Raw genomic sequence first — 72,089 nt, 5'->3', positions numbered from 1 at the left:
GGCAAATCTGTACACCTGCCAACCTCCTAGATTACAAAGAAAGGCAGAAACACAGAATTGGGGAATTTTCGACCACCAAACTAGATCAGAATTCATTCTACCATAATTAGCCAAGAGATCGGCCACTTGATTGCCTTCTCGGTATATATGAGAAACCGCGAAGGTCATTAAATCCAGTCGTTCAAGACATTTAAGCCAGTCCTGCCTGAGGAACCAAGGAACCAGCTTGCTTTTGGTTCGCAGCATGTTGACAACAAATGTTGAATCGCTCTCGAGCCAAAGCCTTAGCCAACCCCTTTCAAACGCCATGTTAATGGCCGATATAGCTACCGAAAGTTCAGCAGCGTAAGAGAAGGTCGGATCCAGATGATATGAGAATGCCCCGCAAAATTCACATGTAGCTGACCTGTAAATTCCCCCCGCAACCCGCTGCACCCGGGCTGCCACTAACCGAAGCATCTGTATTGGCCTTTATCCAATTGACCGGAGGAAGCTGCCAGCGGACCGGAATTATTCGAGGTGCGCGGTGATTTAACACTGGCAGATGGAGTTCCTTCAGCGTATGTAGTTCCGTTGTCGAGTTCCACATAGAACCATACCCAAGCCTACCAGTGTCATGAATTGCACTCCAAAGTTTTCTCAGCGTTAAAGAGATGCAGGGGCTCTCATCATCAAACAATGCCTTGTTTCTAGTCATCCAAATGACCCAAACTCCATTGACGAGGGCGGATCTCCAGAGCGCACGGATTTGAGTGCTAAAGTTCTGCTTGCTCGCATCAGATAACAGATCAAGCAGCGATCCATGTTTATATAATCTACGGCCAAACAAAGACTCAATCGAACTCCATACCTGCATTGAAAACGGGCAAGTTAAAAAAAGGTGTACAGCCGTTTCTGCGTCCGCTCTGCAAAGGCTACAGCGGGAGACAATATGACAGCCTCTAGCCCGCAACCGATCCTGCGTAGCAAGCACTCCCAAGACTTCCTTCCAACAAATCAAAGAGTGAAAAGGCGGAATATAGCAATTCCAAATAAAACGGCACCACCCCAACGACGTGGAGCTTCCCTGCAACCAGGCATAGAACAATTTCACTTTGAAATCACCATTAATCGCCGGCCTCCAGATACAGATATCATTACTGTCTTTCCCCTGTCGGATCGCCCTGACCCTGTCCTCGACCTCCCTTGGCAAAACTGGCAGGCCATGCCAATCATCAATCCTGAGGTAATCGCTAACTACATCTATTGCCTCCCTTCTTTGACGGTCGGATAAATTCATCTGATCTGCTATGGGAGGATTGATCCATGCTCCGTTCCAGAAGCTTAGCATAGAATTACGCCCAAGCCACCAAAAACAGTGAAGGTTCAGAATTTTAAAAATAAGCTTCACCGAGCTCCAAATTGAAGCTAATAATCCCCCAAGCCATCTTCCCAAGTAGGGCTTGATTCAGAAAGCGGAGGTCCTTCAATCCAAGACCACCTTCCTGCACAGGCTTGATTCAGAAAGCGGAGGTCCTACTATCGATTGAACCGGACCAGAAAAAGTTCCGCAAACACTTATTCATATGAGCGAGCAGGTTTCTAGGCCATTTATACACAATAAATGAATGAATAAAGCTGCTATAAACCACCGAGTTACCAAGCGCAACTCGACCTGCCATTGACAAAGAGTGACCCTTCCAGCGCGAGAAGTGAGCTAGAATTTTGTCCATTAACCCCTCGAGATGATGCTTATGTGGAAGCCCTATAAACAACGGGACACCAAAGTACCGAAACGGAAGGCAGCCCAAGCTGATGCCGAGCTTCTCAGCCAATTTAGCTTTCCTGCGCGCACTGACAAATTCACTGAGAAATAATTCGGACTTGTTCCAGTTAACGTGCTGACCCGACATCCGACCATAGAGAGTAAAAACTTCATTTAGAACCCTAAGATTGCTCAAAGAAGCCTTGCAGAACAGAAGAACATCATCTGCATAAAGTAAATGAGTCGGGAAATGCTTATTCCTCGAGTAGTTCATCGGAGTAAGATTACCTGACAGTTGGAGCTGCACTAGCCACCGACTTAAATAGTCTTCAGCAATAGCGAACAGGAGAGGAGATAGAGGATCCCCTTGCCTGACCCCTCTGGAGCAACTGAAGAAACCATTTATCTGCCCACCAGACAAAATTAAAATACGCGCAGATGACAAAACATTGAGGATCCAATCCAAAAATTGAACTGAAAAACCAAAAGCTTCCATGACAGTTAACAAGAAGTTCCAGTCTAGGGTATCGAATGCTTTCCGAATATCAATTTTAACCGCCATATTACCTCCGAAGCAGCACTTCTTCAGCATATTGGTTCCTTTAGACGCCAAAGCGATACATTGATGTATGCTTCTACCAGCAATGAACCCAAATTTTCCCAAGTAGGGCTTGATTCAGAAAGCGGAGGTCCTTCAATCCAAGACCACCTTCCTGCACAGGCTTGATTCAGAAAGCGGAGGTCCTACTATCGATTGAACCGGACCAGACAAAGTTCCGCAAACACTTATTCATATGAGCGAGCAGGTTTCTAGGCCATTTATACACAATAAATGAATGAATAAAGCTGCTATAAACCACCGAGTTACCAAGCGCAACTCGACCTGCCATTGACAAAGAGTGACCCTTCCAGCGCGAGAAGTGAGCTAGAATTTTGTCCATTAACCCCTCGAGATGATGCTTATGTGGAAGCCCTATAAACAACGGGACACCAAAGTACCGAAACGGAAGGCAGCCCAAGCTGATGCCGAGCTTCTCAGCCAATTTAGCTTTCCTGCGCGCACTGACAAATTCACTGAGAAATAATTCGGACTTGTTCCAGTTAACGTGCTGACCCGACATCCGACCATAGAGAGTAAAAACTTCATTTAGAACCCTAAGATTGCTCAAAGAAGCCTTGCAGAACAGAAGAACATCATCTGCATAAAGTAAATGAGTCGGGAAATGCTTATTCCTCGAGTAGTTCATCGGAGTAAGATTACCTGACAGTTGGAGCTGCACTAGCCACCGACTTAAATAGTCTTCAGCAATAGCGAACAGGAGAGGAGATAGAGGATCCCCTTGCCTGACCCCTCTGGAGCAACTGAAGAAACCATTTATCTGCCCACCAGACAAAATTAAAATACGCGCAGATGACAAAACATTGAGGATCCAATCCAAAAATTGAACTGAAAAACCAAAAGCTTCCATGACAGTTAACAAGAAGTTCCAGTCTAGGGTATCGAATGCTTTCCGAATATCAATTTTAACCGCCATATTACCTCCGAAGCAGCACTTCTTCAGCATATTGGTTCCTTTAGACGCCAAAGCGATACATTGATGTATGCTTCTACCAGCAATGAACCCAAATTGATTAGGAGAAATAATCCGAGACGTGATCCGTGACAATCTGTCGGCTAGCATCTTAGAGATAATTTTATAACCGAAATTGCTCATAGCGATTGGCCTGTACTGATCAATTGCAATTGCTTCTGCCGATTTAGGAATTAGTGCCATTACACTAGAGTTCAGCCCTGGGATGACCTGACTTGTGTCAAAGAAGCTTTTCACCATTGCATACACGTCTGTGCCCACAATATCCCAGCATGACTGAAAAAAATGACCCATGAAGCCGTCTGGCCCGGGAGAACTATTCTTATCCATGTCAAAGACCACTCTGCGCACCTCAGAAATTCCGGGGTAAGCTATCAGATCCTCATTATCCGAAGCCGTAACAAGCCGCGGGACAACCTCAAATATCTTCTCATGGCCCTGAGGAAAATTGCCCTCCGCTTTGAAAAAATTCCGAAAATAACTCTCAATATGTTCATCAATTCGTTGGGGATCCGAGGTAATTTCATTATTAACTCGTAGAAAGTTGATTCCGGCCTTTGCTGATCTAATAGTAGCCATTTTACGAAAGAATCCCGAATTCCTGTCCCCCTCCTTTAACCATTTAATTCTGCTCTTATCGCGAAGATATGTCTCCTTTTGGCATTGGACCGCATCCAGTTCAGCGTGCGCGGCTAATTCCTGCTGATGAAGCTCCGTAGAGAAACCGGTGCCAGCAATTTCCTGCTATATCTGATTAAGAGCGTTGTTGGCTTCTTCAATTCTGACATCTAAATGCCCGAACACCTCAATATTCCATCTGCGCAGAATTCCGCGCAACTCTTTTAGTTTCGCGCCAAGTCTTTGCATAGGCGGAAGTCTCGAATCATAACTGCTCCAAAAGGACTTAACAACCTCACGCAGGCTCGAGTGTTGCACCCATATATTCTGAAACCGAAACCGCGTAGGCTTCCTAATTCTCTGCATACTTCTGAAGATTATAGGACTATGGTCAGAGTGATGCCGAGTCAAAGCAACGCTACTGTAGGAATCCCAAAAATCTAAGAAATCTTCTAAAATAAGAGATCGGTCCAGCTTACTTTCCACCCTGGCTGAGCCCATTCGCCCATTACTCCAAGTATACGTCAGCCCCTGTTCTGAAACTTCAAGAAGATTAGCCCCCTCGATAAAGTTTCTGAACTCCCGACACGGCCTGGAGGCCGGAGCTCTACCCGTTTTCTCATGCGATCCAAGAATAGCATTAAAATCTCCCATCACCACCCATGGGCCAGTCATTCTGAGCTTGAGATTTTCAATTCCGCTGTACAAATCCCTTCTTCTGTTTGCCCAAACACTCCCATACACTAGACAGATATAGGTAGATATTCCGAGAGCAGTTGAATTTAGTAAAACAAATTGTTCATGAGAAAAGCACACCCTAACAGATGCAATTAAATGTGTTTGAGCAAAGACCCAAAGCGAAACCGGATTCCTCTGATTATTGCCTATTAAAGTCATCCCAATACTATTCCAGTAAGAATCATGAATATTAGCAAAGTCAACCATGGGTTCAGCTAGGCAAAGGATATTTGGTTTAAGCCATATGTCCGATGTTGGAGCATACCTTATAGAAACTAGGCAATTTCTCATAGACCACATCAATCCATAGTTGTTTGCCTTCTCTCTCAATGCCCAATTTAACCGGTAGATCTGAACTTAAATCCACGTCCACCAGCATTCTTGCAAAATGCCCAAAATCTCCCTCCAATGTAGCTCTATCCACTCTGATCAGACCACCAATGCAACTTGCAATGTCAGCTAGGATTTGTGTGTCCCAGTATTCCCATGGAAGAGAGTACAACCGGACCCAAACTTGTGCAGTTGTGGATTTCTCCGCGAAGGGATCGAAATCCGGAACCCAAGGCTGCAGCCTGAAAGTCCCAGGTTTCACATTCAGAATTCCTTTTGCCAAAACTTGATTTTTTAGAGTCTGCGTTTCCAGGATAACGTGATAGAACCCGCGTCCTATTGATATCAGCCTCCAGGCGTCCTTTATCCCCAAGATGTTTGTAAGAGTCCGCTTTAGATCAGCCACCTTCCATGGTACATCTCCTTTATTGAGAATTATCCTTCCGATTAGGGAAGTCGAGCAAAGCGCGAGTCTCCTATTATAGGCCTTCTGAGAGATCCTCACTGTCTTGATTCCACCAATGTCAGAAATCGCCGCTGATGAAGGCGGGGTTTCTATAATATTGTTCTTTAGAATTCCGGCATACGTCTTTAGAGCTGGCTGCGCAGCGGTCGTCTGATTAGCTAGCCTTAATTTTGGATTGAAGAGAACTCTGATATCCAGATAGTCATCATCAAAGACAGAACCAGCCGGATTGGCCATGCCGGCCAAGGGTCCCAGGATCGCCGACAGGAGGCGGTGGTGGGCTTGGCGGCTAGGGTTTTCGATATTTATTGTTTCGATTTAGAAAGTTGTTTTTTCGGGGGTTATGTTTTGTTGATATGTAAGTATAATTTTTGTTAAGATAAAAATGTCTTTGTTTGTAATTAGAACTTAAATGTGTAATTGTAATACTTTGTTTTGTAAATAAAACATATCATAGACCTTTATTTATGAACTTTTAAACCATATGTCTCTATTTGCAAATTGGATAAACCACAAGCTTTTTTTTTTCATACTTTACCCTTTTATTTATTTATTAGTTGAATTGAGGATGCGATAATGTTGTAGTAGGGATTTATGATTTGTTCTATTGTTTCTGTTTTTCTATTTGTGAGCACACATGATATTTTGTTTTCAAATTGTGTTGAATATTTTTCGAAATCGAAATAGGTCGAAAAAGTTATAATGTTGCAGTGGTGTATACATGGTTACTAATTGAGGAAATGAATTTGGTGATTCATCGTTAGATTAGATTTATTAGAACTCTATGGTTATGACTCTAAATAAGAGCGGCTTAGTAGTCGGCTCGATAAAAGCTCAGCTCGACTCGACTCGGTTTGTAAACGAACTGCTCGTGAGCACGATTTACCGACTCGGTTCGTAAATGAGCCGAGCTTGAGCATGCCAAAGCTCAGCTTGAAAGCTCGCGAGCAGGCTCGATTATAACATTTATGAACAATTTTTTTTTTTTTTTGTAGAAAACTATATAGTTTTGTGTTAGTTCACAAAATATTTAAACTTAATATTATTTCATTTACTATTAGATTAGTTCGTTCACAAACATAATAAATGAGTAATGGACGAACTATTTGTAAGTATCTTGTTTATTTATTCACGAACTTTACTTGTGAGCTTGTTTATGTACACAATTAAAGAGCTGTTTGCGAGCAAGCTTCATAAATATAATTAACGATTTAATCAGAAACAATTCATGGTTAGTAATTTTCTTAATGAACCAAGTTCAAAGAGGATTTTGGCCTCCAAACAAGCTCGAAGCTCGGCTCAAACTCGTTTATTTTCTAGCGAGTTGAGCCGAGCTTGAGCAACCCAAAGCTCGATTTAGGCTCGAGCTCGTTAATTTTATATCGAGCCAAGCTTGAGCATGCCAAAACTCATCTCGATTACAGCCGTACTTATGGTAGAGATTAAAAACATTCTAATGTGAGATTCTGATAAATGTAATTAGATTTAACGGTGATTGGTCAAATTCATTTGATCAATTACTGACCAGGTGAACACCACTAACAATGTTACTGAAGTAAAAGGTCGGAGTTGGAATGAAAGATGATGCCAGATTGCCTTTTTTCGCATTTTATCGAGAATTCGTAAGGAGTTAGAATTATGTTACAGAATGAATGTCAAATTTATTTTCTTAATAAGAATTTATATAGGGTAAATTATTTATTAGTCCCTACATTTTTAAGTAACACATTGCTTAGTCCTTTTATTTTGAAAAACATATTATAAGATCCATATGTTTTACCAATATTAACTATTTGGTCCTTTTATCTGTTTTTTTAGATTTTTAACAGAACATATACAAAATGACCATGTTACTCTTCTATCTGTTTATGCAAAATATAACGGTAAAAAATCTAAATAAAAATAGACAAAAAAAACAAAGGATTAATATTCACAATAGATAAGGACTTTATAATGTGTTTTTCACAATAAAGGACTACAGAGTATGTTAAATAAAAAATGGGACTAATAAATTATTTACCCATTTATATATAGTTTAATATTATAGAAATGGTGAGTAATTTGATGGTGTTTGCAATATAATACATGTGTGATATTCCCTTCATAATTTAAGAAATGAAGAATATACAATACAAGTGAGTGTGAATATGAATTCAAAGTTTGACCACTATAATAGTGAGTGCTAAAAACGTGAAAAGATAAGTTTGTTTTTATATGAGCTGCTGCATTTTGATGTTAGTTACCTTAGTAACGTTTGCAAGATTTCGGGACCAAAGAAGAAAACATTTACTGACTTTTATGTGTTAATCTGATGCTTTCCTTAAACAAAATAGATAAAAACAAACACAAAAAGAACATTAAACTGTAAGTGTATCAAACAAGTTAAGTAGTTTTTAATTTTCTACCGTTTTGCTTAGCTTTAAAAGTCTACTAATCAGCTATATTCTGTACAAAATTCAGTTATAGATTGGACTAAAAACGTGATAATCATTAATCAAAACCAGTATTCAACAAAATGGTGGATTAATTCACTTGCTCACGTGAAATCGATAAACCGTTCCTGATTTTCCTCGAGCGTTTTTCGGCCTTTTGGTTTTTTCTACCGCTTGAGCCGCTGCCTACGGCCACCTAGGCAACGATTAAAAAAATTAATAATTTTTTTTTCTATTGTATTATAATTGATTTTTAAGTATTTTTGTATAGTTGTTAATGAATTGTATTTTGTTTTTAGATATATTTATTCCTTTGTTATCTAATAGTGTATGACTTTAAAGAAATTGTTTGGTATATTACTTATTGATATTATCTTTTACTTGTTTCAATTGTTTTAATGATATATTGTTGTTATTGAAATGTTTTTTTTTATATAAGAAAGATAATTATTTCATTCATAAGAAAAATAGTATATTTCGGTATAAGTAATTAAAAAATTACAATCAAGAAGTACACCATAGAAGTTTGAATTTACATCTTCAATATCATAGATCGTGATAGAGTAACAGTAAACAGTGTTTGAAACCGTGGCATAACGGCGAGAAAAGTGTTCAACCCAAAATCGACTTCATAGTCATTTTCTTTAGAAATGACTACATGATTTTTTAATAAGCCGGATCTATATGATAATAGAAAAAACTCTTATATTTTTCTATGAAGGAAAATATGATAACACCATATAGGGAACAGACAATAAATGGCCATAAAGAGAGAAATAAGAAAAAACTATAAATAAATGTAAAACTACTAAATCTAATATAGTAGATCAATCAAAAATCTATTCAATAAATAAAAATCAAACCAAAATAAAGGATATGTTTATTTTTCGGCTAAAAGCCGAAAGAAATCCCAAACCTAAAGTTTCTTGGATATATGTTACAAAGGAATATAAGAACCGAATTTAAATCGTGACGTTTTAAAAAAAAGTACGTACGAAATTATACAATTTATCCCTAACATTTACATGCAAGATGAATTTTAACCTTACATTATTGAAAAACTGAAAAAACTAGTTTAACTGTTATTTAAACGTGATATTAAATATTTCAAACAAGTTTTGATATATAAGTTACAGTTGATTTTCATTTTATTTGAAAACGTTAAGATTATATTTATACATATTAAGATTAAGAGTTAAATTTAACCTAGATTATTAAAGGATCCTTAAAAGCGAAGGCAAAGGGAAAGAAACAGAGGGAGAAAACCGCGTCTGGAACAGCAGAAGTCGGTTTCAGGATCATACATATTATAATATACCTACACTACACAGAAACATTAGTTTATTATGTAAAAAAAGATGTTCGAAATTTAAGCCAAACTTTCTCATCCTCTTATTAAAAAAAAAAAAGGAGGCAGAGCACAGTAAGCCATGTTTCCTAATACGTCATTTTTAATAAATAATTGCACGGTTTCTTGACTGTCTATTTGGATTCTTTCTCTCTCTTTTAAATAATCTAATTGACTCAACTTTCCATGCATTCCCTCACATGCACTTCCCTAACCCGAAAACCCTACACTTTCCCGTTTTTGTCCCACTTCTTTTTCTTTTTTTCCCATGCAACCCCACTTTCTTCTCTCATTTCTACATTATTACCATTTTAATCATTATTACTTCACATTCTTTTCTCTCTTCTTGCTATTCCTAATCTTCTTTTTTACTTAATGTCATGGAAGTTATGTGTGTTCAACTCTGGAGGTATTAGGAGCTTTAGCTACTTGTTAGGTAGAAAATGCAAACAGCAATAACAGTAAACACACATCACTCTTGTTTGCTTTTATAAAAAACTACGAAGTTGATTTAACTCACGAGGTATTAGGTGTTTTTATAAAAAGCTACTTTTCAGACCGGTTTGATTTAACTCTTATTTAGTTGTTGTTTACTATGATTTGCTGTTTACCGTTGTTGCCGTTGGAAAAGCAGAGATTAAGTGCTTTTATAAAAAGCTATTTTTCGTGCAAAACAAGCAAACAATAGCTCTCTAACCAAACATCTAAAACTCTCATTTTCAATATGAAAAGGTAAATAAGAGATGGAAATGGAGTAAACAAACACCCTATTTCAATCCCTCACACTCTTAGGTGAATTTTTTTAATTAAAGTTTTCTGCATATACACTGTAATTCGAATTTAAAATCTTTAATTTAAGCGACTTAAAGCCTTTAACCATTGAAGTCAACCTTAATTAGTAGTCTTGAGAGATTTTTCTATTAAAATTAAATTCTCTAGCAAATACTAATACATCGATGTCACTATATAAATTGTTGCATGCATGTTAGAAATTAATATAAAAGTTCTTATTAAGCTTTAACTATTAGCTTAAGTTTTTTGTTCAATGAACTCTTTGACATGATATTAGAGCTTCTTAGATCAAATTGTCGAAGTTTGAATACTGACAACTCTTACAAGAGTATTAGTGAAATTTCAACACATGATAAGATCAGCTTGTATTCACATGCTGCAAATTCAAAATGCATCCACTGATGAGATATATTAGAAATTAATATATTCTATTATCCAATTATAACTATTCACTTGTCAGTACATGCTTTTTAATTAAATGAAAGGTTAAAATTGTTGCTTCAAGTTTTGAGGGTATAATAAAAAAAAAAAACATATATCTTAATCCTTGAAGAGTATTGAGCAAAAATGAAGTAGAAAAAAGAAGCACCAAAAAGGAATACACTTAAAATGTAGTGGGATAGTAGACACAGATTGAATAAATACAATTTTTAATTTCACAGAATTAGATAATGATAAGTATTATTAAAATGGTTTCAGATTAATTAACTTGATTGACTGATATATTTCAATATATAAATCAGGAAAAAAGACACGTGTTAGACGCAGGGTTGACTTAGAAGATGAAGTTAATTATAAAAGAGAAGCTAATTAAGGTTGATTTAGTAATATCATAGAAAGTGACATTCTTTAAATTCTATTCGACCCCTTTATATAACTTGACCTCTTGGATTCGATGCATTCTCTTTCTCTCTTCTTCTTCTTATGTGCCCTTAATATTTTAAACCTAGTCTAGAACACCATTCTTTTTCCCTTTTCCTTTCCTTTTTCTTTAGTTTGAGTAATGGAAGGAACTCAAAATCAAAACCAAAACCAAAATCAAAATCAAGGTGCAGCAGATGGTAATAACAATAGTCCAATAAGAAGCAGTAATGAAAGAAGTGAACCAGTAAGATCAAGATGGACACCAAAGCCAGAGCAAATCTTAATCCTTGAGTCCATCTTCAACAGTGGAATGGTTAATCCACCTAAAGATGAAACTGTTAGGATTAGAAAACTACTTGAAAAGTTTGGTTCTGTTGGAGATGCTAATGTTTTCTACTGGTTTCAAAACAGAAGGTCAAGATCTCGCCGCCGCCAACGCCAGATGCAAGCTACTCTTGCTCAAGATCAAAGAAATCATCACCAACCACAACCTACTGCTGCTTCTATTCAATATGAACCACTTGGGTTTCCAGATTCCTCTTCTGTGTCTTCATATTTAGTTGCTCCTTCTTCTTCCTCTACTTCTTCTTCTTCTGGAGTTACTGGACATGACCAGGATGGTGCAGAAAATCTCTTCTCAATCCATCATCCAATGGGTTTCCAAGAAATTGAACAAGCTCCTGCTATTTCCTCCATTTTATGCTCTTCTGATACTTCCAATTTGCACTACCAAACTGGTAATTATATGCATGCCTCATGCCACATTTTCTTCCTCTGAACTTGCCAATTTTTTAAAACTTAGCTATATATATAGGGCTAGCTAGCTTGTCTAGGTTTCATAAGAGTTTGAACTGTGCAAGTATCTTTTTAAATTAATGATTCACACACAAACTATAATGTTTTATTATGCTGAAAGGTTGTTCTTTTCCATGAAAAACAATGGTCCCCTCCCTCTTTTCTCCATTTTTAAACTACCTAGAAAAATTCCTCCCCAAATCTTTACTCCATTAATTATTTCTGTGTCTACAACATCACCAGGTTAAAATTTCACACCAACAAAATCAGGGCTTCTAATTATAATATGTGATTATAAAATATGTTGAATGTTGTTTCAGGGTTCATAACAGTTTTTATCAATGGAGTGCAAACTGAAGTTCCAAGAGGGCCACTGGATATGAAGGCCATGTTTGGGCAAGATATATTTTTGGTTCATTCATCTGGTGTCCCTGTTCCTGCTAATGAATTTGGCTTTCTAATGCAATCTTTGCAGCATGGTGAAAGCTATTTCCTGGTAAACATTTCCTGAAGCTAATTCCTTTTTTTTCTTGCATCAAATTATAAGGACTTGGTCAAATTAAAGATCAGTTCTTCAACACTATAAATCAAGTTGTGAATTAAAATTCCACTGATATTGTCTGCCATTTTATTTTATTTTATGTTTTGAAGGAAACCTGTGATTCACACAACTTATTTTATTTTCTTCTCTGGAATGTTCAAGTTTAGAAAAAAAATCTTTCTTGGTGAATATGGGTAAGAGGGGAATTTTTTGAATTCTATGAAAATTGTCTGCAGTCTCTTAATTTCACAGTTGAATTTTCACATATATCAAAGAATGAAAATGGTGGGATCTTTATATTATAATTTATTGAGTTCTGGATTCAAAAAGGTTTCAGATGTAAAGTGCTGTATACAGTGAGGAAATCCACTAAGAGTGTCATTAGGGTTCCTAAGTAAGCACAGTTTCAATTTAACAGCCAAAAACTGTAGTTTAATTAGCTAATGACAGTACCAAACTCCCTGTCTCTCGATATTTGATACAAAATGGATATATAATATATATTATTAATTAGTCCAATTTGGTTATTAAAGTAGTGTAATTTTTTTATTTTGTTACAGGTTTCAAGACCAACATAAATTGGTATTAAAAGTTGCATCAAGAAATGGGAGCTTCCGCTTTGTTGGTTTGCAGCATATATGTTATAAGGCGATTAGTATTATTGTACTTCTAGTAGATGAAAAAAAGAAAAACATATATATAATTAAAACTGAAATCCTTTTTTCTGTTTTTAATTTTTACTAAATTTGTTTCATAGGAAGCGTCCCAAATTCAGTATAATTTACTGAATTCATGTGTCAGAAAGACAATATGTCTCCTCCTTTGCTCATTATAAATTACTAATAAACAACCAATTACTTTTTTATCTTTGATTCTCTAATGCCTAAAAATAGCTTTAATTATTACGTTTGATACGCGAATGCTCCTTAGGTTGAAGGGTGTACTACACATGATCATCTAATCATGTGTTGAAATTTCATTTAATGGGATTGTAAGGATGTAGTTATCCATTCTCTTCTCGAATTACCGTGAGTAAACGTTTGACGAAGAACACATTTTTTGCTACGCTATTAACACTTGCTTACTCTTATGGTTGTGAAAACTTAAGAAATTTTAGTATTTTGACCCTTTCTCATAAGTTGATTCAGAATCAAATTAGATACTAGCTTAACACTATGGAATGTTATAAAGCTCAAGAAATGTTATAGTAAATTTTCCTATGAAACAATATGGTAAAACGCATAATATTTAGCCTTGCAAGATGGTCCTTGCTAATTCACATAGGATTCTATATGCTTTCGACTGACTTTCACCATCTAGGGTGTATCACTTTAGCACGACATTTAAATAGCTTTTTCAGCCTCTTCTCATCAATGAACTCATGACACATATGAAGGAGTACGGTTCGTTCGGAAAACTTCTACCTCCATCTATCTCGGAAATGCTTGAATTTTTCAAAACTCCGTGAATTATATAAAATATTTTTTTAATATCAAATTTTCTCTTCCTATCTATTTTCTATTTCTAATTGCTATTTAGAATGATAATATAATTTTCTCTTTCTCTTTATCTCGAGGAGATTGAGGCTCATTCTAATCTGGATGTGCGACTCTTCATAGGAAGGAAGCTTTTTTAAGAGAAAATAGCAGGGTGAAATGGTTAAAAGATGGGGATAGGAATTCAGCATTCTTTCATAGAATGGCATCTAATCGGGCTGCTATGTCTGGTATTTCGGCTTTTAAGATTGATGACCAATTGGTTACTAATACTTTGCTGATTAACTCTCATATTGAGGATTTTTATTCGACTTTGTTTAAAAATGATTTGGGTAGTCCTCGTAATTTTGATTTGGTTTATGAGGTGGTACTGAGATTGGTTTCTGATGCTGAGAATGTTTTGCTTACTCTTTGTCCAGATTTATCTAAGGTTAGAAAGGCTGTTTTTGAGATGGATGGTTCTGGTCCTGATGGGTTCACGGGGATTTTTTTTCAACATTTTTGGGATATTATTGGTAAGGATGTTTATGAAGTTGTGAGGTCTTTTTTCCTGAATAGGATGATCCTTCCTAGTTTATGTTCTAGTATTATGGCCTTAATTCCAAAAGTTGATGGTGTTATTTCTCTTGATCCGTATAGGACGATTGCTATGAGTAATTTTTGTTATAAATTAATCTCCAAAATCTTGTCGGATAGGCTTGGCTCGATTGCATCTAATATTGTCTCTGCAAACCAGTTTGGTTTTATTCCTAAGCGTAGTATTCATCAGTGCATTGTTATAGCTTCGGAGGGCACTAATATGCTTCGAAAAAAGTGTTTTGGTGGTAATATGGCTTTAAAGGTGGATATTAAGAAGGCATTTGACACTTTGGATTGGAATTTTCTATTAGCGGTTTTGGATGCTTTTGGTTTCTCTTTTCAATTTCAGGATTGGATTTTGAATATTTTGTCCGCTTATAGAATTTCTATTCAGAATAATGGTGCTATTAGTGGGTATTTTAAATGTTCAAGAGGTGTTAGACAGGGAGATCCTCTTTCTCCTATTTTGCTTGGGATTGTTGAAGACTTTCTTAGTCATTGGTTGCTTTATCTCAGGGGTTCGGCGAGGTTAGCTCCGATTCAGTACACGGGTTTGAAGATATTTCCTACTCATTTACTGTATGCGGATGATATCTTGCCTTTTTTTGTAAAGCTTCGTCTACCAATTTGGGAATGATTAGGGATGTTTTTGATACGTATGGTTCTTTGTCGGGACAAAGAGTTAATTGGAATAAGTCTGAGTTATTTTTGGGTAGCTCGATTGCTTATATACGTGGTATTCGTTTGGCGGCAATTATTGGTATTAGGCTTGGGGAGGTCTCGTTTCGTTATTTGGGTGTTCCTCTTTTCTTTGGGTCTCCTCGCAAACAGGTTCTGAAAAATTTGAAGGATAAGGTTTTGGCTAGATTCTCCAAATGGAATGGTCATTGTTTGTCTATGGCTGATCGGGTTGTTTTGATTAACTCTGTTATTACTGGTAGTTTCATTCATTCATTTATTGTTTATAAATGGTCTATGGCTTTGCTCAGGAGCTTGATGGATTGTATGAAAAATAGTGTTTAGTCTGGGTCGATTGATAATCGGAAATTAGTTACGGTTCATTGGAAATTGTGCAGACGATACAATTTCAAGTTCAATTAATAAAAAAATGAGCTTTTCATTAACTGAATATATAGAATATTTCAAGTATGATTAGGTGGTAAAAATGTGGAGGTTACAAGGCGGTATTTGAAACTGCACATGAATAAAAAAAAACTTATTTGGACTTGAAAAATAGTGTTTGCTGTGGGTCGATTGATAATCGGAAATTAGTTATGGTTCCTTGGAAATTGTGCAGACGATACAATTTCAAGTCCAATTAATAAAAAAAAATGAGTTTTTCATTAACTGAATATATACAATATTTCAAGTATGATTAGGTGGCAAAAATGTGGAGGTTACAAAGCGGTATTTGAAACTGCACATGAATAAAAAAAAACTTATTTTTTTGTTAATGAAGTTTGAAATTGTACTATTTGATTACGTTAGGCATTGTATTAATTATATCTAAAAACTAAATTTATTCTCCCTTAATGACCATACAACAAATGTTATATCTTACCAATATCAGAGTTGCTATTGTCAAGGAACTAATTTTGACATACAAAATAAAAATGATAGGTGAAATTCAAAAATAGTAGTATTTGTTATCTCTCACGATTAGAATCAACAATCTAGACTTTCTAACTTATAACGTTGTAATATCATATTAAGATACTATTGATCAATTCAAAAAGATAACCTCATATATGTTTTGATAATAATCAAAATTACTTTTAACCTTTAATTATTTGTTTAAATTTTTAGTTAATTTTTTTTACAATATATAACTTCTAAAAATAGTTTATACCATCTCTGAAATTTTTTGCAAGTGTTTCACATTAATATCAAAGAAAAAATACAAATAAAACCTAGTGATTTCATATTTACAAATAAATAGAGGAACGTCGTAATTTTTTTTTGTAACAGAAGACACGTGTTTTACACACATAGCAAAAAGAGTAATTTCACTAACATTATTTGACATTTCATCATATTCCTCTATTTTCAAAAAGATAAAATATCACTTTTTTAACTTTTCCCTAATATCGAATAGTGATGTCGTGAACATAAATGTGACAAGGAACATATTGATCCTGTAACGACTCGGTCCGGAGTGGGTGGTATCGGGATAGAAGGTCTGAGCAAGGAGCGACCCTAAGGAATGATAATGTGGGCAGGAATGAACTGAATCCCACATCGAAAAGGGATAGAGAGTGACTGGGGTTTATTAGTAAAATGAGAATCCAGTTAATATATGCAGACCCTTTTTAAAGACGTGAGGCCCAATGTGTTGGATTTGGACCAAAGCGGACAATATCAACATAGTATTCAGGATGTTACAGATCAAATTTATCCATTATTGAATAGGAGATGTGCATGTATTTATGAAGATTATAAAATTATGAGACTTGGAGAGAGTTATTTTAATTCATCATGTGCAAAATAATTTATAAATTATCTATATATAAATAGACATCCAAACAATTCCATCAAAATGGATGGTGGAGAAGGAACCTTGGAAACAACATTTTTGGTGCATATAAAAGATAATGTAACCATTGTGGATGAAAATTTCATAGAATAGGTATAACTAACATATAAGCAATTTATTATATAAAAAAATACATATAAGCAATTTGAAGAATGTGTCTTAATGTAGTATAAAATAAAACAAACATTAATACGAATGTTGATTCGAGCATGAATATCTATTAATTAACCTTCAAAATTCATAGAATTCTGAAAAATACGAGAATAATTATGAAAAAACCCCATTATTGCTACAAATTATATGTTGCACCACTGTTTATTGTAATATAGATTTATCATGCAATTAGATTGTATGCGAAAAATACTGAAAAGATAACATTTTGATTGGTAATTTTAGTTTAAATTAAAAGATAATAGGTGATAAAATATTTATTATTATAAATATAATCATTTTTGTTACATTTTATTATTATATTTGTCAATATTTTTAGTAATGAGACCATTACTTATCGTTGTCACGTGAACATAAAAGAACTTTTATAAAATAACCTTTCATAATTATCAACAGTATATTTGTATCAATCTATAGTGATTATTGCATAATAAAAACTTAAGCTCTTAATCTCCACATTGTTTTCTATAAAAAAAAATCTACATGGTTGAATGAAAATTGATTAACAATGTTCTGATGAAGATCTGTATTGAATCTATCAACTTTGACTTTATTTTCTTTACTGCTCATAAACTTCAAAATTAGACGTAACATAAAAGTCATTTAACATTTTACTACTCTAATAATAGGTAGCATTTATTGTATAAAAATGATATTCTATATAAATTTAATTTTTGAACTTTTTTATAGGTTATTTAGATGTTGTTTGATTAGTTAAGATAGAGAACTTAATTGTTTAGAAAAAGACAGCTTTAAAAATGGTGATATAAAAAAAAAAATCATGGCTCAATCAAAAATATGGTCCTAAGCATGTTTAATTTAGTGGTTTTTGATTGTCGACGATCATTTTGATCGAGGTCATTTACTTTCATAATGGAATATTATAATTGTAAAAGGTAATGTTGTGAGACTTTTATGTTAGATTTTTAAAAGGAAAAATTACAAAACTGTATCAAATGGGAGACTCATTTATATATTTAGACCAATTACCCAACTCATTACCATTTATTTGTGACTTTTCCAAAATGTCACAGACCTTTCATCTCCCCCCCCCCCCCCCCGCCCCTTCTTTTCTATCGGTTTCAACCTTTCATCTCCCCCTTCCTGTGTATCGGTTCATCTTCTCATTCCTTTATATTTTGCGAATCACCTCTATTTTCTTCATTATCATGTCTCTTCTTCCTCTCTTTGTCTCTCTATTTTTATGAATAATGGTTCTTTATCTTCCCGTTTCATGTTCGTCTCTTGGTTTCTTTCTTTTTGTGCGAATCAAACGCATGGTTATTCAACGTTCTTCAGCGTTTATCATATCTTTATTGTCGATTTCAATGGCAAATGGCGGAAATAAGGTAGGAATTTACAATTTCATCTTCATCTTTTTTCAGAAATTACTTCACAAAATGAGTTTTCGTCACATTTTGCGAAGTCTGCGAACAGAAAATCACCTGGAAAATGATGATTTTGCTTCGCAGAAAGCGATTCTGTGAAGCAAAATCATCCTTTTCCAGGTGAAGTTTACTTCGCAGACTTTGCAAACTAATTTTGTGAAGTAAAAATCATCATTTTCAAGTGTCTTTTGTTTCGAAGACTTCACATTTCCTAAAATCACTTAATTTTGTGAATGTTGAATACAAAAGCATCAATCGCATTGGTCCGTTTATCTTGAATACAAAGATATCAATCACAGTAAGTGGTGATTGGAATGTGATGAAGATGGTGAACCTGCCGATTTGTCTTGTTTCTGAAAAAAAATCATCATATTCCAAAAGGCCCACATTGATAGAGAAGCTCAAAACCAAAACGGTCGTTGCCATACCCAATGGCAGAACAATCTTTTTCACAATAACATCCTATAAAACGATAAAGATAACTCTCACTCTTCATAGTATCATCATTTACTTTCATTCTCTCTTTCTACTATTTATTACTGACTTTAGCATTGAAGTTTACCGCATGACTTCACCTCAACGCATGTCAATGGACATTAGACTAGGTCAACATCTCATCATTGAATCCGGGTATAGACAAATAATATTCATCATGTTATCAATTTGTTTTTGTTAAAAGACTAAGGGGGCGTCTGGTTCACAATGGGTAAGGGAAAAGGAATCAAGAAAATGAAACTAAAGGAAAGAAAATGAATAAGCATTAATTCCCCTGTGTTTGGATATGTTTAGGAAAAGGAATAGGGTAAAGGGAATCCAATTCCCTACATGGCTTAGGGTAATGGCTTAACCTAAAGTGGGGTAAACCCATAATCTAAAATGGGTAAAGGGAATGAGTTTTTTTAAACAAACAAGAACAAATGGAATGAAACTCTCTCATTCTCATTCTCATTCCCATTCCTAAAGACCCCGAACCAAACGCCTCCTAATTAAGGTGCTTTAAGGGTAACCATCACATCAAACAAAGCAAAATCATTGATTAACCTACTATATATATTAGCCTAAGTATAACTAATTGAGTAGCTATACCAATTGATGTCTAAGTGTAATGAATCTGACGGCTAACAGGATATTCTAAAATAATTAAGAATGAAGATGAATAATTGATTTGAGAGTGAAAAAGTGTTGAGAAAGAATAAAAACTAAAGGAGGAGTGAATTAAGCAAATCCTAAGGAAAAGTAGTGAGTCTAATGTCGGGACTTGAAGAACAATACAATACAATACTACTCCAATTCACTTTATTCTCTTCTATTTCTTAGATTTTAGACCATCATTTCTGCTTCTAGTTATGATTAGCCCACAAGACCTACCTTAATTAATTTTTGAAATATACACATTCTATATTCTAAATATTCTACTTCTAATATAACACAACCCGAATGCATGAATGTGAAGATGATTTTGAAGGTGAAAAGAAGTGAAAGAAAGAGACTTGGTGAAGTTATTTACAATGTGGTGTTTAGCACCAATGAATTTTATGTTAAGGAACTCGAGGGCCGGATGGAAAATGCATTTCTCATCCTCGTTTTCTGACTAGTCAGGGATTTTCCGTCCATGTTCCCGCGAGTTAGATGAAAAAAGATTAGTCCACATCCCTGTTTCGCGAGGAATCCTCGTCCGCGTAGGAATCTTCATTCACTGCTTATGTTTTAAAAAAATCAATAAAAACTAAAACTAAGAAGTAGTAGTTAATAATATCAATCATCAACCATAAAAAAAAAAGACTAAAAATTGAAAGCAATCAATCATCTAATTAAAATGTGTTTAAATCGTACAAAAAATATCAATTATCACAGAGAATAATCAATGATTTGTCGGGGATCTCCATCCCTATCGCGGCAAGTCACAACAGGGGCGAGAATTCCTGTCTCATTTACATCCCTAAACCTACTCTAGCACAAACTGTTAATCTAGTTGAATGTAACTATAAGGTAGATGATACTAACATCACATGTTTGACTCTTTTTCTTTTTTCTTTTATTTATTTATGTTTTTTGCAAAAAAAAAAAAAAAAAATTAGGGAGATGAGAGGTAATTTCATTTCAGGCCAAAGAAAGTCACAAAGACATAGAAGAATTTATGAGGACACTTAAATATCGTTCCACTTATGAGAACTCTAACAATGACAGTGGAAATCGAACTCATGTGGAGTGCCACAAAAATCATTTCCTTACTGTTGAGCTCGTCTCGTATTGGATTTGTGAAAGATGTGCATGTACTAGTATTTGTGTAGCATATTTGAATGCCAAAAAATAGGAAGCTTTCCTTAATTTGTGATTGGGAATTCTCTTGCAAAATGGTGTGGCAATTGTGAGAGTGGTTGGTACTTATCTTAAGAATATCATCCATGTAGCAAAAATTAAAATTGAAATGAGTACCAGATTGCAAAATTAATAAGGAATCATCTACAGTTTAAGAGTGGGATTTCCCTAAATTGAAATTCATAAACTATTAAAGAGCTGACTAGAAAATTGATTGCTTTTTTTCCCTTAGAAAAATAATATTGGCTATGTCAGATTGGGCCTTTTTATATCAACTTACACTTACGCTTTTGGAGACAAAAGCTGGACCATTTTCTTATTGGGCTTTTAAAGACCATCCCAATACCCGTTTGAAACCTAATCAGGGCATTATATAAACATAAAGTCCCCTTCCAATTTCAGCGATGATATTAATTGAAATTGGGTTTGATTTGATGCAAACAAAAACGTAACTCCAATTTATGAGTACAATGGATTTCCTTCTTATCACCCCCGACCTTTTCTTTTGCTCTTTTTTATACAGGGTTAACGTACAAAAATACCCCTAACGTTTTGGGTTAGGAGCAATTTTACCCCTAACATTTAAAATGGTGCAATTTTACCTCTAATGTTGGAAGCCAAGAGCAATTTTACCCCTAACATTGATAAATTGGGTCAATTTGAGAAATAATTCATCAAACTGTCTTCTCGGTCATGAATCTTGTCATCTACACTTCACACATATGTTATTTTATCAGTAACAAATCACAAACATATGTTGGGATGTGAAAAAAATAAGAAAAAAATATTAAAAATATACAGTCTTTTGTACGAATTAGACAAAAGAAAATTCAAAAAATTCACCGAATTTATAAATATTAATCTCCAATTTTATTATTAAATTACAAAAAACATTATATTCATTTTTTAGAACAAATTGATATGCAATTGGTGCAAAATAAGGAAAAAAAATGGATGTATTTTTATAATAGTGTCTGAAATTGATCCAATTTATCAACGTTAGGGGTAAAATTGCTCTTGGCTACAAACATTAGGGGTAAAGTTGCACTATTTTAGACGTTAGGGGTAAAATTGCTCCTGACCTAAAACGTTAGGGGTATTTTTGCACTTTAACCCTTTTATATATGGTTTAAAGCACTATTTGACTCCTAATTTATCCAAAATTTTGTCATTTGACCCCTGGCCTATTATTTGGTCACATTTGACCCCTGATCTATCCCAAATGAGTAAACTTTTACCCAATTTGGATTCAAACTTAACCGAATCATTGTCTCATTAATAAGTAACGATATTTTGACACTTGTACTTAATAGATTTTAGTTTAGGATTTGTTTTTTTCTTTTTTTAATCTAATTAATTATTTCCACATAATGTGGAAAAAAAACTTTAAGAAATATTACGTTTCAAGTTCAAGTGTCAAAAATATCGTTACTTATCAATAAGATAACGATTCCGTTAAGTATTCATACAAATTTGGTGAAATTTCACCAAATGATATAGGTCAATGGCCAAATGTGACCAAATAATAGGTCAGAGACCAAATAACACAATTTTAAATAGGTCAAGAGCCAAATAATGCTTTAAGCCTTTATATATCCACCATCTTTAACATTTTTTCTCTTTCTAAGAGGTCTAATACTTCTCCCTCAACCTTATTTTTAAGATAAATTATGGTTTATTTTTTTTAGTAAATAATTAAGTTTATTTATTTTTATGCATTTTCGATAAAACAAATGCCTAATACACAAATAACCCCTTGAACTTATCCAAATATTGCAACTGCCCCCTCCAACTTTCAATTGTAACAACTTACCCCTCAAACTTGTCCAATTGTAAAACATAACCCCTCAAACTTGTAAAATTGTAAAACAGAATCCCAATTTGCTGACACGGACTGCAATTGAAGAAACACGTGAAATAAAAAAGCTGCAAACGCTCGTGGAATGTGATAATCAGATCTTTGGACAAAAAAAAATCAGTATTTAAGTAACCAAATCCTCAATTCTTCAACTTATTCTTCAACTTCTTCTTCTTTTTGTTATTCCTATTCGTTTTTTAGTGATTTCTTGATTCAAAGTTTTGGGATATTATGAGGGTGAAAATGTGTTTATGTGGAGAAATAGCTCCATTGAAGATTTCATGGCGTGATACGAATCCGGGAGAACGTTTTTACGGTTGCTTCAAGTACGGGGTAAAAAAAATCTCAATTTGAGGTTATGTTTTACAATTGGACAAGTTTGAGGGGTTATATTTTACAATTGGATAAGTTGGAGGGTAAGTTGTTGCAATTGAAAGTTGAGGGGGACAGTTGCAATATTTGGACAAGTTTAGGGGGTTATTTGTGTATTAGACCTAAAACAAAAACAAATAAATTGTGCACTTTCAGTCATTTTTAATTTATTTTTATTATAAATAAAATAAATGAATAAATCAAGTAATCTCGGGTTTTATGTCACACCCGACCCTTAAACGACCTCAATCGACATCGGGCGTGAAAATAGAAAGATCACAATCAACACTTAGTAGTCTCCAAGTTATCCAAATATCATATATATCATACTTTTCGATAATTCCTCTTGGATATATTATAAATAAATCCATATTTCTACTACATTCGAATCCCAAATTATTACCCAATACAATCAAATCTCCAAATAAAAGGCAAATGTCCCAATAAAAGACAAAACCGATGACTTGATACTTCAACCTTGTCTATCAACCAGTAACTTCTCTTATACCTTGCTCTGTCTCGCCTAAAACATTAAAGGGAAAATTACAAAACTGGGTCAAATGGGAGGCTCATTTACATATTTAACCCATTTACTCAACCTACTACATATCTAGACTGATTTTATGTGACTTTCCCATAATACCCCTAACCTTCCCACTTCCACCACTCGCGAACCGCCGCTCCCCCTATCTCCTTGGTTATGCGAAAAGTTGCTCCTGCATTAATGATTTCAAGACTTTTGATCTTCCTTTCTTCCTTTAAATTGCACGAAATCTGCACCATTTAGTCAAAATTACAATGAATTTCTCTTTTTCCTCTCTTCATCTCTTGATTCTGCAACTTCCCAACCCTAGAAAACGAAGCCATGGTTTTTCATCTTCCTGTTCGTTGCTTGGTTTCTTTCTTCTTGTTACCATCAAAGAAATGGTTTTTCTACGTTATTTCCTTCGTTCTTCCCATGTTATCATATTGTTATTGTCGCTTTTGGGGGTGAAAGGGGCGAAAAATGTAAGTATCTGTTTTTTTTCTGCGTTTTTTCATGAATTCACTTCGCAATCGATGGTTTCGCGAAGCTTTGCGAAGAGAAAGAGCCTGAAAAGTGACGATCTACTTCGTTAATCGATGATTTCGTGAAGATATGCGAAGAGAAAGAGTCTGAAACGTATGGATCTACCTCGCGAATCGATTAGTTCGCGAAGTCTGCGAATAGATCCTCACGTTTCAGACCTCGCAGACTTCGCGAAAGCATCGATATGTGACGTAGATAGTCACATTTCAGACCTCGCAGACTTCACGAAAGCATCGATATGCGAAGTAAAATCACCTCTTTCCCTGCATATTTACATTCGCATGCTTCGCTAATCTTCATTTCGCGAAGCCAAAATCGTCTTTTTCCCTGTCTAACACGATTAATTTTTTCTATAGATGGTTGAATACGTAACATCCCTTTCTGGAAGGCGGCGTACTGGGCTGCAGGGGAGATGATTTTCCTTCCTGTATAGGGATGAACTTCCTCAAGATTGACACATTCACTCCTAAAGTGGTTAGTTAGGAGAGGTTGTGTCAATCTTGGGGTGCACCATGGGACACGTTCATCCCATAGTGCCAATCTTCAAAGTGAACCTAACTAATCTGGTACCAATTTTAAATCGGATGAATAATCTTGGTGTGCACCGTGGGACACATCCATCCCAAAAGGTCTGGAAGTTCAGACCTTCTGGGATGAGAAATGGAAGTCCAGACCTTTTGGGATGGATGTGTCACATGGTGCACACCAAGATTACTCATTCGTTTCAAGATTGGTACCGGATTAGTTAGGTTCACTTTGAAATGATTAGTTAGTAGAGTTCATTGTGGCAATCTTGTTGTAAATTTTGATAATGTTATGATTTGAATGTTGTTATTGTGGCAATCTTGTTGTAAATTTTGATAATGTTATGATTTTAATGTTAGAATCCGTTGTTGTTTGCCATTTTTTGTTATATACCACTTCGCGAATTAGCTTCAAAACATATCCAGCATTCGCATATGCGAACTAAATTCATCAAGCAAAACAAACTTCAGCTTCGCAGGCTTCGCATATGCGAACTAAATTCATTAAGTAAATCCAAACATTAGCTTCGCAGGCTTCGCATATGATCGAATATGCGAAGTCAGACGGGATGGAGACAGACGCGCGTAAATATTGAGGGTATTATGGGAAAGTCACACAAAATCAGTCTAGATATGTAGTAGGTTGAGTAAATGGGTTAAATATGTAAATGGGCCTCCCATTTGACCCAGTTTTGTAATTTTCCCAACATTAAAAAATTTTAAAACGTGAGACAAAAATCTCAGTAAGTAATTATCAACTACATAAAATATCAAAATACATCATATAAAATTCATATTCTTAAAAAATGTACACTTTATGGATTAAACCACAACAAAATACTCAAAATAGTACCTTTACCCAAATATGCAATTTAAAATATCAAGCTTGCTATCATTTTTCAAAATACCACACATAGTCAAAACGTAAATCACTGTATTAAAATAATTAATATAAAATTCATTCCAAAATAGCTATATATATATTTATTTGTTTAAAATCTCAACTATATCAAATAAATAGGTTCGCAATTAACCAATTATTCAAATCAACCGTAAATCAATAAATACTTGATAAATCGTATTTCGATAAATACTTCATAAACTGTATTTCAATAAATACTTCATAAACTGTATCTTAGTAGATACTTCATCAATTGTATATCATTAAATACTTTATAGACTGTATCCATCCGAGAGATAATCCCCATATGTATCAATCCCCACAATATAATAAATCGAGATATCTCATAATTTTGCCTAACTCGCATGATCTTACTCAACACTTCTTTGTCATACCCGATAGGTCTTTCAACTGTGTACACAGGCCGTATTTCTCACTAAATACGGACTTTAATAAAAACCGCCTATCCGGATTACTCTTGATGGATACTAAAAATATTATATCATAAAATTATAACATGCTTAAATCTCTTTTCACAATCAAATTTCATAATTATTTCATAACCATAAACCATTTGGCCTCCACAAAAGAACCACAATTATTCAAATATTCTCTAAAAATTGCTCAAAATACAAAATTATTTAAAATCAAATACTCCTTTAATATAACTAAAATCAGAAATATATATATATAACTCATAAATCAACATCATAGAGTTTTTCAAGTACTTTTCCTCAAATCAATCCTTCAAAATATCAATTCTTGTAAAAACTATTAATCAAATATACTAAGTTCATCAAAATAAAAACCCAAAATATGTATACATATGCATATATATAGGCTGAAATTGTACATGCAAAGATAGACATTTATATTTTCTTGAACATAGTTTAAACTCATATTAAAACAAATCATAAAAACCACATTTAATCAAATGCATGGTAAAAATCACCACAAAAATTAATTTCTGGAAAGTATAGAGTGATTTATACATATATATACATAAAAACTTAAAAGGGTAGTTGATAGTTACTTACATTAGCAATAATTGAGAAAATAAACACTTTAAGCCTCAAATCTTCCCCTCTAATCTGCTTAGGACGAATCAAATCTTGAGGGCTCCAAATCAAAATCACACCAACCACAACGTGTATTAGGATGTCTAAAAGCTACTGTAAAAACATCAGCTCGATCCAACGGTTCAATCTTTAAATATCAAGGTATGATCAAAGCTTGGTGATTTTGGGTGAATGGAGAAGAATATGGAAAAGATGGAGGATGCAAATGCCAAGTTTTTTTTTTCTTATTTATTTTGGGTATCCGAAATATGTAGCAAGTCTTGAATGTTGGGATTTATATTCCCAACAAGGAAAATATCACTTTTGGTCCCTCTAAACTTTAACTTCTTTTAAAACTTACCTTAAACTTTTAATTTTACACGTAAAGCTTAAAATTAGCCTCCAAACTATATCCATATTACTCAATTAACTCTCTAATCAATAAATAAATATAATATAACCTTATATTAGGGTATAATAACTAAAATTAGGGAGACGGATGTGACATTTTATGTTCGTGTTTTACATGCCAACTGAACGCACGCAAGGGACAACGGAAGAACAATTCCAAAGCAAGAAATTACACCACACAGCGTGTCGCTAGAGTTGACTAGCGAAGACACTTGACTTCGAAATCAGCGGTTTCTCCCCTAATCAAGCACAAGCCACACGGCGTGTGATATGTTCCACACGTCATGTGAAACATATTCACATAAGACCATTCCTACGCACAAGATCAATCTAAAAGGTCAATGCAATCAGGTGTGTGAAAGCTACCATCGTGGAGAAAAATAAGCCTCATGACATGTGACCCCCTAGTTTCAGCATTATTGTATGAACGATCAAAAGGCAAATGTTATTTACGATTATGTCCCGAGTTTGATTTTTGTATAAATAATGTTGTTTAGCACCCAATTAGACATTCAAAGTTTTATGTAATAAAAACAGCTTACACTTTGATAGCTTGTTATAGCAAAATTTCTCCATCTCGACGAAGTTACGGTTCCATCCTCTTTCACCAAGCTCGAAAGTTCCACATCTGAATCTGAAGCGACGACTTTGAGTCTCGTTAGCTAGTTCTAAAGGTTGAATCTTCTTCCATTTTATGTTGTTAACTAGTTTGTACTCTTTCTATGTGCTAGATTCAGTTGTATTCCACTTTACGTTTTCCACAGTTCAATATATAATCTACGATTTTCAGTTTAATTATACTTGTTGATGTTTATTCCTTGTTTTGATTCTCATAATTAATTATTGTGTAGGTTGATTGCAAACTCCGAAATCCATTAGGATTCATATAGGTTTTGCCTCACCGGAATCGACAATCCAAAAACCGTAGGAATTGACAAGTCACGACACTTTCAGACCCTATTTTCTGAATCTATTAGAATTAGAATCGTCTTAAGAGGGAATCACGATCTAAGTACTTAACAGAGTTGGTCAGTTTATATATAATCGTCTTTGCAAGAGTAAATTGTTACTTGTGTATAATGTGAAATATTGTTTATTACGTGTTGTAACTTAATGCAATCGCATCATCTCATGAGAGCTTGTATGCTAAAAACTGTCTCACATCTATCTTAGGGTAGTTGTCATAGTTGTTATCAAACCAAACCTAAAGTATTCATCGCCTAAATAACATTGTAAAACCGAGTAGGTTAATATTTGTGGGTATAAATCTCGTGGATGATACCTAGACTTAACCAGATTTATTACTTGATAACGACGGGGTATATTTATCCCTTAATTGTAGAGCTTATCTCGAGTGAATATAAGCCCGAGACTTACTCCCATCATTTCCGTTCTCACTCAACTAAAATATGTACTGTTCTTAGTTCTCCTTCGCCTATACTAGAAAATCACATTGAATTATTAATAATAGATATGTACATAAATAAACCTAAAATAAAGGGCTTTTTTTTTTTGTAAGAAAAATAAAGGGCTATTTGAGATTCAATATAAACACTTAAAATTAATATATGAACTATATATATTAATTTTTAGTTTATTTAATAACACTACCTAAAGTTTCAGTTTTTTTTTTTTTTGATGGACCTAAAGTTTCAGTTAAGTTAAAAAGAAACCACTTAATCTGATAAGAAAAAATAATTAACTTGAAAATCTTAAATTAAATATAATCAGCTAATATTTTTAAATTCAACACTTATTTTTATCATTTTATATTTTAAACATTTATAATATCCAAACTTTATAATTCAATACTTATTGTTTCAACATTTAATTTTTAATTAAATCAAACAACATTTAAGTCGCATATTCGTTAAAAATTAGACAAAATTCTTGATTAATCCTTCAATTTTAAAGATTAGATTTCTGATCATTCATTGTTCCAGATTAAGTTCGTAAATTTTGATGGTTTTAAAGCTTAAGGCCAAAATCATTAATTTTCAAACACAATGTAATTTATTAACTAATTTAACAAAATAATAAAAAAAAATCAATTAGGTAAGAAAAATATGTAATTTAAGAGCGTGTGGAGCTAGACTCGAGCTTTTAAACAAATCATAAGTTTAACACATCTTAAGTGCAGGTTTGAATACTTCTACAGGTATTAATGGGCTAGGATAGTATGCAAACTATTCAATCTCGGCTTGCACAAAGCTGAGTTGGGTCAAAGCTCAGCTCGATAGGGTTCCATTCGGATTCGGGATCAGCCGAGTATTAAGGAGTCTAAGCTTGAGCTTTCTTAGGTTCGGCTTGAAAGCTCACGAACATGCTCAATTATTTTTTAATTACTATATATTTCATTAATTTTACATTTTCTAATTATATTTTTTAAATTTGTTGTAATTTGTGAGTTAAATTTGTTTTATGGAGTTTACATTTGGTGTTTCTTTCGTTAGAATGTTCAGATTAAATTTAAAAAAATAATAACTTGTTAAAAACAGTTAAATTTGAGTATATTTAACTCGAGCCGTTCGCGAGCATTTCTCTAACCAAGTCTAAAATTTTAAGTTCGACGAGCTTCGAGTTTGAGCCCGAGCTTGCTGATTCTCGAAAAGAGCTGAGTTTACCTAGGTTTGGTCTCCTTTAATACCCATGAGCGGGCGGAGCCAAATGTGAAAAATATGGCCCTTTAACTTTTTTATAGTTAAGTTAGAATTAGTATATGCATGTAACCATCACATATTCAGTATGACTCTAATGTGATAAGGATAAATTCATATTAGAATCCTGACAAAGTTAGACTATACTAAAGTAATTAGGTTAAGATTTTATTCCTCCACCATAAATAAATAAAAGGCATAACTAGTACACATACCTAGTTGCGATAGTCGATTCTCCCATCTCTAACCCTACCAAATTGCTTTTAGTTCGTAGTGATGCAGCGCGGAATCCACTGAGAGTTTTAAACCGTAAACTCACAAAGGCTAACAACTTATCTAGCTAAACTAGAAGGAGTGGATCCTAATTTATGGACTAAATCCATAGGAATGTAAAATCCCCCATTGTTGAAGGTGAAAACCTTAACAAAAGCTTCTTGAAGAAGATATAAATTTGATTGATAAAAAGTTAACCTATTACAAGAGAAAGAGATGAATTTATATCATCTCAAAAACCCTAAAACAAATTACATAAAAGGGTAAATCAAATAACTAATTAAAATGATAAGAGAAGGGTAAATGGGGTAAAGGTAAGTGGAGGGGGTTGATTTGAAGGAGGGAGAGGAGCTGAGGGACCAAAAGTGTAAATAATCAGGAAGCTGGAGTAAGGAGCAAGTTCCTGGAAAAGTGAAAGTACACGGGGCGTATCCAAAAGTACGCGGGGCGTACTTTGGCTGATGAGCCATTCTCTGGATCAGGAACAATTTTACACGGGGCGTACTCAGAAGTACGCGGGGCGTACTTTGGAAAAGTGCAAGTACACGGGGCGTATCTGAAAGTACGCGGGGCGTACTTTGGCTGTTGAACTCTTCTCCGGGATTACTTTCCTTCACGCGGGGCGTGTTTTCTTCCACGCGGGGCGTGCCCCATCCACGCCCTGCGTAAGTGACCTTCTGGACTTTCTCCGGATCACTCTCAAGAACACGCGGGGCGTGTTCATCTACACGCGGGGCGTGTCTGAGCAGATGTGTTATATTGTTTTGGCCTCTTTAATCGCTTGTTGCTCGCACTTGGTTCTTCCTCCGGCTTCCCTTGCTCGGACTCGATCCTAGGGAAAGATGCTCCGCATCATTCACTCTCTCTTAAAAAGAACTTGACCCCAAGTTACTTGCCACGCATTGAAGAGACGAGTTTGTTGTGAATGAACCCAAGTCCTCAAATTGAACCAAGGTGTTGTTCGAGATGAATTCAAGGATTCCACTCCACATATTGTCGGACTCACCTTCTCCTCACGAGCTTTTCCCGATATCTCAAGTACTTCACCCCGGCATCCATCTTCCATGGAACTCATCTCCCAATCTCCACCAATCTCGGATGCTCTACCAACATCGAATGGTATGTCTTGGCGAAGCTTGTCAAACCACTTCCCCATAACTGCTTGGACGGTCTGCCCACACCCCTTGTGTCGCTGAGCGGACCACCCATGGACCCTCCTGATCTCCCCATCACGAACTTGAGGAATCAACACAACCTTCTTCCGCTCATGGCCTACCTCGAATGGAATATCCCGACGACACATATCAACCCAACTAGAATCCATCTCACAAGTATTCTTCAAAACCCTAACATGATCTTGAGTCGAATATGCCCGGACCTCAATGTACCTCATGCCATCAACCCGGATGCTAGGCTCAACCTCCACTCGCACATAGCCAACCTCAAATGACATGCCTCGGCGCCATAAATCAACCCAAATTGGAGCGATCCCTTGGGTACTCTTCACAACCCAAACACGATTTTGACTTGAATAGGCCCGACCTTCGCTTTCATTCATGCCACTAACCCGGCTACCATGCTCAATCTCTCCTTGCCCATGGCCCACATCAAACGGAATATCCCAGCGACATTTGTCAACCCACATCATAGTAGACTCAAGCACACATATAGTAGCTCTTCCCTCACCTTGGGTCAACAATCCCGGAACTTCAAGACTTGCTACCTTAGTAACTTGGCCCTCAATCCCCAAGTCTTGAATTTCTTCTACCTCCTCAACATCTCTCGGGCGGCTATCCCCATGCATCAAAGACTTCATAAAACCCACTCTCTTCACCACAAGCTTACTTCTCATTGACTCCTCATAGGGTTGATGCTCCCTCAACAAGCACCACATATACCCCCACACATCCATGTCAAATAAGCACGAACTAATGAGTCCCGAGTTTACCAAGTCTTGACATCCTTCCATATTCTCTAGATCCCACGGGAAGCCATTCCCCTTCAACAAACAATCACTCAAGCCCATAACAAGATCAACCCTCATGGTCCCATCATAGGAAATGTTCTCCCTCCACATAAAGTTCGCATTCCTCACAACAAGCTTGTCTCTCATAGGCTTATCATAGGGAAGGTTATCACTCAACATAGAGTCCACATTCCTCACAACAAGATCATCTCTCATGGGCTCACCATAGGGAATGTTCTCCCTCAATATGAAGTTCACACTCCTCACAACAAGATCACCTCTCATAGGCTCATCATAGGAAAGATCCTCCCCCAATATAAAACTCTCATTTCTCATGACAAGACCACCCCTCATGGGTTCATCACAGGAAAGATCCTCCCTCAACAATAAACTCCCATGCCTCATGATAAGATCACCCCTCATGGGCTCTTCATAGGAACGGTTCTCCTTCAACATACACAACCAAGCTTCCAACACATATACTTCAACAAAGCACAAAAGAATAAGTTCAGATTTTACCCAATGAGTGACTCGATTCTTTTGCATGTAGCATGTGCTAGGCATCTCGGTGCTATCAATAGGCTTCATAGAGTAACCTTCCTCCTCCTCTCTAGAGCTCAACTCACCATTTTTAGAGCTAGGTGCACTATCTCCTAGATCCCATGCTATGTCATGTGGTAGCTTCCTCAAAGGTGGAAGTCCGTTAGGAAGCCCTCTAAGTGGCTCATTGGTAGGCATGTGCTTATCACCCTCGGACATCGGTTCAACTTCCTCACTTCCCACTTTGCTACTCCCCTTCTCAACTTCATTCCCCTCTTGGGATTTGACTTCATTAGGAGAGTGGCTAGCTATCTCACCCATGGAACCCAAATCAAGGTGACTCAATATCTCACCCGTTCCACCAATGCACCCATTCACATTCAACTCCCGAGTTGGACATTCTTCCAAAGTGGTCTCCGTTTTCTTACTAGGAGAACTCTTCAAAGGTATAAGAACATATCGGACTCCGCCTTTGCGTATGGTGTAGGTGTTGCTTCTTCCCGCATGTGAGGCATCACAATCAAATTGCCATGGCCTACTAAGTAGCACTTCACAAGCACCCATCTCCACAACATCACACATAGCTTCATCCCCATAAGCTCCAATAGTGAAAGGAACCTTACACCAATGACTAACTTGAAGCTTCTCCACCTCATTGACCCAACCAAGGCGGTAAGGTCTAGGGTGTGGCTCGGGAACCAACCCAAACTTGCTCATGGCGGACCGACTAATGATATTCACTTGGCTTCCTCCGTCGATCACCATCTCACACTTCTTCCCACGAACTAAGCATCGAGTTCTAAATAATCGATGACGTTGGCTAGGCTCCTCCTCACTAGGCATTGGCACCCTAGTCACCAAATACACATTATGCTCATCGCCATCATCATCAACTTCATAAGTGTCTTCCTCTTGGCTCCACTCAACACTTCTCGACTCATCCTCAACTTGGAACCGATTTTCTTCATCATCACAAGCATCTTTATTTCAGCTCCACTCTTCATTTCCCGACTCATCATCATAATGGACCCTACCTCCATCATGCTCATAAGTATCATCGTTATAGACCCGGTCAACATCCTCCAACTCATCATCACAATAGAATCTACACTCATCATCTTCATAAGGAGCCCCATGTCGATCCCACTCAACACACCGAAGCCCAATCTCATCATTGTAGACCCCATCTTCGTCTTCCTCATAAGCGGCCCCATATTGGTTCCACTCAATGCATCGACGTTCATCCTCCCCATGGTAAACTCTACCATCTTCATCATAATCAAACTCATAAGCACCATGACAAAGTTCACCATTGTTACATATTTCATCTTCGGAAGCGCTCTCTCTCTCTTCAACCTCATCCTCGAATTCGCCTTCACAATAGTCATGTTCAACATTTCTTTCTAGCTCATTCTCGGATTGGTTCTCCTCTTCATCAATCTCCTCTTCTAACTCCTCTTTTTCATGATCATGCTCAAATTCATTTCCCTCTTCATCAATGATCCGCCTTTTCCCATGACCTCTCGTTTCCTCACACTCCTCTTCACAATTCGAACCGACTAACTCACGTGCCAAGCCGTCCGACTCAAAATACATGCTACAACCCAATATGGTAGAACCACCAACATCTCTCCCATCTCCATAGCCATCAATTTCTACACACAATGCAATTTCAGCACTCTCCTCAAAGAGATAATTAAGCCCAAACTCCTTCTCCCCTTCTTCAATACAAATATCCTCAATGTCCCTAAGCATACATATGTAGCTATGCTTAAGAGGCATTTCATCAAACACTTGGGGAGCATCACTTGCTACATTGTTTTCCCCAACATCCTCCCCTATCAACACTCCTTCCTCCTCATCCACACATAAATCCACATTCTCATTCACAACATCATTATCAAATAACCCAAAATGAGAATCTAGTTCACAAATAACATCACCAACATTCAATCCCTCACTAGAAATAAATTCATCCCTAACTTCCAAATGAGAATTTGAAAATGTTGGGTTTACCTCTTTCTTGTATAATGGAGGAAACGTTTGGGATGAACCTTGAGGAGACAACATGGAGGTTTCTTCATCCTTTTCCCGTTGGGCCCGACGTTGTCTCCTACGTTTGTTTCGGTTGCCTCTTTGTAGCCTTTCTAGCCTTTCTTGCTCCAAGTTCTCTATAGTCTTCCTCCTCATCTCGGCAAGCTCAATATCCATCTCCCTTGCTTCGGTTTGGAGTACTTCAAGGCTCTTGGCGGCATAATCTCTAATGGCTTGTAGAAAACTCGGTTGAATCATCGTCGAAAGAAGTCTCCGTTCAAGGAAAACGATCGGCTCTGATACCAACTGATGCAGCGCGAAATCCACTGAGAGTTTTAAACCGTAAACTCACAAAGGCTAACAACTTATCTAGCTAAACTAGAAGGAGTGGATCCTAATTTATGGACTAAATCCATAGGAATGTAAAATCCCCCATTGTTGAAGGTGAAAACCTTAACAAAAGCTTCTTGAAGAAGATATAAATTTGATTGATAAAAAGTTAACCTATTACAAAAGAAAGAGATGAATTTATATCATCTCAAAAACCCTAAAACAAATTACATAAAAGGGTAAATCAAATAACTAATTAAAATGATAAGAGAAGGGGTAAATGGGGTAAAGGTAAGTGGAGGGGGTTGATTTGAAGGAGGGAGAGGAGCTGAGGGACCAAAAGTGTAAATAATCAGGAAGCTGGAGTAAGGAGCAAGTTCCTGGAAAAGTGAAAGTACACGGGGCGTATTCAAAAGTACGCGGGGCGTACTTTGGCTGATGAGCCATTCTCTGGATCAGGAACAATTTTACACGGGGCGTACTCAGAAGTATGCGGGGCGTACTTTGGAAAAGTGCAAGTACACGGGGCGTATCTGAAAGTACGCGGGGCGTACTTTGGCTGTTGAACTCTTCTCCGGGATTACTTTCCTTCACGCGGGGCGTGCCCCATCGGAAAAAAATCTTCTGTCCCGAATTCCCTGTCCCCTTCCCTGTCCCCCATTCAATTTTTGACACGTGTCCCTTTTATCTTACTTTATTGCTACTAACTATGGTTAGATATACTTAACTTTGGTTAAAGTGTAGTTAAAGGGACACGTGTCAAAATTTGAATGAGGGACAGGGAAGGGGACAGGGAATTCGGGACAGAAGATTTTTTTCCTGCCCCATCCACGCCCTGCGTAAGTGACCTTCTGGACTTTCTCCGGATCACTCTCAAGAACACTCGGGGCGTGTTCATCTACACGCGGGGCGTGTTTGAGCAGATGTGTTGTATTGTTTTGGCCTCTTTAATCGCTTGTTGCTCGCACTTGGTTCTTCCTCCGGCTTCCCTTGCTCGGACTCGATCCTAGGGAAAGATGCTCCGCATCACGTAGAATTATCACATTGTCTCTTGAAGAAATTTGACGTAGAATTTTATGACTAGTAGTACAAGATCTCAATTCTTTTTTTTTCGTTATAAGCCTCGTAAGTAATTTATGGTATAAGAGATAACTCGATTTCCCAATTCGAATTTATATATTGAGACTCATTGGTTTAGTTATCGTCACAATATCTTGTTTAACAATCTTTTTTTTTTCATAACACCATAATACTTTATAAAAAAAATTCATTGTATTATTAAAAAAAATCAATGTAGGTAATAAAAAAAAATTAGTTTTTATAATTTTTTATTCATTTTTTTAAAATCCTAGAATTCAAAGTTAATTAAATATACTTTTTAAATAATTTCTTTCCAAATTAAAATATAGTGTAAACCAGAACTTAAGCTTTAAATTATATAAAATAAAAATACAACGTAATCATCAGGATAAAAGAGTAGTAGGTGATAATCAGAATGAATGTTTTTATCAAATTTTGGTTTAGTTTTATATACTGTTTCATATTATTGTTTGTGGTTATAGTTTGCTGTTTGTTGTTTGTTGTTTGCTGTTGGAAAAAATTGTTTTTCTAAAAGGTGGGGCTTCCCTACTTTTGTAAAATACTATTTTTTAGGTGTAAAAGGCAAACAGGATGTCACTAACCAAACACCTAAAACTCTTCATTTTAAAATGAAAAAATAAATAGAAGCATAAAAATGAGCAACCAAACACCCCTTAAATTGTTATTACTTTGTCTACAAAATATAAGCAAAAAAAAATTTTTTTTTTTGACATCTCATAAAATCAGCACAACTCCTTTTTTAACTATATATAATTGTATTTTTTTGTAATTAACAAATAATTATTAATTTCTTATTATATTTCTATTTATTATGGTTTGAGTTACTAAATTAATAGTTAAAATATATGTAAAGTTTATTAAACCACTTCACACTAATTGAGTATATATTGAAAAAATAATTAGTATTTTTCTTTATATAATTAAATGTATCATTTGTAGAATGGAGTAATAATTTTAAGCTAAATAAATGAAGTTGGTGAAAGGTTACCCAAAGTTGTAGTAACAAATATTGTTACTTTTAATCCCACAGCAATGAAGATAAATTGAACTAAAAGAAGAAAGGATGAGTAAAAAGTACATATGCTGATAGTAAGGGCCGGACTAGATATAATCGGGTTTAATATTTCACTATCTTATCCAAATCTAACTCAGTACGTATAATATTTAAATCGGATTCCAACACTATTAAACAAAGTTAAGGAAATTAGTTTTTAAATCCAACACAACTCGTCTAACTAATATATTTATATTAAAAAACAAATAACATGTTCATTCTCGCTCAACTAAAATATGTGCCTCATTGTTCTTAATTATCTATCAAACAATTATATCATTTTATATTTTCAACATTTACAATATTTATAATATTCAAACTTAAAACAAAGTGCTTATTTTTTCAGAATTTACTTTTTAATTTTATTAAACAATACCTGAATCGTACCTTCGTTAGAAATTAGGCAAAATGCTTGATTAATCTTTAAACTTTAACAGTTTTAAGGATTAATTTTTTTATTATTCATTTTCCCCTATTAAGTTCCTATACTTTGATGGTTATAAGGCTTAAGTAATTTACTAACAACTTGTAGTTAAGAAAAATATGTAATATAAGAGTGGATGGAGTCAGACTCGAGCTTTTAAACAAATCCTAAATTCAGCGTATCTTAAGTGTGAGTTTGAGTAGGACTACAAGTATTGATGAGCCAATGTAGTTCGCAAACTATTCAATCTTGACTTAGACAAAGCTCGGCTCGATAGGATCCCGTCCAAGTTCGGGAATGGCTCAAGCATTAACAGATCTAAACCTAAGTTTCCTTAGATTCGGCTAGAAAATCCACGAACATACTCTTGATTATTTTTTAATTACTATATATATTTCATCAATTTTACATTTTATAATTATATAATTTAAATTTATGTAATTTATATGTTAAATATGTATATAAAGTTTAAAATTTTATGTTTTTTCATTAGAATGCTCGAATTAAATAAAAAAATTATTAAAAACAGTTAAATTTGAGTACATTTAAATCAAGCCGCTCACAAAATTTAGTCTCATTGGTAGGTAATTTGTAAATTCCACTTGAGGTCTGTGGTTTGCCCTGATCTTGAGAGTGGGTAGACCTACCCTTACCTAAACTTTTCTCTATCAAAAAAAAACAAACCACTCAAAAGATTTTCTCAAACCAACCCTAAAATTATAAGCTCGACGAGCTCACCGATTCTCAAACCGAGTTGAGCCTACCTAAATTCAATTTCGGTTCGGCTCGTTCACATGTCTGTGCTGGTTCTGTGGTGGATGAGCCAAATGTGGAAAATAGTAAATAAATAGAATCCAAACCATATCCATAAAGAGCAGGTTGGGCGTGGGCCAAACAGGGCTTGAACAGATGTAATGAAAAGCAGAGAGAGAGATGATGAAATTTGAACTATTCTTTTCTCATTGAAACTGTTACAAAACAAAACCGTCCATCCATCAACCCATTTACATGATACTCCACAAGAAAAGAAAAGGGTAAAATAATATATAACAACATAAGCCCTCTCCTCTTTCTTTCTTTCTTTCTTTTCTTTCTTTTTAGTTTTAGCTACATTAACATCAAATATAAAGTTCAAAACTAAGAAGAGAGCTGTTTTTTAAACCTTTATTTATGAAATTCAAAGCCCTTTTCAACCTAGCTCTCTCTAGCTATAGCTATAGCCTATTTCTACTATCCTTCTCTTTTTCTACTTATGGTATCTAACTGTATTATATCATCAGAAACAGCACACTGTAGCCATTAAACCTGAATCTCAGCTTCAACTCCAACCCCAAGGAAGTCTATGAATCCCACATTGAATTTCTCACTCTCATTTTGATTGATCATCATGTTCCTGTTGTTCCCAATTGACTCTGAATCTGTTCCAGATCCTTCTGAATTTGAATCAGATTGGTCCTGCACAACTCCAATCATGGACCCAACCTCTTTTTCTGCACATAAACCTGCAAACTCTTTTAATCCATTTCACAATAACAACATAAACATAAACATAGAACAAAACTAATTGAATCAAAATCCGCATACCCATTTCTTTAGTGCTAATATTGACTCTCCTTACAATAAAAGGGGATGATTTGATAGAGGAATTAGGAGTGAGTGAAAGATCAGTGCAAGTTGAGTTAGATTGATCAGATATGGTTGTTGTTGATTCAGATGCATTATTTTGCAAATTAATGGTATGAATTTTCTTGTTTTGATTTTGAGTAAGAGAAGAAGGGGGTTTTCTTTTTCTGTAAATGCTAGATTGCTCTCTATGCTTTCTGGCCATTATAACATGCCAGTGATTCTTGACAGCATTATCAGTCCGGCCAGGGAATAGCCGAGCAATCATAGCCCATTTGTTACCATAAAGTCTATGAGCTGCTAATAATCTCTCCTCTTCTTCCTCTGTAAATGCCCTCCTGTTGATTCTTGGATCCAGCTGGTTAAACCATCTTAATCTGCAACTTTTTCCTGAAATTAATAACAACCATTAATGTGCTTATATAACAAATTAATTAATGGGATCTTATTATATATTAAAGGTCTAAACTTTATTTTCCTAACCTGATCTACCGTCAAGATTTTCAGCAATCAAATTCCAGTTTTGAGGGCCATATTGGGCTACAAGCTCTTTAAGTTTAGCATCTTCAGCAGGTCTCCAATGGCCTCTAGCACAGAGTTTTGTGTGACCATTTTTGGCAGGAAGAGAGGTCTTAGCCTCCTTTTCTGCTTCTTCTTCATCATCTTCTTCTTGTTCCCCTAAATCCAAACACAGATCATTAAGTCTGCTGACTCCCCTGCATTCTAATGGTTTGCCATTTAAGTCTATTATAGAATGGCTCAAAAATTGGAACCCCATTTGGGGATTTTGGGTCTCTGAAACCCCATTAGAGAGAGAAGGGAAAAAGTTCATATCTTGATACCCATTGAACCCATTATTTGGAGTCCTTAGGTATGGCAGACTCATATTGATAATAATGGGTATAAGAAAACAGAGGAAAAGACTAGATTTTTGAGAGAAAAGAAGGTAAATTTCTATCTGTGAAACTGATAAACAGAAGAAAAAGAAAGGAAGAGGGAGAATGGAGAGAGGGGAGGAAGGGAAGGGGTGGTTTTATAAAAAGGAAGGGGTGATAGAGAGTGATGAGAAGTGTGTTGTTTGTTAGTGTTTTTTTGGTTTTTCTCTTTCTATCTCTAAAAGGGTATTAAAAGGAAATAAGAAAAATGTTGAATTGCATGAATGGGATGTAAGGAGAGGAGAGAGAAGCACTCGTGTGGGTGGGTGGGTGGGTGGGTGGATGGATGGATTGTGTCTCTCAAAAACATATGCTTAGGCATTGGTATTGCTGTCTTTTGTTTTGTTTTTGGTCTTTCTCGGGCTTTGTTCTCTATCAGAATCTCTTTCTCTCCTTTTCTTTCCAAACTTAAAAAATAAATTGGATAATGTCAAAAATACCCTAACCATTATAGCAAGATTGAATCCTACCCATAACGATTAAAATAGTTACAAGTTTTACCTTTAATTTTTTTTTTTTTTTTAAATTTGCGCAATGCGCTTATATTAAAAAAGAAAGAAAAATCTCCACCAGATCCGGATGTGATTCGAATGTCAAAAATACCCTAACCATTATAGCAAGATGCAATCCTACCGATAACGTTTAAAATAGTTACAAGTTTTACCTTTAATTTTGTTAGTCAAGAAGAATAGTTTTACCTCTGTCAAGTTAGATCAATTTGAGAGATAATTCATCAAACTATATTCTCGATCATGAATCTTGTCATTTACACTTCACATTTGAGTCATTTTATCACTTATTAGTAACAGATCATAAACACACGATTAGATGTGAAAAAAATTAAAAATAAAAAATATAATGTTTTCTGTACAAGTTGGATAGAAAAAATTCAAAATATTTCCCCGAATTTATAAATATTAATCTTCAATTTTATTATTAAATCATAGAAAATATCTGTCTTTTATAATAATCTCTGAAAATGACTCAACTCGTCAATATTAGGGATAAAATTGATATTTACTACCAATACTAAGGGTGAAGTTGCACCATTTTAAATATTATGGGTAAATTTGCTCGTGGTTGTAAATGTTAGGGGTATTTTTACACTTTATCCCTAAATAAATCTATATTCTTTTGCTATAAATTTCAAATTTACTCAGAATCTCTTTTTTGTAAGTATAGATTTTTTTTATGAAATTTTGTAAGTATAGATTTACTCGTAAGATAAAAAAATATTTACTCTTAACCTTTTGAACCAATAATAATTTTACCTTTACTTAATAAAAAAAATTAAATTGTTCTTATTATTATTTGACTTTTATATCGAATGTTAATTTTATCGATAAGTAAGCTATTTATAATTATATTAATATTACTGTACATATTGTAGGCATGTTTTTTTTAATTAATGGTATGTGACAAAATTAGTTATTGATATTTTAGCAAGTTCTTTTTAACTTTATTAGTAATATAATAATTATTTTATGTTTATTTACTCCCAAGATAAAAATAAATAAATATTTACTCTTAATTTGTTGAACCAATGTCAATTTTACTTAAATTACTTTTATTATTATTTGACTTTTATATTGGATATTTTAATCAAGAAGAGGGAAGCCATTGTCGAAGGCGGGAAGAGCCACGTTGATTCGTTCGGCAGGCCAAGCTATACCGGTTTATTATATGGGAGTTTTTCTTCTTCCTGTGTCTACGGCTAAAAAAAATCTAACGAATGTTAAACTCATTTTGGTGGGAGGTAAGAAAGATGGATGTAAATCTATCAATTGGATGAGATGGGAGAAATTATGTTTGCCATTGGGGGATGGGGGTTTAAACTTCCATGATTCACTACCTTTAACTTGGCTATGTTGGGAAAGTAGGGGTGGCGTCTTACAACGGAACCTGATGCTCTAGTTTCGCGTGTCTACAAAGCTAAATATTTCCTAAAGGGGAATTTTCTCGCTGTCCGGTTAGGGCATTCACCGAGTTTCATTTGGAGGAGCATTTGGCAATCCCAACTAATGCTAAGCGAAGGATATAGATGGAAGATAGGAGATGGAAGTAAGATAAGGGTATGGGGTAATCCGTGGTTGAAAGATAATTTGAACAGCCATATAATTACACCGGTAAATAACGAGTTGCAGAATATTAAAGTGACGGATCTTTTTTTTGCCAAGAGATATTTCTGAAATTCTGAAATTACATCTGTCTTGGTCTTTAGGTACAATTATACGGCGGTAGAGTAAAACGGGAGGATATACAGTTAAATCAGCATATCAAATGACTATTGCACGCCTTTCGCCGATGGATGAATTTGCTACTTACACCCCAAATTAGAGGGGAATCATGGTACATATTTTTTTTCTTCCAAAATTACCTTTCTGTCTTTTATTTTATTTGTACAAATGAAATGATACAAAAGTAATTTTGATATATAACCCTACCTTACTTTACCATCAAACCAAATACAATTATATTATTAAATCATCACTTAACTTACTTTAATTACACTTCATCCAAATAAGGTCTAAAGATAGAGACCAGTAGAAGCAACAAGAGCATAGGGTCAGGGTCCTTGTCCACTTTAACTCTTCCAAAAAGGAGGTAATGCATTAAGTGGAAACAAATAAACTACACATTCAATACCCGAGTAAAGCAACAACGACACCTATTATGAGTTCCACAAAAGTGAAGGGCATGATACAAAAAACGGCACGCAACTCATCGTCGAGTTGGAAAAGATGGTCAAGAGTGCAAACTAGACCATTTTCTAAAGAAGTATGGAGAGAGGTCACATAAGGAGAATAAACTAAATTACATAATGTCGAAGGGGGTCATTAATGTAATTGCATGTGGATTAGGCCCCAAGAGAAAAAGAGAGGTCGACAACCTTAAAACCGTGTGAGACTCAGTCTGACTTTAGGGAACCTCAAGAAAAATCCAGACTAATGATATATTAATGCTTTAGTCATCGAGATAATGATTGCATATTTTAGGGTTAGGAGGGGTTTCATTGATATATTAGGAGCTCAGTCAACATTATTACGAGAATAGTATTCGAAAGCTTCCCTATCAACCCAGATAAGATACTTCCTAGTATGGCCCCACTAGTAGGAATTAGTGGACACATGGTCCCGTTACTAGGTAGAATTCAACTTGAGGTGGAAGTAGGAGACTCTAGGCCCAAATGGAGGGCGAAAGCTGAATTCCTAGTAGTAGACACAATTCTACATTATAATGCAATTGTGGGCAAACCTATATTATCCAGCTCGTTTAGAGTCCTTTCCATTTGGCTATTGGCTTGGTAAATTTGGATTAAGGAAGGGATGGAAGTGGCACAAGGAAATCAAAGGCAGCACATCAAACTTACATAGCCTCTCTGAATATGAAGCCTCGGGTAGAAGAACTCAAAAAATAGGAAACGGAAAGGGAAAAGCCAGTTAATGCTTTAGAAACTGTATAGCTGGCAGAAGGAAAGTCGATCCAAATTTCTTTAGAGTTATGCAAACCTATAAAGACTGAAGTACTTGAATGCTTAAAAGAAAATATAACAGGTTTCATGTGGTTCCCAGTGGACGTGATTGGAATATCGATTGATGTCATATCGATAAGACTGTAAAGGGTATCGGGAAAAAGAAGAGGAACCATGGCCCCGAAAGGAAGAAGTTCATCAAAGGTTAAATTTAGGAACTATTGGATTATGTCCATATTCGGGGAGTTAAGTCAAAGTGGTGTGATAAGGATTCACCCATCTAAATAAGGCATGCCCCAAGGATCGCAACCTCTGCCTTGTATTGATATGCTCATTAATTCAATGATGGGTTATGACATCTACTCATTCTGCGACGCTGCATAAGGATTCCATCAGATTCTTATGAATTCCAAAGGATAAAGAAAAGACAAGCTTCACCACCCACGAAGGAACACACTGTTACAACATCATACCCTTCGGTCTGACGAATGTTGAGGCCATAAACCAAAGATTGGTGAATGAAATATTCAAGGACCTAATATAGCACAAGGTATAAGTTTACATGGACGATATGATCGTAAAGAGCAGAGCCAAATATGAGCATGTGAAAGACCTGAGTACATTCTTTTCAACTCTAAAAGCGTATGATTGAAGCTCAACCCTGAAAATTGTACCTTTGGGACTTGCAAAAATTTCTGGGGTTTATAATCTCCAAAAGGATAATTTTGGATAACCTAGACAAGATCCAAGAAATATTAAAAATGGAGCCTCTAAGGAAGCTTAATGATGTCCAAAAGTTGAACGGTAAGAATAATGCACTAAGTTGTTTCATCTCCTACTCGGCGAAGCTGTGTCTACCTTTCTACAAAAGCTTGGAAGGGGTGAAATACTTTTAGTGGATAGCCGAATGCCAAACTTCCTTCAAGAATCTAAAGGAATTCCTAGAATCTCTATGCTAAGTAGGCATGAGGTAGGATAAACACTCTATTTGTACATAAGCGTGGCCAACAGTCAGTAGGTAATGTCTTGATTAAGGAAGAAAAGGGAGAGAAATTCATGATGTATTATATAAGTAGAGTGTTGAAGGATGCCGAAACCAGGTACCCCAAGTTCGAGAAATTAAGGTATGTTGTGGTCGTAACGGTGCAGAAGCTTCGACATTACTTTTAGAGCCATCTTATTATGGTTTGCATTGACATGCCCATGAGGAAGATCCTCTAATTGCTAAAGACTTCAGCCAGATTGGCCAAATGGGCATTAAAAATCACCGAGCTTGAGCTTTCATACGAACCCCGAATGGAATTCAAGGCACAGTCCCTGACATATTTATTGGTTGAAATACCAGTAGAGATGAGCGACCCGGAGCTCATGAAAGACACTTAAGAGATATTTATGGATGGAAGCTCAGAGAGAGAATGAGCAGGGATTACGGTCTATGTTAGAGCCCCGAAAAAGATCACATTAGAGTATGAAATAAACTTAAATTTCTGGTAATAAATAATTTCTCCAAGTATGAAGTAATTATTCAAGCCCTCCGTATCATAAAGGTCATAAATCTTGACCGGGGGTGATCAAGAGTAATCCAAATCTACTTGTGAACTAAGCAACCAACCAATACGAAGCTAAGGAGGATTCTATAAACCTATATCTCCAGATAGTGAGAAATATGATGGCAGAAGCTAAGCTGGAAGGACTACACATCAAGGTCCAAAGAATACCAATAAAGCAGAATGAGAGAGATGATTGATTGGCTAAGTTGGAATCCACTCCTGACGGACCCCATCTTAGCCTTATTATGGAGCATAAGACCCAGCCTAGGATGGCCAAAATGGAAATAATGATAATCGATACTTTGGGAGAATGGTTTCATCCAGTCTACAAGTATACGAAAATGGGGAGCTACCTACCGATGGAAATGAGAGGATCAAGGTGCTAAGAAAGGTTGGTAGGTACTCGGCAATAGGATAGGATCTTTACATAAAATCATATAGCCACCCTTGGCAAACGTGTGTGGGCTTTGACGAACCCCAATTTATTCTTAGGGAAATTCATGAGGGCGATTATGGGGCCCGTGAGGGAGGAGAAGCCTTAGCATGGAAAGCACAATTACATGGATTCTAATGGCCTTTGATGGCAAAGGATGTTGCCAAGTATGTGAGAAAGTGTGGTCCTTGTGAAAGTTATACTCCGATAATAAGATCCACGACCTTGGTCATGAACATCATCCACCCAGCCTAGCCCATCGTTACATGTGGAATTGATATTGTTAGACCCTTCAGTAAATGGGTGGAAGTTAAGCCCATGTCCTCCATAGCCGCAGAGACCATTATCAATTTTATGGACAAACAAATAATCACGGGTATGGGATCCCACACATAATCATAATGAATAATGGGAAGCAGTTTGATAACACATCTTTCAAAACCCACTGCCAGAAGTTACACATCAAGCTTCCGTTCACTTTTGTGGCTTAACCCCAGAGCGATGGGATGGATGAGGTAATGAACCGCACCATTTTCCAAGGATTACATAAAAGGTTAGATATCATTGACTCGGACTGGGTGGAGCAACTACCATGTGTCCTATGGGCCTATCAGACCTCCCTATAGACAGCTATAGGAGAAACCCTTTTCTCCCTCTCCTATGGGACTTGGGACTATATCCGAATTAGGATCAGTGCGGCAAGTCCAATAGGGTGTTTTACTCTACGATAGATAATGAGGCGATCATGAGAAGGAAGCTGGATATGGTTGAAGAGAAATGAGACTAAGAGACAATAAAGATGGAGGCCTATAGACAGAGGATGAAGGCATCCTATGATAAGAAAATGAGGTTGGGGCATTTTTAGTTTGGGGATCTAGTCATCTGAAGCATCGAGGCATCCTAGGCTGAAGCAAGTAAGGGTAAGATAGGGGAAAAATGGGAAGGACCCTCCCAGGTAGCAAAATGCATCAACTCTTATACATACCGACTGAAAGAAATGAATGTCAAGCTAGTGCCGAGGACATGGAATTCTATTGCCTTATGCAAGTACTGCCATTAGGCCAGAAAGGTCTAAGAGCCGGTTAAGTTTAAAATATGTTCAAATTATTTTCATTATTTTACTGCTATTTTGTAGATTGGAAAAGGGAAGACTTATATAACTTCCTGCCTTTTGGTAGTCGAAAAAATATTAATGAAACTTCTTTGTCAACTATTCAACATTTTTTATCAGTTATTTTTTGGAATTCCTTAATCGACTATATTAAAGGTCAATCTTATGCATGCTACAAGGATTTCGACCAAATGTTTTAAGTAGAATAAATTCCAATACCACACTCCCTCAGAAATATTCTAGACAACCCATTCTAAATTGAGGAAAGGATCATTCGATTTAAGATAATCATGAATTCCATCATCCAATTAATGGGAATCAAGCAATAATAGATGGAAAATCGCTAAATAACAATAAGATAAATTAAAAGGAAGAAAACATATATATATATATATATATATATATATATATATATATATATATATATATATGGGATAAATGTTTATAAAAAGATTACGACAAAAATAGAAATACAACAAGTCAACAAAAAAGGATAAGGACTTAATAGTCACTTACTGGTCGACACCGATGGTATTAGAAGTTTTAGGCTCAGAATCTTTCACCACCAGGCCTTTGATGCTAGGCCCCTTAGTCGGGCCTTCAATCTTCTCTTGGGCTGGCTCAAGCTGATCCTCGGTATTAACCTCATCGGTGGGCCTTTCAACATTATCAAGAACTTGGACAATATGAGCCTCTACATGAACTTCACCAACTGGAGCATTGGGTTATGGGACATCTTCCTCTCCGGATCATACTCGAGATACTCAACATCATCCTCAGGAGGAAAGAAGTTCACCTAAAATTTGAAGTCCGCATTTGGATACTTCTCCTTGATCGCATGAAGAATCTTGACCTTAAACTTGTTAAGTCGCCCCTAAAAAATATCATTTTCACGTTAAACGACTCTCTCAGCTTCCACCTTAGCTTTCATATTAGCTTTTGTCTCTCGACCATATCAGCTCGTAAGTTTTGCAGTTTATCTTCTTGTTTAGTTGAAAGGTCCTGGAGAGCTTTATACAAAACCCTCAACCGATCAAGCTCATCCTCGAAAGAATGGGACTTCTTTTTGAGCCAAGTCTAAATCAGTTGTTAGGGAAGCCACAACTGCATCCTTTTGCCCCAATTGATCTTCCTTGTCCTTCAAAAGCCTAATGTTTTTTGGGTTTGATCTTAAGCGTCTTTGAGGTCGACTTCAAGCCTTTTATTGGTGGCATTGACCTTTTTTTATGCTATTTGAGGAGTGGTCAACTCCTTTTGTAGTCGAGTCATGGTAGATGAGGAAGTCTTGTTCAAAGCCTCGGTCCTCTGAGCTCGGGTAGCCTCTACTTGAAAAGCATGTTCCTTTTGGGCCAGCTCACGATGAAGTTACTAAAGGTCATTTTCCTTTTGAGCTAGCACCAGGAGCCTTCTTGAGAGATTCCTCATTATTCTTGGTAGAAGCAACTCAGAGACTCTACTCAAGTTGAGAGATTCGTTTCAAAGCTCCCTCCTTCAACCTTTGCTAATTTAAGTATCGGAACGGGTTTGCTGAACCCCGACCTCTCTCCAACCAGATTTTTCTCCTTTTTAGATCACCAAAGAGGATACAAAAAGACAACACATATTCACTGACACCAAAGTGTATATGAAAGCAATTAATGATTCTGAATACAAGAATATATATTTAAAATAATAAATAAACTAATTTATCTGTTCATAATCTCGTTCTGGATTTCATTTGCCTGTTTTGTTTACTTTTTATTCTTAAGACGTTTTCCTAAAATTTAGGTGGAAAATACTTAATTAATTGAATGACTTTGTTATATACTTATTAAATTATGCTTATCATTTCAAATTTCATCTCAAATAATAAGAATTATTTGTTGCATTTCGAATTTCATTTCAAATAATATGAATTTTGTATCTCTTTTCTTCATATAGAGAAAGTATATATATATATATATATATATATATATATATATATATATATATATATATATATATATATATATATATGAGAAAGCATTTAATGATGATGAAGGTACTAGAATATATACTTAAAGTAATAAAAAAAACTAATTTGACATCATCATCCTCAACTCCATACTTGTTATGACAAAAACAAAGAGCTTGAGTGGTATTCAACAACCAAATAGTTTTCTATAAATAAATAAATATATAATGTAGATTTTTAGAATGATTTTATATAAATGCTATCCTTTATCTTTGCATATGATATAATATATGTTCGGTTAATAGCAAAACCTAAACCTAAACAATTAAATAATTCTATTCTGATATTCTTTCCTGAATCTTTTTGACTGTTGAAATGATTGTCCCACTTTTCTTTATTTAACAATAACATTGCGTGCTTTTTTCTTTTATTTTCTATTTTATTTGGCCCACATAATTGATTTAAAACTAAAAATGTATATATCCACATATCATGAATATTTGTTACCTGAGAGGGAATTATGGACCCCACGAATAATATGAATCCTACGTACCCAAATTCATGGATGATGTAACTAATCATTTTGATCATATTATATATACAATTCTTATATGATAGTGAATGTCTAGTCATCTCTTACCTAAATTAAAATCTGTGCTAAAGTAGAAATGAATGCTTTCATATGCTCTCATGCAAATGTTAATTTGAAATTTTTGATAAATTCATCATCAAAGACATATTTTGATTCGTCAAATAGTTTATACATTCAAATTTAAAGAATTGTAAAAAATGCAGAGGCAAAACCAGGAAAGGTGTTATTATATAGATTGTATGTTGTATGATTAATTGTGTTAGGTAGTGAATTAAGTTTGCCTTACTATTTTACTTCAGCATAACTGAAATTATGCACTTGTCTTGAGAATTTTACATTTATAAATAATTTTTTTTACTAAATATCTTGCACAAACGATTCATAATATGAGTAAGTTTTTAATCCCTCATTTTATACTTGAAGAGTTGTAACTGGTGATGAATTCGTTTTGTGGAATTCAAATCCGAGGGGAGGAAACAGATTTACTGGGCTTCTTAGAAGAACTTGTGTCGCCGAAAGGAGCATGGGGGACTTGGTTTCAGACATCTCCGTTCGCTTAACTTTGCGATGTTGGCTAAACAGACATGGGCCCTCATGTCTAGACTGAATACTTTATTTTATCAGATTCTCAAAGCTAAATACTTCTATAGAGGGTTTTTTTCCATCTCGAGTAGGTTCAAACCTATGTTTGATATGACATAGTATTGGAGCTCAAGTGAAGTGTTAATGTGTGGCGTAAAGTGGCGGGTTGGAAATGGTCTGCAAGTAAACATTTGGCACGATGCTTGATTAGGGGACTCCTGCCTCGGACGATAGTAAAAATGAGTACCGAATTTTTGTGAGTCTCAGATCTTCGAATAGAAGACTTAAGGGATTGAGATTTTGAGGAGGATTCTATCTTTGTTTGACAATGACGATGTTCAGTCTATCCTATCATTACCAGTTGGGGATGTGGAAGTTAATGACATGCTAATTTGGCATTTCGATAAAAATGGGACTGTATATAGTCCACTCGGGTTATAGTGTTGCATGGGAGAATGACATTGGTACATGTGGCTACTCAAATTTTGGCTTCGGCGAGGATGTGGTCAGCAATTCCGCCACGGGTAAAACTATTTGTTTGAAAGGTTGTAAATTTTTTTATTTCGACTAAAGATGTTCTCGGCAATTGAAAGTTTGCTAAATGATATTGTCTGCTGCCTATGTAAATGTGTGTGGTGAACATTCGGTCTATCTATTTATGGACTATGTTTATTCGACTAGGTTTTGGCATTTTTTGGGGATTGATCATCAGGTCCTAGTGACAAATTTCTTTATTGTTGATTCAAATGTTTCCTATCTTCTCAGAATCTTCAAGAGTGTCATTTACTATGTATGGGGTTGTGGAAGATTCAGTGTCAATGAAACTCGAGCGATTGGAAGAAGACGTTTGTTCCGCCAATGCCTGGTGTGCCTCTGTGTAAGGCAATTTTAGAAAGCAACATTCTTGATTTTGGTGAATGGTGGTTTCCGACGGGTGCAAAGATGAGTAGCGCCTATGGATGACGGTCTGAAACTAAACATTGATGTTGCGTGTATACTAGGAGCTGAATCTATTGTGCTGAGGGGTGTTTGTCGCGATGATGTTGGATCGTTTCTTTGGGCTTACAGGTTTAAAAAATATGATATTTTCCTCTGAGGATGGCTAAAGCATTGGGCCTTGATCAGGCGCTGTTGTTTAATATTGATAAAGGGTGATCCAATATCAATGTTGATATGGACGCGGAAGAAGTAATTCTGACGGTTCGATCCAATACATAAGATTTATTAGAATTTGGTGCAATCATTAACGAGGTTACTTGGTAATCATCCTAAGATTTCTGTTTCTTTTGTTAAAAGGTCAACCAATAAACTAGTGCATTGTTTAGCGAGTGTTGCTTTATCTATGGCTACGCTTACAATTTGAAATTTTAAGCCCGTTTCTATAAGAACTCGAATGCTTGCTGATGTTTTGTTCTTACAATAATAATAACTATTTCTTTTTTCTTAGAAAAAATCAAGTTCTATGTATGAGTAGTCTTAACCAATAATTTAAAACCTATTTCAGAGATAATGATAAAAATTATTTTTGGACTTTAACTACCAGCTTAAACTTTTGATTCAATTGAATTTTGTTTATATTGTATGATATCCTCTTAGACCAATGGTCGAGGATTCGAATCTTAACAACTCTACTTATAGATAGAATTTCAGCACATGGTAAGATGAACTTCTATTGTACATGCTTTAAACTAAAAGGACATTCACGTGAGGAAGTATGTCATTTATAATTATAAAAGATGATAAAAAAAAGTATGTAATAGGTTGAGGAGGTGTTACTGAGCCAGGATAGCTAGTAAACTATTTGAAATTGACTCGGTCAAAATTCGACTCGATAAGGCTCGACTTGACTTAGGATCGGCTCAAGATATTAATGTGTTAAGCTTCATAGTTCTTAAGTTCGGTTTGAAGCTTGTGAACAAGATTGATTATTTTTTAAGTACTATACAAATATTTATTAAATTTTAATTGATAATAATTAATATGGTCATTAGCAAAGAAGAAAAAGTAATTAGTCATTGACTCTGAGCATAACTCATCAACACCAATAGCACTAGCAACTATCTTCCATAATCAACCACGCTGTCAATATGGCTATCTGTTTGTTCAGCTATTAGTAGCAGCTACTATTTTTGAAACTCGATCATGACACTTGATTGTTTTTTCTTTTTTTCTTTTAATGAATATTTTAAACTCATACGAAGTATGTTATATAACTTTTTTTTATCACTTATTCTACTTATTTTATGCATGTATAATAAATTTGATTAAAACTTGATCAAAACTCGGCTTGATCAAGGCTCGACTCGACTGAAAGATTGAGTCTCCCTAGTCGTTGGCTCCATCCTGAGTAGGGGCATCCCACTCTTTGACAGTCCTAAAATTGATTTATATTGATGCATATGTAATATAATTTTAATATTTAAAAAATAACCGAGTTGGTTTAAGATGTATACTTTACTAAATGATCATAATTTTAAATCTCATGTCTCTTTTCTTTTATATATAGAACTTTTATTTGTTTGGATTTTATAGTCTAAATAAATATATTACCGTTATTAATTACTTTCAATATTCTTTTAACTTCTTTCAAAAAGAACACTCATTATCTTCTTAACACTTTAAATTCATTTTTTTCAAAAGCAATTTTTTTTTTTTAGATTTAAGACTCAAAAAATTTGGTTTGTTAATTAAATTTTAATTTATGAAAATTATAACTAAAAGATAAAAAAAAAATATAATGTAAAGAATATTAGCTATGAATAGATATAGTTACATGCACTCGCAATCATGTGAGGTGTAAATAAAGAATTATATAATCCATATCACTGGTGCAATTGAGATGATATATAACAAGAAAAGGAAAAAGAAAAAGACATTGGAATCTCTAAGTTTGAATTTGTAGCCATAATTAAACTAAGAATAATAATAATAATACATACAGTTACTTGACCAAATCAAAAGAAAAAACCTTTAATTGAATTACACCCTTTTAAATATATGAATAGAGGAATAGTTTATACACAATAAATAATATTACGTAATTAATAGTAACAACAATGATGGGTTTGACTGAGGAAGTTGCAGGAGACACCAAAAGCATTTGTTTTGTGGTCCTTCTTCCTATTTCCTAATTTCCCTTTTACTCACTCACACACTTCTCATTTTATTCTATTTTTGGTAATTATATCTCTCTTTCTTTTTTCTTCTTAAGAAAACATTTAGTGGTTGGGAGGTATTATCCCCTAGCTACTTCACTGTCAGTAAAAACAACAAAACCATAAACAAATAAAAGAGAGTGCATGTGTATCCGTTCATGGAAATTTGTTCTTTATTAGGTGATTGTTCTATGAGTTCCTTTATCTTTCAATTAAGATATGCTACATGTAAGGATGAAGTAGTCCTCACATTTTAAAGTAGTGAAAATTTAGCTTTAATGTATAAAATGATGTAAAGTTAACCCCTACTACTTTCAAACACGATCAACTTATTTAGAAGGTTCAATACGATAGTTAAATAACAGTCATCAGTCTTTTCAAAGTTTCGATCGCGCATGGCTAAAATTGATCTTGCTTTAAAAAGTTAGGGTTAAATTTGCACAATATCATACGTTATGACTAAATTTACACTTCGTTTGTAATGTTAGAGTTTTTGCCCTTTATCCCTATAAGAGATTTGAAACCCTGTTCCACTAAAAAAAATTAATTAATTGAAATCTTCATTACTAATTACTAGAGATGCAAGTGGGGCGGGGATTCTCTGTCCCCATCGGTGACCCACCCACCCCGATGGAGACAGAGAATCACCGATAAGAATCCTCATGGGACAAGGATGGAGATAATTTTATCCCCCGTGACGGGGATGAGGAATGGTATCCCCGTCCCGTTAATCTCCGAATGACCCCCAATTATTTTCCATTATAATTAAAATTATATTTTATAATATTTAACTTAAATTAATTAGAATTATTTTCAAATAAAAAATTAAATGGGATAAATAAAATATTAACGAATGACTTATCTAAACTAAACTAAAGGCATAGTATCCCATCCTTTCGAACAAAACCTAGAATTTGAAAGGAGAAGAGAAAAGAAATATATACTGATTTTTTTTTTTTTTAATATAAATGGTGATTCTCCGCGGGGACGGAGATTTGGAATAAGGAAAAAGTGTTCTTAAACCGAGGGTGGGGATTCCCCGCGAGACAAGGATGGAGAAAAAAATCAATCCTCGTCTAACTCGCGAGGATGGGGAATCCCCAACTAGTCAGAGACGAGAATGGAAAATGCATTTTCCGTCCCGTCCTATTTGCATCCCTACTAATTACATTGTTATTAGAAAAGGATACGACATTATGTGGGAAATCTTGAGGATAAGTTTTGGGGAATAACGTGAGATTGAAATCTCTTGCAATAATATAGAAAATGAGTCAACTGAGGGGTCGGGAACCAATGACCTTATTTTGATATCTAACTTAGCAGAGTTTGATAAGGGGAAGATAATGAATAAGAGAATTTTAGGATTTGGTGGTGAGATACCCAAGTTCCATAGTCATCTTATTTTATTCATAAGATACTGATAGGCAGTTTTGAGAGAAGTTGATTTTAGTGCCCTAGCTGACGCCATAGACGCGTATAAGGTCATAGAGAAAAAATATATTATTTGGTGGGACCATCAAGATTTGGCATTACCAATTGTATTCCGTATATCCCGGGATGAAAGTTTTGATGAATTGGTGCACTTTCCCTATTAGTTCACGTGTCAGGGTTATCTTTCATCGTTGCATTTGATCTAGACGTATTGATTGTTCCACGTGACATGTACCTTTATATGTCAATTATTAAATGCCCCCTCTTTGATTTGCCGAAGTTCTTTTGGACCCAATACAAAACTTCTTTCTTAGGGGCATTGAGCAGTGCAAAATCGTGCTCAGGTTGCTCCGGAGGTATCTTCCACTTGCTCTCTCTCATTCCCCATCTTGTTGTTCTTTCTAGTGGTTGTATAGACCTAGGCGGTCCTTCAACAACATTTTAAGCTTGTGGTCACCTCATCTCACAAAATCTCCAGTCTATCGCATTAGGTCTGGGAAGGGCTAGGGCCGTCGAGTAGGAAGCTCATTGGAAAGATCTTTGCTATGAAAATTCACAATAATTGCACCAATTATCGCATCCATATTTTGGTGTCAGACTTAGATAGTTATTTTCAAGAACCTCTCCACCAACTATTGAAGAGTTTTGTTTTTCTCCTAAACTAGATGGTTAAGTTTTTACATGGTTTTGTACCCCGATCTAGGGGTGATAAAGTGTTGGAAAAACTCTGTTGTCATTTGATTAAATAGACTTTATAGGGAGCTGCTCATATCAATACATCGCTACCTCCTTGAGAGTGGTGGGGATGTTCCGACATATAACAACATTGTTGTTGTCTTTAATGACCTTATAAAGTTAAGTGATGGGTACTTGAAACTTTGAGGCATCGGTTCCTTCAGAATGCATGCATAAAGAGGGGAGTTGGTTTTTGTGACCTCCAGTATCCTAGTGTCAATCCCAACATCTATCATAAAACCATTCAACCTTTAATTCACCTCCTCATTGATGAGGTTATTGCTATATTCTTTCTCTATTGATGCGTATGAGCTTGTACGGTTCTTGGAAGTGTTCTTCTTATGGGGGAGAACTCCTTCCTTGAGGATATGCAACATTCAGTCTGTAATAGGTTTAATAGATTTTCTTTGATGAGAATGCCTATCTTGGGAAGATCTGGGCTTAATAAAGTTTTTTCGCATAACACGTTTCACCTGGATGGAGAACACTTCCTCTTACGAATCGATGGAGATAAATGTGATCTAGAGAGATTGCCTCGATGTCTGCACTGAGTTGTGCTCCTATTCCCTATATCTTCGTCTTGACTCAATATGCTTGGAGGAGCGTGATACCTTCTTTTGCCTAAGGTAGCCTCTGGTGATGTGATTTCTGGTAGAATAAGCTACACATCCCTACTTATTTGAATGTGGACCGCTCATTGCCTGGATTTGTTTCTGAAGGCATTCTATTAGTTTGCTCTTACCTCATTTTGTTCCGTGTTTATTGAACCATGTCCACGGATGAGCAAATTAACTGATAACCAAATCAAAATCTTAATTTGGTTCGATTACTTTTACTCTCTAGTTCAGTTTAGTTTTCATTTAGGCTTAGTTTGATAATCACGTATCGGTTTAGTAATTCCGTAAAAACCGAGTTAAGCGAAACCGAACCAAAATTTATATATAAATAAAAAAATTATAATTTTATTTTCTATTTAGTAAAATCGAAGTGTATGTACTGGTATATTTAGTTTTGAAAATGCCAAATCCATGTTCAACTTCAAAAAAAAATTAAATTTATAAGAAATACAATATTTTTGCATAAATAAATATTTCTATTGTATAAAAATTTGTAATTTTAAAAATTTAAATTATAAATTTATAAATTTTGGTTATTCGGTTGGTAACCGATCCGAATCTTTTTAGTTTGATAATATTCGGTTACTAATTCTATTCGGTTTAGTTCGGTTCCTCAAATAATTTCGGCTTGCTTAATGAATAGTTCATTTTGGTTAGTAAACGAACTGAATTAATTCTCACCCTTAACCATGCATACGGTGTAAGCCACTTGCTTAGTAAGGCAATCAACGACCCTACTCCCATCCAAATCTGCATAGCCCAAACAATTGTTTAGACATTGATGCAACTCAATTGTATCGCGCATATCTCGGAATGACATTTTCGGTGAAATGGTGCTCTCTCCCTATTGGTCCACATGTCAGATGCGATTATCTTCCATCATTATTTTTGATCCAAACGTATTCATGTATGTAATTTAGTTTGCGGTTAACAAGATACAAAAATATCACAACATTGACAGCCAATAACAATTTTACCTCTAATATCATAAATCGTACAATTAATATTTTATCCATAACGTTTGAAACTTGAGCTAATTTTCAAGTATTATTAATAAAACACTCTGTATAGTCACGAATCTCTCGTTGTCTTCACTCCACTTGTGCATCACGTTTAACAGACACGGAAAAACCACAATCTTTTTAAACTTTTCCTTAATATTTGTCACCAAGATAAAGAAAGCATTTTGTGAAAATAACAGTTGAGACATTTTATTTCCAATTGAAGTGATTAATTTACTTCATAAAGAAAGCAAATAATGGAAAAGGAATAAGTAAAAAAAATAGGTTTTTTGGAAAAAGAAAAAAAGGGTAAAAGAAATAGAGAAAACGAATCGTTTGAATACGTTACGTGAAGAATGCACACGCGTGAAGTTTGTTAGGGGTTTCAGTTCCAACAACTCTCTCTCTCTCTCTTCTTTTAATTGCTTACAATCATAACGTAAACAGAGAAACTCTTTTTTATTTATTTAAAAGAAATAAAAAAGAAACTGTTAGGGGTTGCCCTCGTGCATGCCTTTTGTCTGTATTAAGGAACGGTTTCGCTTTCTTGTCGTTTTCCACTTTTGATGACGTTCCAAGGGACGTTACACGTGCGCCCTTGATTTTGACCAACCACGTGTACGGCTGTCATTTTTTATTCTTGTTATTTCCTTGGATTTTGAGAAAATTCAATTTTTATTTTAAGAAACAAAGTCTCCTGTAACGATATCTGTCTGGATATTTCAAAGTGTGTGTGTGGGGTACTCATTATTGTTTTTGAATTCAAATAGTCCTTCCTCACGTGTTTCTTTTTTCATTTATATCCCTCTCTTACCCTCCATCTTTTTTACTATTTACCACTTCCCACATATGGACCCAACATTCTCAACTAGGCCCAATTACTGCTCTTTACTAATGGTAGCAACCAAAATTATGAAACAAGATTAATTTAATTAGGGAAATTAAGGTAAACACTATAAAAAAAAAAAAAAACTCCTGAAATCTAAAAAAAATTGTGCAATTTTACTGTTCACACTACTAAGTTAGATTAATTCCAAACATTATTATAAAATATATATTTTTTATTTATTATTCTTAGATGGATCTAAAAAAAATATTTCACATTTTTTTGGAATTTAATAGTAGAATTGAAGTTTAATAATTTTAAATTTAATAAAATATTTGATTTTTTTAACTTATATAAAATATAATATTTTTTTTAATTTAAAAAAAACATCATTTATATTTGTATAGTTGCGATCTGTTCCTAATTAGTGATAAAAATGACACATTTAAAGTGTAGATGTCACGATTCATGACTGCAAAGATAATTTGATAAATTATTTATCAAATTGACCTAAATTCAATGTTACGAGGAAAATTTGTTTTTTATGCAACTTATGGATAAAATTGCAATATTTTAGATAGGTCTAATACATCACCAGCTCCTTCAACTTGTCCAAAATAATAGACTGGCTCCTGAACTTTGCAAGTGTCTCATCAGCTCTTTAAACCTGCTTATTTCGTATCACCAGGTCCCTAAACTTGTCCATAAAAGTATATTAGCTCCCTGAACTTTGCAAGTGTCTTACCAACTCCCCAAACTTGCTTATTCTATAACAAATAAATACAAAAACCATAATACTAACTCTCGATCCTCATCCATTCAATCTCTCAAACATGTAACACTAACTCTTATAATATATTGAAAGGTAGGAGAAGCGAGTTCTAAATGTGGATATTGATCAGCCTGCAACCAACCTTCATGATGTTTGCCGATGGATTGATTAATTAAGATAAAAACTAAGAATTTGGCCGGTCTGATCCTAAATGCTTTATAGCAGTTATTTACTATGTTTGGCGTGAGATAAATTCCAGGCGCCATAAAGGGGATTCAAGCAGTAAGCAGAACGTCGTTTTGGAAAATTTTAAGCAAAGTCAAACTGAGACTGCATTCGGTTTCCTCTCAAATTAAACTGAGAGTTATGGACTCTTTTTGCACTCAGTTTTGGGGAGTGCATGGCCACATTGCTCAGACATCTTGAATAGATGAAGACGTATTTTTAGAATTTAGGTTTAATAAGTTTTTGTATTTAGTTGTTACAGAATAACCAGGTTTATGGAGTTGGTGAAACACTTGCAAACTTCAGAGAGCTAATCTACTTTTATATACAAGTTTAGTGAGCTGGTGATACGAAATAAACAAGTTTAGGGAACTGGTGATACGAAATAAGCAAATTTAGGGAGCTGGTGAGACACTTGCAAAGTTCAGAGAGCCAATATACTATTTTGGATAAGTTCGGAAAGCTAGTAATATATTAGGCCTTTTAGATATAAGTGATAGTATTGCTCATGACTATCAAAATTAGGACATTTTTGCATCCTATCCCCTAAAAAAATCAAAAATCTTCCACATGCTAAATGCTTGAATTACTTGAAAAATATGATAAAATCAAAACGAAAATTCCTAAGATACCGTTTTCCAACGCTTCCTAAAATATCAAATACTATACATAAGCACTTACTAAGCAAATACATCTCTTATTCATTCCATTATAGAATTTCATCTCCATAAGAATCACGCAAAAATCGAGAATATCGTAGCCAAATCGGATGAGGAACAGGCCAGGTCTACGGTATGGATCATGTTTAGCATGTTAATCTACAATAATCAAGTGATACCGTAGTAATTGAACGAGCTTTGAACGCCTGGACTTTAGCTTAGACCGAAATCCAATATTGGGGTCCAAGCCCATGACTATATACATTCGGATACTAGATAGATGAATAAAGCATTTTTGGGAGCTATCTCAAGGAACACATAGACCAATGGTCATTCCGGATCCTAAAAGCACGCTCCCCAATTCACATTTAGCACCGAACGGAAAGATGGGATCCGAAAACCAATCAAACGTTGCCACGTGTCCATGTACACACTTTATTGCCTATAAATAGCCTGGGAATCAGAACTGCATGTACGTAATCATAAATACTCTCTTTCCTATTCAACTATTTTCAAATTAACTTTGTATTTCTTCAAGTACTTAACTGACTTTAGCATCGGAAAAGGGTTCGTTGAAATTCTGACCCTTTTTCTGACAATTGTTGTCCTTTCAGGTAATCGGAGACGATTGAAGGTTACATTTAAGAAAGGAAGACATCATTGAGTAAAAATCAGGATTAACAGGGGACTCGTGGGTCTCATTGGATCTGAGATGACTCCAGTTTTTTTATTTAAACAAAATAATTAAAAAAGGTAAAACATAATAAAAATCATTAATTTTAGAAAGTTTTGGATCTTAAAGTCTTATTACTTTAATAATTTATTGACTTTTTTCTTTCTACCTAAATAATAGGGTAAATAATTATAAGGTCCTTATGTTTTTACTTAACACGTTAGTAAGTCCACCATATTATTATAAGGTCCTTAAATTTTATCTTAATCAATTCTTTAGTTCTTCCATTTGTTTTTGTAAATGAAAGTCCAAAATTGCCCTTAATTATATACATAAAAAAATTTATATTTTAGTTTCAAATTTAATCTAATTAATTTTAATGAAGTTTTTGAACTACATATACACCGAAATTAATATACTTGAAAAAATATATTATTAATTTTCTTAAATTGTAATTATTATTTTCTCAATTTTTAATATAATATCTTTAAACTAACATTAAATATTATTATAAATTTTTTAAAAATCATATATTTTTTTCTTCATTCGTAAAATTTATTAGAATTGTAAAAACTTTTTACAATGATAGTCTTACTCCTATTTTAATAATTTTTGAAATATTTTTCATTCATTTTTTTAGTCAATAAATTTTACGTATTAAATTAAAGTTCTATAATTATATAAAAATTAATAAATCAATTACTTTATATTAGTGTTTATATTGGAGAGATTGTGATTATGTAGGAAAAAAGAGAAAAAAAATATAAAATGGGAAAAATAGAAATGTTTTATTATTGCAGGCCAAACGGTCTGCCCAGAGCAATGAAAATTTTTAGTTGGAACTGCCAAGGTCTGGGCAACACTAGGGCAGTTCCCATTCTATGTGAGCTCATCAAACTCATAGGCCTGATATTATTTTCTTGTATGAAACTCTGGTTTGTCAATCTCGCATTGAAGCTATCAAGGTACGCATTGGTTTTGAAAGTTGTTTTGTTGTTGATAGGATTGGAAGGAGTGGAGGTATATGTGCTTTTTGGAGGAAGTCCAGTATGTGCTCCTTAAGGTCATTTTCATCAAATCACATTGATTTGACTGTAAATGACCCTATGGATGGAGATTGGCGCCTCACTGGTTTCTATGGGTATCCGGAGAGAGCTAGACGAATGACTTCTTGGGATTTACTAAGGAGCCTTGCTGCCGCCTCTTCTCTCCCATGGTCTATTTTGGGAGATTTTAATGATCTACTTGTTCACAGTGATAAAAAAGGAATAAATGAGCACCCTGAGTGGTGTTATAAGGGATTTAGAGATACACTGATTGATTGTGGTCTCACTAATATTATGTTACAAGAGTATCCGTATACATGGGTACGGCACAGAGGTAAACCAAATGAAGTTCAAGAGAAGCTAGATCGAAGCCTTTGTACAGAAGTGTGGGGGAGGCGTTTTCCTGGCAATTTTTGTGTTAATTCTATTGCTCCCACTTCAGATCATTCTCCAATAATCTTGAATACGTCAACCGATTCAACTGGCCCGAGGCAAAAAAAGTTCAGATTCGAGCAACGATGGCTAAGGGATGAAGAGGTTTGGAATGTGATTAAGGAGGCATGGGGATCTGATAGGCGAATAATACTGAGTTCGCGGTTAGCACATGTGGCAGATGTGCTTATGAGATGGAGCAGAAGGAGTGATGTCAATTGTCGTCAGAAAATTCAACAATTAGAAGAAAAGTTAATACAACTACGTGAACTGGGAGGTTCAAATAATAGTGATGAGTATGAGTCGACCCGAGCTGAGTATGTGAGAATTATGGTTCAAGAGGAAGACCACTGGAAACAGAGAGCAAAAGTCTTATGGCTTCAGGAGGGAGATCTAAATACTCGTTTTTATCACTCTTTCGCTAATGGAAGGCGGAAGCAAAACTGCTTAACATGGCTCAGAAATAATGCAGGAGAATGGATTGATGATAAGGATGGGATGGGGAAGATTGCAATACAATATTTTGAATCGGTTTTCTCTGACAGTAATAGTGAATGGAGTGAAGTGGTAGATTTAATGCAACCATGCATTACTGATCGGGACAATGAGCAATTACTGCGACCACTTACAAAACATGAGTTCAAGAGAGCTTTATTTGATGTGCATCCTGATAAGGCTCCAGGACCCGATGGATTTAATCTAGGATTTTATCAAAAAATTTGGGACATAATTGGAGATGATATCTTTATTGCTGGGTCAACATGGTTCGATCAAGGTATGTTCCCCTTTGAGCTTAATAATACTATCATTACTCTTATTCCAAATTGTGAGAATCCTGTTATTATGATTGAACTTCGTCCAATAGCACTGTGTAATGTTATACTCAGAATTTTCTCCAAAGTCTTAGCAAATAGATTGAAGATGCTTCTGCCTGGGATTATCTCTGGAAATCAATCTGTTTTATTAAAGGGAGGTCTATTCATGACAATGTATTGATCGCATTTGAACTTATTCATAGCATTAACAATAACGTTGCTAAGAAAGTAGGTAATGTGGCACTAAAGGTTGATATGAGTAAAGCATATGACAGGGTGGATTGGAATTATCTAAGAGAAGTGATGCTAAAGTTGGGTTTTGCAGATAAAAGGGTGAACTTGATAATGCATTGTGTATCTTCTGTGCAATATATGGTTAGAGTAAATGATCAGTTGATTGGTCCTATTTGCCCGAAAAAAGGACTCCGCCAAGGTGATCCACTATCACCATATTTATTTTTGCTTTGTGTTGAAGGGTTGACATCATTATTGGTGGCAGCTGAGAATAGGGGGTTATTGCATGGATGTCGAGTTAAGCGAGGGGCGCCTGCGATTTCACATTTGCTCTTTGCTGATGATGCATTTTTATTTTGCCAGGCTACCATATCTGAAATTAGAGTGTTAAAAAAATTACTCGGATCATATGAATTAGCTTCGGGACAAGCTATAAACTGTCAAAAATCTGGAATCATGTTCAGTAGAAATGTGGCAAATGACCTGACTATGGGAATTTCAAGCATTTTGGGAATTACTAGTCCGTTGAATACATGAAGGTATTTGGGCCTTCCATCATTGGTGGGCAGAACGAAGTGAGCAATCTTTGCACACTTCAGAGACAGATTATGGCAGCGACTACAGCGCTGGAGAGGGGAAGGAATATCAAAAGTTGGTAAGGCTACACTTATTCGAGTAGCAAGACAAGCTATCCCAATCTATTTCATGAGTGTATTCTTGCTTCCTATATCGACGACTGAGGAATTACAACGAATGCTAAATTCGTTTTGGTGGGGTAATAAAAATTCAGGTGAGAGAGGACTGAATTGGATGGCATGAGACAGATTATGTGCTCCAAAATTAATGGGAGGACTGAGTTTCCAAAATTTCACAGCCTTTAATCTTGCTATGTTGGGAAAACAGGGATGGCGGTTATTAACCAATCCATCTTCGCTTGTTAGTAAAGTTTTCAAAGCTAAATATTATCCAAAAGGGGATTTTATGGGAGCCTCATTGGGGCATTCACCAAGTTTTATATGGCGAAGTATCTGGAGTTCTCAACTAATCATTAGAGAATGAATCAGATGGAAAATTGGAAACGGTCAATCAATAAATGTGTGAAGTGAGAGATGGTTGCGTAATGAGGAGGATGGCTATATACGAACCCCTATAGTGGATGGGCTGGAGTATTTGAAAGTTAGTGATTTGTTTACCCATAATTCTAGAGATTGGGATGAAGAGTTATTGGAGGAAGTTTTCGAGCAGAGAGATATTATAGAAATTCATAAACTGTCCGTTGGTACTTTGAGTAGTGAGGATCGGTTAATATGGAAATTCCATTCTACGGGACGTTACACAGTCAAAAGTGCTTACAGGTTGGCTTCAACTTTGGAAGCAGGTGAAAGATTTCATGTTCAGGGAGCTTGGAAAAAATTGTGGTATGCTGAAATTCCACAAAAGGTCCGACATTTTGGTTGGCAACTAGCACGAAATTGTCTCCCAACGCGTGTGAATCTTCTATTTCGTGGGTTACAGGTATGTAGTACTTGTGTGATATGTAACGAACCTTGGGAGGATGGATGGCATCTTTTTATTGAATGTGCAGGAGCTATAAGAGTATGGCAGAAGACGGGGATGCTGGAACGAATTAATGCGGAGGCAACAGTGGCTGAGAATCTGACAGTATGGTTTCATAATATGATTAGAGCAGCACCAGAACAAATTGTGAAAACATTTTTGATGCACCTCTGGAGTTTATGGCAGGCTAGGAATACCCGTCTTTGGCAGTATGAGATTCGCACAACAGATCAGATAGTGGCTCAAGCTTGCACAGTACTTAATGATTGGTCAGAAGCAAATGCCTTGAGGAATCGGACTGGTACATGAGAACAACGGATTGGAAATACAGTAGAAGGAAATAATTCATTCGCTACTTGCACGGCTTGGCACCCGCCATCGGAAGGATTTCTCTCGTGTTTTGTTGATGCCGCATGCTCTAACGTTGATGGTCGTGCAGGGATGGGAGCAGCAGTAAGAGATGCAAATGGACAGTTTGTAATGGGAAGATGTGCGGGTTTGTTATGTTGTCCAACAACTCGAGAATGTGAGGCTGAAACACTATTACAGGCTATGCAATGGCTAGAAGCTGTTGGAAGAAGGAATGTGGTTTTCGAATCTGATGTTAAACAAGTGATTGATGCAATAAACTCTAGTTATGTTGATGATTCCGAATTTGGGGATAGAATTATTCAAATACGATCGATTCTAACATCAAATGACTCTTACTCAGTCAAATGGATACGGCGGCAAGTGAATGGGATGGCACATGTGTTAGCACAATCTTCTCGTTTATCCACTTGCCCTTCTTTTTTTAATTTATTACCGAGTTATGTTTCTGTTTCATTGTTACAATTTTGCCATGATTTGGCTCATTAATGCATTGTTTTTTTTATTAAAAAAAAGAAATGTTTTATTATTAAAACATAAAATAAAGGGTAATTTTAGTATTTTAAAATTTATTCAGTATAGTTTGACCATTGACCAAGCATAAGGACTAAGGAGTTAACAAAATAAAAACTGAGGGACTATATAATTATTTCTAAAAACATAGGGACTAAATAGTGTATTAGGTAAAAATACAGGGACCTTATAATTATTTACCCTAAATAATAATAAGCTTAATTTTGAAATTCTAATACTTTATGCAAAATTAGGCTTAAACATGGTGGTGACGGATCCCTAGAGTTAATTAGGTTATAGTTGGAAAAAAACAACTCTAATTTTCAAGTGATGTGTAATTGGTTTATAATTTTAAATTGGATAATTAATTTATTAGTCTCTATATTTTGACAAAACACACTGTTTAGTATCTGTATTTTCAAAAACACACGGTAAGGTCTCTAACCTTTTTTTCAGTGAACTGTTTAGTCATTCCGTCTGTTTGTTAGATTTTTTACCGTTTATAAATTCAGAAATGACTAAATTACCCTTTACTATTTATCAGTCAAAAGCAATTCACACCTCTATGTCTTTCTCTCACAACCCGCGCTCACAAAAAAAAGGAGAAACGATTGAATCCCTAACCCATAATCGAATCACTCATGCTCACTCTTCCTGTTTGAATTGAAGGTAGAAATCGACTCAAATCTCTCTCGCTTACTCTTCTTGTTAGAATTGAAGGTGGAAATCCTCTTACTCTTTCAATGGTGAGTTTAATTTCCTCCATATTCTTAACTCATGTTTACTGTCAGCTGCTTCAGTGATGACGAAAGATGTTTCTGCTAATCCAAATTGACTAATAGATTCTTCGTGAGTGTTTAACAGCAGGGACTAAACAGTTCACCGAGAAAAATATTAGGGACTAAATTGTTCATCGAGAAAAATATTAGGGACCTTACCGTGTGTTTTTAAAAATACAGGACTAAATAGTGTTTTGTCAAAATATAGGAATTAATAAATTAATTACCCTTTTAAATTATATATATTATTTATTTATTTATTACGTCATTCGATTCAATGAACTCGAGTCATTTGATTGAACTAAGTGATCCATAACCAATAATAAATTCGGTTTGATGTCCGGTCCGATTCAAACAACATTGAAAAATAAAGATTTTCAACTTTGATCTCTGGATTCCAACAACAATCGTTTCTTCGATCTAATTCCAATTTAAAATACAAAGATCCAAAACATTTCCAGAAACAACTAGTTCAAAAAACCTTAAAAGACAAAAAAAAATAGAAGAAATTACATACTCATACATTATAAAGGTACTTCTAAAGGTACATGGACCGAAGAAAATTAATTCATAAACTAAAGAAATCACAATATGCATTTTTCATGTTTTTTTTTCTTTTTATGTTTTACTGTTTCATAAAAATTGTGGATAATAAATATAAATAATAAAAAAATTATTTGAGCTAGTCGTAATGTGAATTCATGTATATTTTTTTATGTAATCCCCATTACATAAATTTGTAAAGAAAAATTGAGTGATGTAATTGTGATTTCATTACGATAAAAACAATAGATTAATCCAAACATGGTAATGAACATCCATTGTAATGGACATTCCATTACAACGTTCATTACAGCTGTCACACCCGACCCTAGACGACCTCAATCGGCATCGGGCGTGAAATAGAAAGATCATAATCAATACTTAAGAGTCTCCAAATTATCCAACGCCATTATATAACAATTGAACTACCAAAGTTCTAACCATAATTCTCACAATAAGCAGCCAACTTTCAAACCCCGCCTAAACGGTCGGTAACCTTCTCTATATCCTGTACTTTCTCACCTAAAAACATTAAAACATTTAAAAAGGTGAGATAAAAATCTCAGTAAGAAACTATCAGCTATAAAAACCAACTTTATTTAACATAGCTACATATATACATTTATAAAGGGATTTAATCAAAACCTTCTCAAATATACTCAAAACTTAACGTTTCATCAAACCATTTCATAATCAAATAAATCTTTTATCAAACCAACTTGTAATCAAATAAATATTTTATCAAACCAACTCGTAATCAATCAAACGTAAAACCTTATATCAAAATCAATAATAACCGAAAAACATAATCCAAATGAATTTAAAACATTGTATCCATCCTCGAGTTTCTCCCCTTAAGTATCAATCCATAACCACATATATAGTAGAGACGTCTCTTAACATTGCCTATCCCATATGGTCTTACCCAACACTTCGCTGCCATACCCAATAGGTCTTCAGACTGTGTACACAGGCCATGTCCCTCACTGAACATGGTCTTCAAATATTAAACCACCGATCCGGATAACTCTCGATGGATATAAAATCATAAAATCATAGCGTGCTCAAATTTCCTTTAACAATCAAATTCCAAACTATTTCATAATCATAAATCATCTGGCTTCAATTAGCCCTTTTGTATCATAAAAATCATATTTGGACTTCAATCCAAAATAATAACAACAATAACCGCAACAGATTTCTCAATCCAAAAACAATTCGTAAGAAATCATCAAATTCATTTTGTTCAATATAGATATATTGAAACCAAAAACATATATGTATATATGTAAATCAACCAAAGTAAGCCTTAAATCAACATAATCAAGTAAAATCTGAAAATCACATAGAAGCATAATCAATAACTTCATTTGAACCATAATTTCACAATAAAAGCAAGATCGTGAAAAACCTCAATTTTACAAAATTACTGCATAACCTTAAAATATCAATTTCTAAAAATTCATTTATTATATATATATATATACATAAAACTCAAAATATAGTTAATAGTTACTTACCTTGGTCACTAATTGAACAAAATACACCCGATCGATTCGCCGCTAAATTCTGTCTAAGACGTTTCCCTCCAAACACTTCCGAAACTCAAAAAAATTTCGATTAGGACTTAGATCTATGCATAAGGATGCTATGGTTTCAATTTTGAGTGATTCGGACGGTCGAATCTCCGTAAATCAAAGAAACGGTTGAGAAACGGTTCAGAGAAAATTGATGAAAATGAAACAAAAAGAAAAAGAAAAGAAGATAATATAGATGATGATGATGATCGAATCTGGAAGATTTGAGGAAAAATTTGGTAAATATTATGTTTGATCCTCCATCTTTCTATAATTCTTTAAAAATTATTTAAACTTTTAATTTACACCTAGAACCATCGAATTAACTCCAAAATTTTCCTATAACACCAAATAAAAATCACACACCTCATAATTATAATATATATTACTATCAAGATCTAAATTCTAGAAATGTAGACACGAACGTGACAACAGCGTATCAAGTGGAACCTAAGATTAGATCACTTAACTTTTACCCGCATAATCGAAATTGTAGCTCATTTTTATCATTTTTATTGCTAATTTTTTTTGCTACATACTTAGAGAGTGTTTGGTTAATTTTTTTTACTTGGGAATCCCATTCCGCTTTCCAAAAGTGTTCCTAAGTTTATTCGGAAACATAAATTTAATCCTTAACAATTTTGCGTCATAAAGATAAAATTTATATATGTTTCTCAATAATCTTAGAGACAAATTTCATTATTATCTTTTTTTTAAAAAAATTTGTATGATTTACTCACTATAATATGAAATCTTTTGATATCTATGACTTTAATTAAGTGAAATTATTAGTAAGAGATTAGTTTATATCGTCAACCTATAAAATAATTTGATCATTTATTTTTGTGCTACACTGTATAAAAAATAATCCAATTGAGTAACCCTAAATCCCATTCCTTTTGATGGAATGTGGAGCATAATCACAATAAAATTATTGGTGAGAGCCGATTGTAGTAAAAAAGAATGGGTTTAATGTGATAATAGAATAAAATAATTTTGCATCATAAGGATTAAATTTATGTTTCTGAATAATCTTAATGACAAATTTCATTATGTCCTTTTTAAATTTGTATGATTTACTTACTATCATATAAAATCTCTTTGATATCTATCGCTTTAATTAATTGAAATTATTGGTAAGAGACTAGTTTATTTCGAAAATCAAAATATAAAATAATTTGATCATTTATTTTTTTGCTACACTGCGTAAAAAAATAATCTAATTGAGTAGCTCTAAATACTATTCACTTTCTGTTTGACGGAATATGAGGTACAATCACGATAAAATTGCTAGTGAGAACCAATTATTGTAAAAAAAAAAAAGAATGAAAGAGTTTAATGTGATAACAAAATAAAATAATTTTTCATCATAAGGCTTAAATTTATGTTTATGAATAATCTTAGTGACAAGTTTCATTATTGTCCTTTTTAAATTTGTATGATTTACTTAAAATCTCTTGATATCTATGGCTTTAATTAATCGAAATTATTGGTAAGAGACTAGTTTATTTCGAAAATCAACCTATAAAATAATTTGATCATTTATTTTTGTGCTACACTACGTAAAAAAATAATCTAATTGGCCGTTTGACAGAATGTGGAGCACAATCACGACAATATTGCTAGTGAGAGCCAATTGTTGTAAAAAAAGAATGAAAGGATTTCATGTGAAAACAATTTTTCATTATAAGGATTAAATTTATGTTTATGAATAATCTTAGGTCAAATTTCATTATTATCCTTTTTAAATTTGTATGATTTACTTACTATAATATGAAATCTCTTGATATCCATGGCTTTAATTAAGCGAAATTATTAGTAAGAAACTAGTTTATATGAAAATCAACCTATAAAATAATTTGATAATTTATTTTTGTGCTACACTGCGTAAAAAATAATCCAAATGAGTAGTCCTAAATACCATTCACTTTCCTTTTGACGGAATATGAAGCGCAATACAAAATTATTAATGACAGCCAATTGTTGTAAAAAAAATGAAATGGTTTAATGTGATAAAAATAATCAATGCAGATCCTTATGCATAAATATGATAGTTCAATGATTCAAGATGAGTTTTGTCTTTTTAAATTTTATATGATAATTTAGAATAAGGTTTATTTTTTGCTCTAAGATTAGATGACTTAAATTTTACCCACATAGTAGAAATTGTAGCTGAATTTTGCCACTTTTTAAGAATTTTTATTGCTACTTTTATTTGATACATATTTAAAAAAGGGTAAAGTTAGAACTAATTTTTTTTTATTATAAATATAAAATTGAGCTAAAGCTTTTTTCATAAAGATAAAATCAGACAATTGTTTAGGAACAAATTTCATCATTATCCCTTTTGAATTTGTATGATTTACTTACTATAATATATAAAATATCTTGATATATATGACTTTAATTAAAATGTGGATGGTTATAACATATAAAATCTCTCGATATCTATAACTTTAATTAAAATCTGCATGGTATAATGAAGACGTTTTAGATTAATACCAATTAAGTTTTTTTTTAATGGCAGGTTCTTGGTTCAAGGTTTATTAGAGTTTTTTTAGGCGAATTGTCTTCCAATTGAATTTTTATACATATATAGATTGAATTCAAAATCTAGTTTAACAATTTAAGACCGAAACTAAAGTTAATTGAATAACTTTTTTTTTTTTTTTGTACAGAATGCCTATTAATTTAGGACCTAAACAAATTAAGCTTTGATTAATCACGTCAAATAGAGCTTTCAAAAAGATACTAAAGTGGTTAGGTCCAAAATTGTTTTCGTTTGCAAACAAAAAGACATAAAAAGCACACTTCTTTTCAAAGATGGCCGAAATACATGGATTAAACCTATGTTTGGGGTTAAAATTATAAATAATTACACAGTTGGTAATGGTTAGGAAATTATTCAACAGAAGGGGCTGTTTTTGTGACCTTGGTTAATTTTTTGTACCATTACAGCGAAAGGTACGCCGTAATGGTCACATATCACTTAAAGTTGTCACCATTATGGCATACTTGTCTCCGTAATGGTGATTGCACAGAGATGTACCCATTCCGGCGTTAGGTACGCCAGAATGGGTATAATATTCCTGCGCAAATTAAGAAAAGAATATTTGTTAAATATTATTTACTTTGCGCATGTGAAGAAATGGATGGGTCAATTTTTTTTGTACCCAAAGACTCTTTTTCGAGCAGATGAAAGATCTAAAATGCAGCATTGACCATCCGTGGCTAATTTGCGGGGATTTCAACTGCATTAGTTCACAATCGGAAAAACAGGGCGAGTCAGTTAGTAGCATTGATAGAAGCGCTCCTTTTGCAAACTGGATAGCTGAGATGAGCCTGATTGATCTGGGATTTATTGGTCCTCGCTTCACTTGGTTCCGGGGCGTCACGCCTAGAACATGCATTGCTTGCCGCCTCGACCGGGGTCTGTGCTCAGTTGATTGGAGACATAGGTTCCCCGAAGCTACTGTTCGCCATCTGCAGAGAAATTAGTCTGACCATGCCCCAATTCTCGTGGAATTATATCAGAGCATTAGCAGAGCTAAGATCTCGTTCCGTTTCCTGACTGGATGGCTTGAGGTGCCGTGTTTTAAAGATCTGCTCACTGATTGGTGGAAGCAAGAGGACAAGCTAAGTGATCAGATTTATAACCTCACAGACCGAATCAGCAATTGGAATACCTTTTCTTTCGGGAATATTTTCAAAAGTAAGAACAGTGTCTATGCTAGGGTTGTAGGGGTTCAGAGGGCGCTATCTGAATACTGCAACCAGGGATTGATCAGACTTGAACGGAAACTCATTGATGAGCTGAATGAAATCTTGAAGCAAGAAGAATGCTATTGGGCGCAGAAGTCGAGAATTCAATGGCTACGTGAGGGGGATAGGAATACTTCCTTCTTTCACACGACAACCATAATAAGAAGAAGACGAAACAAGATTGAAGGGCTTCGTAATACTGAAGGCAATTGGATTTGGGATTGTGGGGTGCTTAAGGCTATGGAAGTTGATTTCTTCAGTAGGCTTTATATGGAGGATAATCTGGGGAGGATCGGCCTCAAGTCCAGACACGCCTTTCCGCCTTTAGAGGATCAGGCGCTTACAGATCTCGCCAAGCCCTATGAAGCCGAGGACGTCTACAAAGTGTTGAGAAATATGGCCCCTTGGAAAGCTCCCGGTCCAGACAGCATCCAAGCTGGATTTTATCAAAGATTTTGGAGCATTGTCGGTGTAGACATAAGCAACAATATCCTGAAAGCCCTTAATGAGGGGGTCCTAGAGGAGGAAATGAACCACATTGTCATTGCACTGATCCCGAAGGTTAATGCCCCTGAGGATTTCTCCCAGTTCAGACCCATAAGCCTATGCAATGTAACTTATAAACTTATTACCAAAAGCATTGTTAAACGCCTGAAACCTCTCCTGTCCAGCCTGGTGAGCCCAATGCAGAGCAGTTTTGTATATGGCAGACACCACAGACAACATCATCCTCATCTAGGAGACCGTTCATTCACTGAAATATAAAAAGGGCAGGAAAGGAGCTATGGTGATTAAACTAGACCTTGAGAAAGCATACGA

At 34.9% G+C, this 72,089-nt stretch overlaps 2 protein-coding genes across 3 annotated transcripts; one reads left to right on the top strand and one right to left on the bottom strand.

The window, feature by feature from the left end:
• Positions 1 to 10,919: 10,919 nt before the first annotated feature.
• LOC136206516 (WUSCHEL-related homeobox 11-like) lies at positions 10,920 to 13,114 on the top strand. Its single transcript, XM_065997591.1, has 3 exons — positions 10,920 to 11,661; positions 12,040 to 12,215; positions 12,821 to 13,114. Exons 1-3 carry the CDS (start codon positions 11,064 to 11,066, stop codon positions 12,836 to 12,838), a joined length of 792 nt encoding a protein of 263 aa, XP_065853663.1. The 5' UTR covers positions 10,920 to 11,063; the 3' UTR covers positions 12,839 to 13,114.
• A 25,141-nt stretch (positions 13,115 to 38,255) lies between these two features.
• LOC136206290 (transcription factor MYB54) lies at positions 38,256 to 40,018 on the bottom strand. 2 transcript variants are annotated; one of them, XM_065997291.1, is made up of 3 exons: positions 39,425 to 40,018; positions 38,903 to 39,331; positions 38,256 to 38,808 (listed from the first exon to the last, which is right to left on the bottom strand). In XM_065997291.1, the coding sequence occupies exons 1-3, from the start codon at positions 39,825 to 39,827 to the stop codon at positions 38,618 to 38,620; spliced, it is 1,023 nt and encodes a 340-aa protein (XP_065853363.1). In that variant the 5' UTR covers positions 39,828 to 40,018; the 3' UTR covers positions 38,256 to 38,617. The 2 variants fall into 2 exon arrangements, with proteins under 2 accessions (XP_065853363.1, XP_065853362.1); XM_065997290.1 differs by having other exon boundaries at positions 38,256 to 38,820; positions 39,425 to 40,016.
• Between the last annotated feature and the right edge of the window lie 32,071 nt (positions 40,019 to 72,089).

This window comes from Euphorbia lathyris, chromosome 9 (genome assembly GCF_963576675.1).
Source record: "Euphorbia lathyris chromosome 9, ddEupLath1.1, whole genome shotgun sequence".
Lineage (NCBI taxonomy): Eukaryota > Viridiplantae > Streptophyta > Magnoliopsida > Malpighiales > Euphorbiaceae > Euphorbia > Euphorbia lathyris.
The sequence above is the reverse complement of the archived record's forward strand: the minus strand, read 5'-3'. Positions and strand labels throughout refer to the sequence as shown.

What these genes read in the sequence shown, in the direction of transcription:
- LOC136206516 (XM_065997591.1), top strand. Translation starts at nt 11,064, where the DNA reads ATGGAAGGAACTCAAAATCAAAACCAAAACCAAAATCAAAATCAAGGT. An exon ending in CAATTTGCACTACCAAACTG is followed by an intron (nt 11,662 to 12,039) that starts GTAATTATATGC and finishes ATGTTGTTTCAG; the next exon opens with GGTTCATAACAGTTTTTATC.
- LOC136206290 (XM_065997290.1), bottom strand. Translation starts at nt 39,827, where the DNA reads ATGAGTCTGCCATACCTAAGGACTCCAAATAATGGGTTCAATGGGTAT. An exon ending in AAATCTTGACGGTAGATCAG is followed by an intron (nt 39,332 to 39,424) that starts GTTAGGAAAATA and finishes TATTAATTTCAG; the next exon opens with GAAAAAGTTGCAGATTAAGA. An exon ending in TATTAGCACTAAAGAAATGG is followed by an intron (nt 38,821 to 38,902) that starts GTATGCGGATTT and finishes AAGAGTTTGCAG; the next exon opens with GTTTATGTGCAGAAAAAGAG.